General features: G+C 43.3%; 1 protein-coding gene and 1 long non-coding RNA gene across 4 annotated transcripts in view; one reads left to right on the forward strand and one right to left on the reverse strand.

The window, feature by feature from the left end:
* The window catches only part of LOC138796263 (uncharacterized), a 5,394-nt gene extending 1,929 nt beyond the window's left edge, over window positions 1-3,465 (reverse strand). Inside the window, exons 1-2 of the long non-coding RNA XR_011363772.1 lie at window positions 3,388-3,465; window positions 353-454 (exon numbers count right to left, since the gene is read on the reverse strand). This is a non-coding gene — a long non-coding RNA (uncharacterized lncRNA). The remainder of the gene's footprint in view (window positions 1-352; window positions 455-3,387) is intronic.
* A 14,617-nt stretch (window positions 3,466-18,082) lies between these two features.
* Window positions 18,083-58,863, forward strand: GXYLT1 (glucoside xylosyltransferase 1). 3 transcript variants are annotated; one of them, XM_069975994.1, is made up of 8 exons: window positions 18,083-18,320; window positions 37,119-37,211; window positions 43,666-43,840; window positions 46,608-46,733; window positions 49,104-49,355; window positions 50,564-50,687; window positions 51,115-51,284; window positions 55,498-58,863. In XM_069975994.1, the coding sequence occupies exons 1-8, from the start codon at window positions 18,160-18,162 to the stop codon at window positions 55,657-55,659; spliced, it is 1,263 nt and encodes a 420-aa protein (XP_069832095.1). In that variant the 5' UTR covers window positions 18,083-18,159; the 3' UTR covers window positions 55,660-58,863. The 3 variants fall into 3 exon arrangements, with proteins under 3 accessions (XP_069832095.1, XP_069832096.1, XP_069832097.1); XM_069975995.1 differs by lacking the exon at window positions 55,498-58,863 and adding an exon at window positions 52,856-53,114; XM_069975996.1 differs by lacking the exon at window positions 37,119-37,211.
* The last annotated feature ends 13,226 nt before the right edge of the window (window positions 58,864-72,089 follow it).

Consider the following 72,089-nt stretch of genomic DNA (forward strand, 5'->3'; position numbering starts at 1 on the left):
TATCCTTTATATGTATCAATAAAATATTTTTATGAAAACAGGTTCTGCATTTTTGTTTCCAACACCACTTAAACATGTAATGTTACCCATGAAATACTTTTGTATCTCCTACCATTTGTGATGTATCAAATTCTGTACGTAATGTTTAAAGCCAGTGCTCTATGCACAGTGGTGCTGGATTTTGTAAGATGTTAGCTGTGAAATACAGTTAGATAAAGAAATCAGTCTTCTGTGTTATGTTTACCACATACATCATACATTTCCATAGTACTCTGTCTATTGCTGCTGTGTTACTGTGCTTCTGAGAGGGAACAAGTATGCAGTGAGGAATCGTAGCAGGCTGCACACTTGCCGTTTTTGTAGTGGCGTCTTCTTCCCATAGACTTCAACAAAGGGAAAAAATACCATGCCTATAGGTATACTGGTGTTTTTCCTCTATTCTTTAACAGAAATCCTGGAATCACATGATGAAAGAATCAGACTTTTATTGGGGGGGGGGGGGGGGACACCAGGTTATAAAACAACAAAAACGCCTATACAGTGGTACCTCCATTCTCGAACACAATTGGTTCTGGAAGGCTGTATTAGAACCGTGCTCAAGAACCAAGCAGTGTGTTCCCATGTAAGTTTCTTTAATTGGTTTTTACACTCCATGGGTCAGTTGCTGAGCACCCGGCCCACAGAGTGTAAAGACTATCAGTAAGAAACTGTGCACCACTACTTACTGTAAAAGCGGGGATTCTTGTCATTATGACGGGAATCTCTGCTTCTTTACAGGGTCTTCGCCATAGCTGAGAAGCAGGAGCGTGCTGCAAGTTTTAACAGCTACCCAATCTTGTCTCTCTCTGCTGCTACATGAGCTGATCGCTCCCTCTTCCCCTGGCAGATCTGATTACTCCACCAGTTTTGGAACAGCTCCCAGCACCCATGCTCCAGGCTCTGCCTGCCACTGGTGACTCCTCCACTGGCCTGCAGTAGCTCTCGGCACCCTTCTCTAGACCAGTGCTTCTCAATTCCAGTCCTCAGGCCTCACCAACAGGTCATGTTTTGAGGATTTCCTTAGTATTTCACAGGTGATATCATTATACTCAGTGCATCAGGTATTATCACAGGTGTTCTTTGTATGGGAAATCCTCAAAACATGACCTGTTGGTGAGGCCTGAGGACTGGAATTGAGAAGCACTGCTCTAGGCTGCAGGCGCCTGTGATACGGCGGCCCTCCACATCACTAGTCTGTCAGCCACCGGCTCCCGCTTCTTCCCGCCACCTCTGCCGGATCCCCAAGCTGCAGGGATCACCCCTGCCGGTCTGCTCCTGCCATCCCAGGATGGCGGCTGTTTAAACTTGCCACACGCTCCTGCTTCTCTCAACTGTGGGGAAAACCCTGTAAAGAAGCTAGAATTCCTGTCTTAGGGTGGGTTCACACTACGGAATTCTCGCAGATATACTCCGTGGAATTCCGCAGTATGTCCGCGCGCCTTTCCGTCGGCTCCATAGACACCATTCTATGTGCCGGCGTATTCCGCTATCCGCCGAAAGAAGTGACATGTCACTTCTTTCGGCGGATAGCGGAATATGCTGGCCCATAGAATGGTGTCTATGGAGTCGGCGGAAAGGTGCGTGGCCATGCGCGTGGACAGCCGACGGAATTCCGTGGAGTTAATCCGCGAGAATTCCGTAGTGTGAACCCACCCTTAGGGTAGGTTCACTCTGAGTAAAATCGGCGGAATTCCACTGCGGAATCCCGCCTGCCTCAGTGTATCCATGGGCAAGTCTTTGCACGGAGAGCGCCAGCCCTATACAGACACTCAGGCAGATAGGATGCTGCGGTGGAGAGGTCCACAGCAGAATTCCGCTGATTTTACTCAGTGTAAACTAGGGATGGTCAGAACCCGCCGAGGTTCGGGTTCGGATGAACCCGAACGCTCGGCATTGGATTCCCACTGTCTGCCCGCTCCGTGCAGCGAGCGGATACAGCGGGAGGACCGCCTGGAAAACTGGGATACAGCCTATGGATATAGCTGTATCCCAGTTTTCCAGGCAGTCCTGCTGCTGGATCCGCCCGCTGCACGGAGCTGGCAGACAGCGGGAATCATTACCGAGGGTTCGGGTTCGTACGAACCGAACTCTGTTCGTACCATCCCTAGTGTAAACATATCCATAATACCCAAACACCTCAATAACTGTCAGCTGAACAATAGTTCAGTGACAGTTATCTCCCCAGATTTTGTTTGGATACTGAACAAGTACTGAACATAGCTTCAGGGGAAAATTTTATTTGAATACTGGTGTTCGAACACCGAGGTATTACTTTACGTTTTATTTGATAAAGCACACTTTTTTTTTAGCAAGAAAATGTGTTGCTGAAAAGTGCATGTCTTTTAGCTTGGAGACACGAAGGCCCAATCTTGACTGCTTCACTAATGTTCAGGCAGATCACTATGCCAAACCACTGAGTTAACTGTGCAGCTGCTGATAGCTGCACAGTCCTCTACTGTCTCCTGCTGGGCACTGATCTGTCTCGAGTTGATGTGAATCGCATAGAAGTCACATCTGAGGACTTTGGGTGCCTTTACACAGAGAGATTTAGCCAAAGCCAGGGTTGGATTTGAAAAGAGGAGAAATCCCAATCTTATCTTTATGACCTGTTCTCTGCTTATAGTCCTTTCCTGGCTTTGGCTTCAAAAATCTGTCAGATAAATCTCTCTGTGTAAAAGGCACCCTTAGAATGGAAGCTGAAGGACCTGCAGGATGTTCAGTGATGTCATAGTCATGTGATCCAGTCTAGATCTAGACTTTTCTAGGGGTAAAGTGGTGCAAAATAAAGGAGACAATACTGAACCTTGTTGTGTGCAATAGGCTTCAGCAGGGCTTGAAATTCCTCTTCTATTCTGCTCTGGCAGAATAGGAGATGAATTTGAGCGGAAATCAAGTGGAATGCAAGCAGAATTCAAGCCCCATTGACTTCTATAGGATTTCTCTAGCGGAATCCGCCCAAAGAAGTAACATGTCACCACTTTGGGGTGGAAAGCGGATCCGCATCCGCAGTGTGAAAAGCACAGCGCAAAACCCATCGAAAACAATGGAAAAGTTCCTTGCTCAATTTAAACGTGCGGAATCTGCTCGAAAATCCGCCTCTTTTGCTCAGTGTGCGTGAGCCCTTTAACCCCTTAGTGACCGCCATGCTGCCTTTTCACGGCAGCCACTAATAAGCTTTATTCCAATGTGTACGCCTTTTCACTGCGTACGCATCGGAATGAATTGCCGCCCGGCGGCGGGCGCAGAGCAGAGGATTCTCCGCTCCGGGCAGTTTAACCCGTTAAATGCCGCTGTCAAACCATGACAGCGGCATCTAACGGGTTCCGGTCGGCGCCTTGGGTCACTTACGTGATCGCGATGTCTCGCGGCGCCGTCCAGTCCTCCGATGTCTCCATGGTGATCCCCGGGTCCTAAAGAAGGTCCCTGGGGTCACCATGGACATGCCTCATGCTGACAGGGGTGGCTGTGGCTATTGCCTGTCAGCATGAGGCATGATCCAATACATTGCAGTACATCAGGTACTGCAATGTATTGTATCAGTGATCTAAGTATTTTACACTAATGTACAGTAATGTACACTAGTGTAAAAGTGAAAAAAAAATGTGCACCAAACACAAAACAGCCCCCCCAATAATAAAGATGCATTACATTATATTACATATATATTCCTATTATATTACATTATATTATATTACATTCCTATACCCAATAAAACATGACATAAAAGTGATCAAAAACACAAATTCTATACATATTTGGTATCGTTATGTCCGTAACGACCCAATCTATAAAACTATATCAATAATTATATTGCACGACACACGCTGTATAAAAAAAATTAAAAAAAAAAACAGTACCAGAATAGCTGTATTTTATCAATCCACTTTAGAAAATACGTCATAAAAGAGATCAAAAAGTCATATACATATAAAACTTGGTATCAATAGAAACTACAGATCTTCCCGCAAAAAATAAGCCCAAAACCAGCTCTGTCGCGCAAAAGATGAGAACGCAAGGGATCTTGCAATGCGGTGACAGTTTTTGTGGGTTTTTGCTAGGAAGATAGTTTCTATTGCGCCAAAGTGATAATAGGTAAAAAACCCCTATACAAATGTGGTATGGCCGTAACTGTAGCGACCCAGAGAATACATTTATTATGTTATTAGTGACCGCCGATACGGATTTTTACAGCGATCACTAATGGGCTCTATTCTGCTGCCATCAGCGATCACCGTTATTAACAGTATAACGGCGGCCACTGGTAACGGGCATTTCATCTCTTCTCACAGTGAATCCACGGTGAGAGGAGATGAGAACATGTCCCCCCCTGTCCCCAGAATTAACCCTAGTGACCTGGTCACTGACCCTCCCCTCCCTGGGCGGCCATCTGATCCAAGATGGCCGCCGCCATCACTGTGAACAGACTCTGTTCACAGTGATGGAATTTCTAAAAATGATCAAAGCTCCATTCTCTCCACCACCAGAGGTGGCAGAGAGCATGGGGCAATGATCGGGGACCACTCGGTGTGGTCCCAGTACAAGTGATCAGCGGTATATACTATATACCACTGATCGCTTGTTCCAAATGGTGCCGGCACTTTTTTACCCGTCATCAAAGTCAAGTGCCCTGGATTACCCGTAACCACCCCGGATTACCTGTAACCACCTCAGATTGTCCATCACCACCCCAGATTGCCCGTCACCTCCCCAGATTGCCCGTAACCACCCAGATTGTCCGTAACCCCCCAGGCGGCCCGTACCTCCCCAGATTGCCCGTAAACATCCCAGACAGCCCGTAACCAACTCAGACAGCCTGTAACCATCGCAGACAGCCCGTAACCACCACAGATTGCCCGTAGCTACCCCAAATTGCCTGTCACCACCCCAGATTGCTCGTCACCACCCCAGATTGCCCGTCGCCTCCCCAGATTGCCCGTCGCCACCCCAGATTGCCCGTCGCCACCCGATTGCCCGTCACCACCCCAGATTGCCCATCGACACCCCAGATAGCCAGTAAACATCCCCAGATTTCCCTTTACCACCCCATATAGCCAGTAAACACCCCCAGATTGCCCGTAACCACCCCAGATTGGCACAGACTGCTCGTAACCACCCCAGATTGCCTGTCGCAACCTCAGATAGCCAGTAAACACCCCGAGATTGTCCATTACCACCCCAGATAGCCAGTAAACACTCACATATTGCCTGTAACTAAAATGACACTCCTTCCCTTCTGAGCCCTGCTGTGTGCCCATACAGTGGTTTATGCCCACATATGGGGTACCATTCTACTCAGGAGAAGCTCCGTTACAAATGTTGGGGTGCTTTTTCTCCCCTGTTCCTAGTGAAATTGAAAAATTTCAAACTAAACAAACATGTTATTGCAAAAATTCAATTTTTTTCTTTTTTACTGTCTAGTTTTGAATACTTTCCTCCAATACCTGTGGGGTCAAAATGCTCACTACACCCCAAGATGAATTCTTTGAGGGGTGCACTTTCCTAAATGGGGTGACTTTTGGGGGGGTTCTATTCTGCAGACATTACAGGGGCACTGCAAATGCACCTGGTGCTCAGAAACTTCTTCAGAAAAATCATGCACTGAAAATGCTAATTGGCGCTCCCTTCCTTCTGAGGCCTGCTATGTGCCCATACAGTGGTTTACGCCCACATATGGGGTACCGTTCTACTCAGGAGAACCTGCGTTACATATATTGGGGTGAGTTTTCTCCACTCTTCCTTGTGAAATTGAGAAATTTCAAACTAAATGAACATATTATTGAAAAAATTAATTTTTTTTTTATTTTTACAGTCTAGTTTTGAATACTTTCCTCCAATACCTGTGGGGTCAAAATGCTCACTGCACCCCAAGATGTACTCTTTGAGGGGTGTACTTTTCAAAATGGGGTGACTTATGGGGGGGGGGGGTTTCTTCGGACACTACAGGGAAACTGCAAATGCACCTAGCGCTCAGAAACTTCAGCAAAATCATGCACTGAAAATGCTAATTGGCGCCCCCTTCCTTCTGAGCCCGGCTGTGCGCCCATACAGTGGTTTATGCCCCCATATGGGGTACCGTTCTACTCAGGAGAACCTGCGTTACATATATTGGGGTGAGTTTTCTCCCCTGTTCCTCGTGAAATTGAGAAATTTCAAACTAAACAAACATATTATTGGAAAAATTCTATTTTTTCATTTTAACTGTCTTCTTTTAAATACTTTTCTCTAATACCTGTGGGGTCAAAATGGTCACCACACCCCAAGATGTATTCTTTGAGGGGTGCACTTTCCAAAATGGGGTGACTTTTGGGGGGATTCTATTCTGCTGACACTATAGGGGCTCTGCAAACGCACCTGGCGCTCAGAAACTTCTTCAGCAACATCTGAACTAGAAATGCTAATAGGCGCTCCTTCCCTTCTGAGCCCCGCTGTTTGCCCATACAGTGGTTTACGCCCACATATGGGGTACCATTGTACTCAGGAGAACCTGCGTTACAAAATTTGGGGTGCATTTTCTCTCATGTTTATTATGAAAATTAGATACTTTAATCTTAACAAATATATTATTGGAAAATTTCTATTTTCCATTTTTTTCCGGCCTAATTGTAAATACTTTCCTCCAGCCCTTGTAGGGTTAAAATGCTCATTATACCCCTAGATTAATTATTTAAGGTGTCTAGTTTCCAAAATGGGGTCACTTATGGGGGTTTCCAGTATACAAGCCTCCTAAATCAACTTAAAAAAAAAGAACTATACCCTAAAAAAAAACTGTTTTGGAAATTTTATGAAAATTTCATAATTTGCTGATACATTTCTAAGCCCCGTAACACCCTAAAAAAGTGAAATATGTTTACGAAATTAAGCCAGAATAAAGAGGACATATTGATAATGTGACTTACTAACTCATTTATGTGATATGACTTTCTTTTTTTAGAAGCAAAGAATTTCAAAGTTCGTAAAGTGCAAATTTTTCATATTTTGATGTTTTTTTACAAAAAACACACAAGACAGTGACAAAATTTTGCCACTAACATAAGGTACCATATGTTAGGAAGAAACAATCTCAGAATCGCTAGCATACGTTAAAGCATCACTGAGCTATAAGCGCATAAAGTGAGACAGGTGTCAGATTTTGAAAAAGGAGCCTGGTCATTAAGGTCCAAATAGGCTTGGTCCCTAAGGGGTTAAGGGAAAGTCCCATGAAAGTAAAAAAAAAATACAAATATGTGGGGGATAAACAATGTTAAAGGGGAACTCAAGGTAGAGCTTAAAAAAAATTAACTTCTGCAGAAGCATATAGCATTACTTACCTATCTATCCCAGTTTTTAAACTACCAAAAATCCATTTGTTGGGGGGGGGGGGTTGTTCTGTATTGTGTTTCTGTACTTCCTGGTTGAGCAGTTCCCAGAATGCAGTACTGGTTCAAGTATGCAATGCTTTCCTTCAGCTGTTCATCACAGTCCCAGAGAGGTTGCAGCAGCTGCTTCTGGCCGGTCAGAGATGGTGAATCATTCAGGGGATTGGGGGATTCAGCCAAGCCTCCTGTGACATCACACCCTGCCCCCTGGCTGCATCATCAGCCTGCACTCAGCAAACACACACAATGTGAGACAGAGGCATGGAATGTTTGTCTCCAGGTGGGAGAGCAGAGGGAGCAGGAGACAATGTGAATTGACACAGAAGCCATTTTTCTTCACTTCCTGGATTTTTATCAGCTACCAGTGTGGCAGAACCGTACAGATACGGTAATACATTGTATAGACACATCTATATAACCTTTAGGGTACGTTCACACTTACCGGATCCGCAGATTTCATTTAAATAACAACACAGCATCAAATCTGCTGCGGATCCTGTAGGTGGGAACGACCCTTAATGTACTTTTAATAGAACACAAATTTTCCTTATGTGGAGTTCACCTTTAACTTACCTAGCCTCATGCCCCATAGCACTGCTTCGGGCAGGGCTGTGGAGTCGGAAATGGTGTACTAACTCCAGCTTTATAAAAAATCTTTCAGAATTGTATTTAGTTTTCATCTGAATTTTGAAAATGTTCCTCATTAATATAGTTTGTGTTCTGTCAATCGAAGGACCTTTTGTTATTAAAACCAGAAAACCCCTTTCTCACATATATTTAGTTTCCTCCATATGGGTATGTGCACACTGAGGAAAAGGTGAGGAATTAGGTAAGAAATTGAATTAAAATCTGAACATGTCCCATTGTGTTCAATGGACTTTCCACTCTGTTGTTCACACTGCAGAATTTCACAGCAGAATTTTCTGCCGCAGATATGCTTTCTGCCCAAAGAATTGTTATGTCAATTCTTTGGGCATATTCTGCTAGAGGAATCCTAAAGAAGTCAATGGGGGCTTAAAGGGGAACTCCAGGTAGAGGTTAAAAAAATGAAACTGCAGAAGCATAAAGCATTACTTACCTATGTATTACATTTTTAAACTACCAAAAATCCATTTTGTTTTGGTGGGTTTTGTTCTGTTTTGTGTTTCTGCACTTCCTGGTTTATCAGTTGTACACATTACTACAGGTTCCAGAATGCAATGCTTTCCCTCAGCTGTTCATCACAGTCCTCCACCCTGCCTATTCCCCGCCAAAATCTGTTGCAGAACATCTAGGCTGTGCTCACACATTGCAGTTTCATTGTGTTATTGAATTATTTGCAGTAATTTATGATTTCATTGTGGTCCCACCCAAACAGCACTCTGTATTTTCTACCTGTAACACTACACTGTATTCTCTACCTGTAACACCACACAGCACGCTGTATTCTCTACCTGTAAGACCACACAGCACACTGTATTCTCTACCTGTAACACCACACAGCACGCTGTATTCTCTACCTGTAACACCACACAGCACGCTGTATTCTCTACCTGTAACACCACACAGCACGCTGTATTCTCTACCTGTAACACCACACAGCATGCTGTATTCTCTACCTGTAACTCCACACAGCACGCTGTATTCTCTACCTGTAACACCACACAGCATGCTGTATTCTCTACCTGTAACACCATACATCACACTGTATTCTCTACCTGTAATACCACACAACACGCTGTATTCTCTACCTGTAACACCACACAGCACGCTGTATTCTCTACCTGTAACACCACACAGCACACTGTATTCTCTACCTGTAACACCACACAGCACACTGTTACTACCTGTAACACCACACAGCACACTGTATTCTCTAGCTGTAACACCACACAGCGCACTGTATTCTCTACCTGTAACACCACACAGCACGCTGTATTCTCTACCTGTAACACCACACAGCACACTGTATTCTCTACCTGTAACACCATACATCACACTGTATTCTCTACCTGTAACACCACACAGCACGCTGTATTCTCTACCTGTAACACCACACCGCACGCTGTATTCTCTACCTGTAACACCACACTGTATTCTCTACCTGTAACACCACACAGCACGCTGTAGTCTCTACCTGTAACACCACACAGCACACTGTATTCTCTACCTGTAATATCACACAGCACACTGTATTTTCTACCTGTAACACCACACAGCACACTCTAGTCTCTACCTGTAACACCAGACAGCACGCTCTATTCTCTACCTGTAACACCACACAGCAAGCAGTATTCTCTACCTGTAACACCACACAGCACGCTGTATTCTCTACCTGTAAGACCACACAGCACGCTGTATTCTCTACCTGTAAGACCACACGGCACACTGTATTCTCTACCTGTAACACCACACAGCACACTGTATTCTCTACCTGTAATACCACACAGCACCCTGTATTCTCTACCTGTAACGCCACACAGCACGCTGTATTCTCTACCTGTAAGACCACACAGCACGCTGTATTCTCTACCTGTAACACCACACAGCACGCTGTATTCTCTACCTTTAATGCTGATATTGGAATAAAGTTAAGAACTTTTTGAATTTTTTTTTTCTTTTTATTTCCACGCACATATTATGATCAAGCATCTGTTATCTTTGAAGTTGAGCCCCACAATAAGGTTCTGATCCTCTCTGCCATTTAGCATCATTTACTTGTGTTACTGCATCATTTTTGTGAATACGCTGCAGTACTGCAATGACACTCCAACATGTGTGAACACAGCCCTAATTTCACTGCACTTCTGCACAATTAGACAAATCAGTGAAACACCTGCTTCTGGCCGGTCAGAGATGGTGAATCACTCAGGGGATTGGGGGATCCAGCCAAGCCTCCTGTGACATCACGCCCTGCCCCGTCTGCATCATCATTCATTATGACGTCATGAGCTCAGAAATATAAGTCAGTACAGTAGCATGAACATGTAAATGGGCACCGTCAATAACATTATCTTCAGACATCAAAAGTTATTGATCATAGCGGGTCTGCTGAGACCTGCTCTGATCAGAAGACATAGGTGGGGAAAGATCACAGCAGCGTGACTTCCATTATGAATATTGATGGGCTCCGTGCAGCTATATCATTTTGTGATCACAGCTGGACCCAATCTGACATGTCAAAAGTTAATTTTAGTGACAGGTACGCTTTAAAGGACAAGTGCCATGAAAAACTTTTTCACAGTAATTGAAGCACATTACAAAGTTATATAACTGTGTAATATGCTTCAATCACCTATCTGCCTCCCTTCCCTGTCTTTTCCCCCCTCCACCCCCCACCAGGAAGTGTCCTGACTTACACAGACCTGATTACTGTCGTCACCGTCACCAAGCTCTTCTCTCAGCTCCTTCTCCTGTTACACTAGCCTCCCCCCTCCCCTGCCTTGTTAGGTGACTCAGCTTGGTCAGCTTATCTTCTCTAGTGACATGACTCCTTCACTGAGTCCACGGCAGTAGGAGAGAGGGTATGAGGGGAGGGGGAGCTGCCTATGTGCCGGAGTCAGTCTGAGGGAAGATAAGCAAGTGACATGTGACAAGTGATGGCTTGCAGTTGTTCAGCCAATGGGAGCTGAGCAAGCCTGTCATCTGACAAGGCAGAGGAGGGGGGAGGCTGGTGTAACAGGAGAAGGAGCTGAGAGAAGAGCTTGGTGACGGTGACGACAGTAATCAGGTCTGTGTGAGTCAGGACACTTCCTGGTGGGGGGTGGAGGAGGGAAAAGGCAGGGAAGGGAGGCAGACAGGTGATTGAAGCATATTACAGAGTTATATAACTTTGTAATGTGCTTCAATTACTGGGAAAAAGTTTTTCATGGCACTTGTCCTTTAACCTCTTAACCCTTTAAGGACATGGCCCATTTTCGTTTTTACGTTTTCGGTTTTTCCTCCTTGTGTTTAAAAGGTCATAGCACTTGCATTTTTCCACCTAGAAACCCACATGACCCCTTATTTTTTGCGTCACTAATTGTACTTTGCAATTACAGGCTGAATTTTTGCATAAAGTACACTGCGAAACCAGAAAAAAATTCAAAGTGTGGTGAAATTGAAAAAAAAAACGCATTTCTTTTATTTGGGGGAAATGTGTTTTTACGCCATTCGCCCTGGGGTAAAACTGACTTGTTATGCATGTTCCTCAAGTTGTTACGATTAAAACGATATATAACATGTATAACTTATATTGTATCTGATGGCCTGTAAAAAATTCAAACCGTTGTTAACCAATATACGTTCCTTAAAATCGCTCCATTCCCAGGCTTATAGCGCTTTTATCCTTTGGTCTATGGGGCTGTGCGAGGTGTAATTTTTTGCGCCATGATGTGATCTTTCTATCGGTACCTTGATTGCGCATATACGACTTTTTGATCGCTTTTTATTACATTTTTTCTGGATTTGATGCGACCAAAAATGCGCAATTTTGCACTTTGGGATTTTTTTGCGCTGACGCCGTTTACCGTACGAGATCAGGAATGTGATTAATTAATAGTTCGGGCGATTACGCACGCGGCGATACCAAACATGTTTATTTATTTGTTTACTTTTATTTAAAACCTGGGAAAAGGGGGGTGATTCAGACTTTTATTAGGGGAGGGGGCTTTTTACTATTAACAATACTTTTTTTTTTTTTTTACACATATACTAGAAGCCCCCCTGGGCTACCGGCCGGCCGTTCACGGCGATCAAAGTCCCCAAAAGTTATAAATACCTGCTCCGGACCCCTCAGCTAGGTAGCTGAGGGGTCCAGAGCAGGTATTGGTACATTACTCACCTGTCCCGGGGTCCTGATCGGCGTCTTCCGGGTTCGCGGCGTCCTCGTGGTCTCGTTCGGGTCTTCGGCTTCTTCCGTGACGTCACGTTCGGCTATTTTCGGCTCCAGCGTCGGGTTTTCGGGATTTTCCGCTCTGCTGCCCTCTAGCGGCTGATATGTGTAATACACTTATCAGCAGCTACAGGGATGTTCAGTATGTAATAAAGTTTTTTTTTCTATTTTCCGCACCCTATCGCCGCTGAGTGTTGATCAGCATCGCACGAAAGTGCGCTGCTAATCAGCAACTCCTCCTTTTTGGCGTAGGGTGTTTTTTTTCTCTATCCTACTGCCACGGTCTGCTGATAAGTGCCGCACATAAGTGCGGCATTTATCAGCAACACCATTTTTGGCGTAGTTTTTTTTTTTTTATACTTACTGTAAAAAAACACGTAAAAAACACTACATTACACCACACTACACTACATTGAATAAAGTTTGACACTACACCACTACATACCCCATATACTAGTCCCCGTATAAAGATGACCCCCAGGGTGTTTTCGGCGTCAGAGGGATACGTTATTATTGCCTCCGACACCGAAACAGCCAGTGAGGATAAATGGGGGGATCCTTCTTTCCTCCATTCATCCTCATCCTCCAATGACATGTCTGGGGGGGTAGCGTAGTGTATGCTGCCTCCCAGACACGTCTTTTCCGCCAGTACCATCCCAATAAGAGATCACGGTATGGCGTAAAATTCTCCAAACTCTGTGAGCGTACCTCAGGGTACTCTTACAGATTTAGGGTACGTGCACACTGCGCAATGGCGAAGGATAACTTTTTGTGCATTCCGCAGCTGGCACCCGCCGGCGGACTGATGCGGGCGTGCGTCTCCGCCCGTGTCATAGACTCCATGTTATGCACAGGCGGATTCCATCGTCCGTCCAAAGAATAAGTTGGACAGAGAGCGGAATCTGCCCGTGCATAGAATGGAGTCTATGACACGGACGGAGACGCACGCCTGCATCAGTCCGCCGGTGGGTGCCAACTGCGGAATGCACGAAGGGTTATCCTTCGCCATTCCGCAGTGTGCACGTACCCTTAGAGTGTATGAAGGAAGGGACACCTGAATCCAGCCCCCAGATGCCCCCCCCCCCATCCTCGGAACAAGTGCGAAGATCGTCCGGGAACTGATCTTCCCACTGCTGGATAAAGGTCACCACCTGTACGGGGATAACTTTTATACCAGCATCCCTTCTTCCGCTCCCTCGCTGCCCGAGCTACTGTAGCTTGCGGCACGATCCGAACATATCAGAAGTAGTAATAGAGCCCTAATGTTTAGCAGCCATGGAGCGGACCCAGCGCTTCTGGATATGAAGGACCCCGTATCGCACCAGGACAACATTTTCCAGGTGACATCCCCCACACTGGAAAAAGGGAGACCCCAGAAGAAGTGCAGAGTGTGGCGTAACAGGGGGATCAGGAAGGGCATCATTTTCCAGTGTGACACCTGTCCTGATCCCCCCGGCCTCTGCATACTGGATCGCTTCAAGGCACACCACACGTCATCGGAGTTCTACATTTTCAAAATTCTGTCCCTTATTCCTATTTCAGGGGTCACGTTGATCCGGGGATTATTCTGATCGCCATTATGGAGTCAGGAAGGAATTTTTTCCCAGTGATGAGGCTACTGTCGTCTGCCTCACAAGGGTTTTTTGCCTTCCTCTGGACCAACACAGGTTGAGTTTGATGGACACCTGTCATTTCCAACCTTATAAACTAATAATTGGCCTAATACCCCCAAATAAATTAGAATTGTCCCTTTTCCCCAGCTAAATAGGTATGGCCGCCATTCCCATTAGAGGAGGCCATGATGCAATTATAAACCCTCTGTGCTGCCAGGGCAGTAGAAACCCCCCACAAGTGACCCCATTCTGGAAACTACACCCCATAAGGAATCTAACAAGGGGGGCAGCAGGGATATGGCCCCCTGGTGACGGCCACATTTGGGACGTGAAAATGAAAAAAAATTGGTATTTTTTATTTTCACGGCACATGTTCTACACATGTGCCCGTCACCAGTGGGGTCCATATGCTCACTGCACCCCTCGTTAGATTTCTTATGGGGTGTAATTTCCAGAATGGGGTCACTTGTGGGGGGTTTCAGCACAGGAGCTTTGTAATTGCGACGTAGCCTCCATCCTCCATTCCAGCCTCTAAATGGCGCTCTGTCCCTTTGGTGGCTTGCCCTGTGCCCATATAGCACATTATGCCCACATGTGGGGTATTTTCGTACTCGGGAAATTACCCTACACGTTTTGTGTTCATTTTCTTTTTTAACCCCTTGTGGAAATGGAAAAAAATCAAGGCTAGACCAACATTTAGTGTAATGTTTTAAAAATTTTTACTCTAAATCATTAATCTTGTCATGATTTTTTCATTTTCACAAGGGGCTAAAAGGTAAAAAAAAACACTAAATGTGTAGCGCAATTTCTCCTGAGTACGAAAATACCCCACATGTGGACATAAAGCGCCATGCGGGTGCAGGGTAAGCCTCCAAAGGGAAGGAGCGCCATTTGGTTTTTTGAGGCTGGATTTGGCTGGATTGGATTTCGAGGGGCCATGTTGCATTTAAAAGGCCATTGTGTTGCCAAGACAGTTGAAACCCCCCACAAGTGACCCCATTATGGAAACTACAGCCCTTAAGGAATGTAACAAGGGGTGTAGTGAGCATATGGACCCCACTGGTGACGGGCACAAATGTGGAACAATGTGGCGTGAAAATGAAATATTACATTTTTTACACTATAATGTTGGTCTAGCCTTGAATTTATCATTTTCACAAGGGGTTAAAAGAGAAAAAAAAATACAAAATGTGTAGAGCAATTTCCCCCGAGTCCGTAAATACCCCACATGTGGACATAAAGCGCCATGTGGGCGCAGGGCAAGCCTCCGAAGGGAAGGAGCGCCATTTGGATTTTGGAGGTTGGATTTGGCTAGAATGGATTATGAACGCCATGTCGCATTTACAGAGCCCTTGTGTTGCCAAGACAGTTGAAACCCCCCACAAGTGACCCCATTATGGAAACTACACCCCTCAAGGAATGTAACAAGGGGTGTAGTGAGCATATGGACCCCACTGTTGACGGGCACAAATGTGGAACAATGTGGCGTGAAAATGAAATATTACATTTTTTACACTATAATGTTGGTCTAGCCTTGAATTTATCATTTTCACAAGGGGTTAAAAGAGAAAAAAAAAACACAAAATGTGTAGAGCAATTTCCCCCGAGTCCGTAAATACCCCACATGTGGACATAAAGCGCCATGTGGGCGCAGGGCAAGCCTCCGAAGGGAAGGAGCGCCATTTGGATTTTGAAGGTTGGATTTGGCTAGAATGGATTATGAACGCCATGTCGCATTTACAGAGCCCTTGTGCTGCCAAGACAGTGGAAACCCCCCACAAGTCACCCCATTATGGAAACTACACCCCTCAAGGAATCTAACAAGGGGTGTAGTGAGCAAATGGACCCCTTGATGACGGGCACATTTGTGCCGTGAAAGTGAAAAAATGAAATTTTTCACTTTCACGTCACATTGTTCCACATTTGTGCCCGTCACCAGTGGGGTCCATATGCTCACTGCCCCCCTTGTTAGATTCCTTGAGGGGTGTAGTTTCCAGAATAGGGTCACTTGTGGGGGGTTTCCAGTGTTTTGGCAGCACGAGGGCTCTGTAAATGCGATGTGGCCCTTGAAATCCATTCCAGTGAAATCCAGCTTCCAAACGCTCCTTCCCTTTGGAGGCTCGTCCTGCGCCCGCTTGGCACTTTATGTCCACATGTGGGGTATTTCTGTACTCGGGAGAAACTGCGCTACACTTTTTGTGTCTTTTTTTTCCTTTTATCCCTTTGTGAAAATGAAAAATTGAAGGCTAGAACAACGTTTTAGTGTAAAAAATACTTTTGTCTTTTTTCACGCCACATTGTTCGGAAAATCTGTGAAGCACCTGTGGGGTCCAAATGCTCACCGCACCCCTTGTTACATTCCTTGAGGGGTTTAGTTTTCTAAATGGTGTCCCTTTAGGGGTGTTTCTTATGTTTTGGCACCCCAGAGCCTCTGCCAACCTGAAGTGGTACAGTCAGAAATGACCAAATATAATGGAGCCATTGAAATTCACTAGGCGCTCCTTTGTATCTGAGGCTTGTGGTTGCGTCAAATAGCGCAATAGGGCCACACATGGGGTATTTCTATAAACTGCAGAAACGGGGCAATAATTATTGGGGTGCATTTCTCTAATAATAGGGTCATAATTATGAAAAATATTGGATTACAATAAAATCTCTGCACAGAAAATTAAAATTTTCAAATTTCTTACACACTTAGCTTTTATTTCTGTGACTCCCCTAAAGGGTTAAAAAACTTTCTGGATGTGATTTTTCAGAGTTTGGGGGGTGCAGTTTCTGAAATGGGGTGCTTCGTGGGGCTTTCTAACACACAGTCCCCTCAAATACACTTTAAACCTGAACAGGTCCCTAAAAATATCTGATTTTGAAATTTTACCGAAAATTTGGAAATTTGCTGCTAATGTTTTACGCTTTCTATTGTTTAAAAAAAATGATAGTTTAATAATTGCCGCCAACATAAAATAGACATGTTGCTAATGCTATTTAATATATAATTTATGTGATATAACCATTTTCTGTATAAGCAGAAAAGTTTTAAAGTTGGAAAAATGCATTTTTTCACAATTTTTCACGCTATTTTGTTTTTTTTCATAAAGATTTGTTATAAGTATCGACTCCAATTTACTAGAAATGTGAAGTACAATATGTCACGAGAAAACAATCTCAGAATCAGCTGGATAGGTAAAAGCATCCCAAAGTTATTAATGAATAAAGTGACACTGGTCATATTTATAAAATTTACTCCGGTCCTTAAGGCCATTTCAGGCCCGGTCCTTAAGGGGTTAACTCCTTTGGAGCCAGGGGCAGATTAACTTTACCATAGGCCCCGGGCTGTTCACCAAGCCTGGGCCCACCACCACACTCTAACTATGGCAGCACTTGCATAGTGTTCATAGTAGAGGATAGATAATGTCATAATGCCCTCATTTGTGCAAAATTGTGGTAAAAAAAGCAACATTTTTTTGCAAATGATGGCAGAAGTGAGACAATGCACCACAGAATGTATAACTGAAAGTATAAGTCTTTTTGGGAGGCCATGGTCCCCCCAGGAGCTCTGGGCCCCGGGCTACCGCCTGAAATGGACCTATTATAATCCGCTATTGTTTGGAGCTCACTGCATCATAATAAATGATGATGCAGGGCGTCCCGAGGACCGGTCCGTGCGCGGAACATGTGAATGCGACCAAATGCCTAGAAACCCCTAAGCTGTTCTCCTTCAGTTGTGATGTTGCTGATCAGCATGCGGCTATGGTTTTCTGCGTGTTTCTAGCTATGTGAGAACATGGCCTGACAGGCCCAGCATTCTCTATACTGGGTGATAGCCCCTGCATGTTGCCAGCACTGGCAGGTAACTTGGCATAGTCACAGGTTGCCCATCAGCTTTGTACACATGGTTAGGGCGTTGTATATGCCCATCACTGGCTTTTACTGTATACAGCATGGACCACAACATTCAGGCATTGGCACCAGGTTATGTGACATAGGGGCTCCTTATCACTGGGACCATGTAATGGCGCTGGCAGCAGTGTGCCAGAGCCATCACCTCCCATGAGGAATGGGCACACTGCCCCCCTCTCTCCGGGCCGGGCCCGGCTTGTTGTTGCCCTCCTAGCCGCCGCCGCCTTGCCGTGTATGACCAGAGGAGAGTGCGGCACGCGCGCGTTCCGCCTCCGTGTAGAATACGCTCTTCCTCCCGTCTCCGCCCATCACAGTTTTCCAGCCGCGCCCCCGGATCCAGGGCTTGGAGTGAGGTCCCGGAAGGAAGCGGCAGACGAGCTGGCCCGGCCCGGGGGACAGTGTGATGAGGCGGCCGGCATGGCGGCTGGTGCTGCTGTGCCTGGTCTGCGGCTTCTGTTCGCTGCTGTATGCCCTGGCCCAGAGGGGAAGCGGGGGCACAGAGGGCAAGGGACCCGCCGCTTCCTTCCCTGCAGTGTGGCGAGGGGCGGCCGATCAGCGGCACAGGTGAGTACTGCACCTCACGTGACCAGCAGCAGCCTGAGCGGAGGGCTCCCGTCTGGTAGGTGATGCTGCGGGCTCACCACTGTGACACCATGTGTAGTGCTGTGTGCCGAGCAGCTCCACCGACACAGACCGTCCGCCGAGCAGCTCCACTTACACAGACCGTCCGCCAAGCAGGTCACTAGAGTGCTGGAGCTGCGCAACCGTGCAAGACAGCCCTGTGCTTTCTGGTAGTGCTGTTTAGCCCTAGACTTTTTTTTTTAAAAAGCGGTTTGTTGGCCAGGGCAGCTTTAGAGTGTAATTATCATTTAACCCCTTAGTTACAGAGCCAGTTATAGTGTTTTTTTTTTTTTCTTTTAGTCAGTTCTTTCCTCCTTTTAAAAGGCCATAGCACTTGCATTTTTCACCTACAGACCCATATGAGCCCCTATTTTTTGAGACAGCAATAGCATTTTCAATGACAGACCTAATATTTCCATAAAATATACAGCAAAGCAAAAAATTTTGCGGCGGTTAAAGGAGAAGTCCAGCCAAAATTAATTTTTGATATGTTGTTACTTATGAAAAGTTATACAAATTTCTAATGTACATTAATTATGGGAAATGCACATATACTGCTATTTCCCTTAATTTAGTAGATCAGGAAGTGTTAGAAATATCTCTGAAGAAGTGACGTCACGACCCAGGGTGTAATTCCTATGGAGTGTCCAGCAGGGGGCGCTCTCTATATAGAAGTCTATGGGACTTTATTGTTTCTATGGGTTTCTATGTAATGTAATGTAGTGTACAGTGCTTTATTGAATGAATACATCTATGGAATACTTTGGGGAGCAAGTGTCCCTGCTCCCCAAAGTATTGCATAAATGTATTCATTCAATACATTCAATACACAGTAAGCCCGCCGATCCGCCGCATTTCCGCCGCATTCCCGCCGATCCGCCACACGCTGATCCGCCGCATTCCCGCCGATCCGGACCATATACATTGAACTACAGCTCCCATCATCTGCTTCTAGTATGAACAGGTGATGGGAGCTGTAGCTGGGTAATGGATATGACATGCCGCCGGGCGCAGGGGGGAGCCGCTCAGTACACAGGAGCGCTCCCCCCTCCTCCTCCTCCTTCCGTGATAACTTCCGCCTATACCAATGCTGAGTCCCTGCCTGGCCGCCGCTCTCCGCTCTCCCCCCCATACATACCGGCTCCCGATGCATCCTGGTGTCCGCGCTGATGCCGGGAGCCGGTATATGAGAGCGGAGAGCGGCGGCCAGGCAGGGACTCAGCAGTGCTATAGGCGGAAGTTATCCCGGAAGGAGGAGGAGGAGGAGGGAGCGCTCCTGTGTACTGAGCGGCTCCCCCCTGCGCCCGGCGGCATGTGATATCCCTTACCCAACTACAGCTCCCATCACCTGTTCATACTAGAAGCAGATGATGGGAGCTGTAGTTCAATGTATATGGTCCGGATCGGCGGGAATGCAGCGGATCGGCGGGAATGCAGCGGATCGGCGGGCTTACTGTGTATTGAATGTATTGAATGAATACATTTATGCAATACTTTGGGGAGCAAGGACACTTGCTCCCCAAAGTATTCCATAGATGTATTCATTCAATAAAGCACTGTACACTACATTACATTACATAGAAACCCATAGAAACAATAAAGTTCCATAGACTTCTATATAGAGAGCGCCCCCTGCTGGACACTCCATAGGAATTACACCCTGGGTCGTGACGTCACTTCTTCAGAGATATTTCTAACACTTCCTGATCTACTAAATTAAGGGAAATAGCAGTATATGTGCATTTCCCATAATTAATGTACATTAGAAATTTGTATAACTTTTCATAAGTAACAACATATCAAAAATTAATTTTGGCCGGACTTCTCCTTTAATCTTTACGCCATTCACCCTGTAATAAAACTGGTATGCTGTCTATGTTCCTCAAGTCAGTACGATTACAATGATAGGTGTATAACTTTATTTTACTGCTTTAAAAAACGAAAATAAGTTTAACCCCTTAAGGTCAAAGCCAATTTTCGTTTTTGACTTTTGCTTTTTCCATTTTATGTTTAAAAGTCCATAGAGCTTGCATTTTTTTCACCTAGAGACGTATATGAGCGCTTATTTTTTGTGAAACCAATTGTAATTTGCAATGACAGGCATCATTTTTCCATAACATATGCTGCGAAACCGGAAAAAAATCATTTGCGCTGTCAAATTGAAAAAAAAAAAGGTATTTGTTTTGATTTCGGGGAATTTTGCATTTACGCCGTTCGCCCTATGGTTAAACTGACTGGTTACGCATGTTCCTCAAGTCATTACGATTACAACGATATATAACATGTATAACTTTTATATTATCTGATGGCTTGTAAAAAATTCAAACCATTGTTAACAGATATATGTTCATTAAAATCGCTCCATTCCCAGGCTTACGGCGCTTTTATCCTTTGGTCTATGGGGCTGTGTGAGGTGTCAGTTTTTGCGCAATGATGCGTTATTTCTATCGGTACCTTGATTGCGCATATGCGACTTTTTGATCACTTTTTATTACATTTTTTCTGGATTTGATGTGACCAAAAATGCGCAATTTTGCACTTTGGAATTTTTTTGTGCTGACGCCGTTTACCGTGCGAGATCAGGAATGTGATTAATTAATAGTTCGGGCGATTATGCGCACGGCGATACCAAACATGTTTGTTTATTTATATTTATAAAATGGGAAAAGGGGGGTGATTTGGACTTTTAATAGGGGAGGGGATTTTTTATTAATAAAAAAATATTTTTACTTTTATTTTTACTTTAACTAGAAGCCCCCCTGGGGGACTTGTATATAGACAGCACTGATCTCTCATAGAGATCAATGCTGTGTATATACACAGCAAAGATCGATCAGATCGGTCATAGATTGCTATGGCCTGCTGCAGGCCATAGCAATCTATTGCCGAGCCGGGATCAGCGTCATTCCGACGCTGAGGCCCGGTACAGGCAGAAGAACGGATCTCCCCCCCCGCGATCGCATTGTGGGGGGGGAGATCCGTCCCACTAGACACCAGGGACGTGAGGTCTGAAGCCTCTAAGTGCAGCTGTCAGGTTTGACAGCTGCACTTAGAGGCTTAATTAGCCGGCGCGGCAACGGGACCCGCGCCGGCTAATAGAGGCACTGCCCGGCTGCACATGTCAGCCGGAATCAGCGCCGTTCAGAGCAGGGTCCCGGCGGGACCCCGCTCTGATCACCCCCCGCGGCACCATGATGTATCAGATACGTCATGGGTCGCTAAGGGGTTAAAGTTGCTCCATTACCATACTTAGGGTATAAACACTCATAACGTGTTCGCAGCGAAATCCGCTGCAGATACCTGCCTATTCACTTCAATGGGCTGACATACTCAAACTCAGCGCCATTAATCTCAGCGGCCTGGGAACCTACTGTACCAGGTCCCTGCCCCAGCTTGCTTCAAGGGCTCCCAGCGGGTCCCGGCGGCCAGCCAGTCAGTGCGATGCCCCCGAAGTAAGCCGGAGTGGGGACCCGGTACAGTATGTTCCATGCTGAGTTTGACATACTCGCAGCGTGATGACAATCCCGAGTATGTCAGCCCATTAAAGTGAATGGAGAGGTATCCGCAGCGGATTTCGCTGAAAATTTGCAGTGAGAAATCCGCTGCGGATACGTTATGAGTGTTTGTACCCTAAGGATGGTAATGGAGCAACGTTAGACTTATTTTAGTTTTTTAAAGCAGTTTTAGTTTTTTTAAAGCAGTAAAATAGTTATACGACTATCTTTGTAATCATACTGGCTTAAAGTGAATAGGCAAGTATCCGCAGCGGATTTCGCTGCAAATTCATTCCCAGCGAGATATCCGCTGCGGATACGTTGTGTGTGTTTGTACACTTCGGGTATGTTTACATTCAGTAAATGTGGCGGAGGGTTCTGCTGCGGAATCCCACCTGCCTTTTAGGCTACGTTCACACAGAGCAAAAGGGGCGGATTACGCAAGGAAATATTTCCGCCTGAAATGAACGGACGCTGAATTCAGAGCAGAATGTAAGCAGAATCCCTGCGTATTCCGCTAGGAAAGTGTTCAGCTCATAATCAGCTCTTGACAAATTCAGCACGGAATACTCGAGGAATCTGCGCTGAATCCGCATGCATTCAGCGCTGAAATTCAGCGAGTAAACTAGACTATACCAGAATATATACTAGAATCCTCCTCCCCCCCCCCCTTTTTTTCTCCATTTCCACGCTGATTCAGCGTGTAATTTCTGCTTGTATTCTGTGCTGAATACGCGCGTATTACGCACTGAAACAGAAAATCAGAGCCCCATTGGTTTGTATAGGCTTCCGCTAGCGGAAGAATGAACGTGTTCATTCTTCTGGCATAGGCCCCGTTCCCACTGAGCAAAGCTAGCGGAATTCCGCGACGGAATTGTCCGCCGCGGAATGCCGTTAGCCTCCCGCTCACTATGGGAGGCGCGCGCTGCTGCTCTGTACGCGCTGAAGAATGAACATGTTCATTCTTCAGCGCGGACAGGGCAGGAGCGCGCGCCTCCCATAGACTCCCATTATGAGCGGGAGGGTAACGGCATTGTCCGCCGCGGAATTCCGCTACCTTTGCTCAGTGGGAACGGGGCCATAGAGCGGATTAGTTCAGTGCGGAAATTCCACCATGTGAACTGCAGAGCAGAATTTCCATTCAACACAATGGAAATAAGCTCTGCACCTATTTTAACGGCTGACATTTCAGCGCTGATTCAGCGCAGAAATTCAGCTGCTTTTGCTCTGTGTGAACGAGCCCTTAGTGTCAGACTGCATTTCTATGGGAGGGCTTGCGCCTCCGCTCAAAGAAGTGACATGTCAATTCTTTGAGCGGAGGTGTGTGAGCCCTCCCATAGAAATGCAGAATTCTGCGTCGGAGAGTTCTGCCACATTTACTTAAAGGGAACCATTCACCCCGTGGCCCCCGTCAGAAACTGACATACAGTGACATAAAGGTCAATATACTTACCACATCGCTCCCGGTCCCGTCCCGAAGCCCGTTGTTGACACGGAGAAATCGACGATTCTTGTTCTCGCGCCCATTATGGTAATGAGCGCCGCCGGGTCCGAAGTCCAGCCTTCTCCCCGCCTCCGACACTTGATTGACGCCAGGTCCTCTTCCTCCTCGTCTTCTTTCTTCTCGCCGGATCCCGCGCAGGCGCCGTGACAGTCGTTTTCGGCGCATGCGCAGTTCACAATTGAAGCCGCTCCGCAGCTTCACTGTTTACTGCGCGTGCGCCGATTGGCTCGAACACGTTTTCTGTTTACCGCGCAGGCGCAGAAGAGGTGACGAGACCATCGCAGCGGCGCCTGCGCGGGAGTTCGGCAGAAGACTGAAGACGTCAATCAAGTTCCAGGAGGCGTGGATGGGCGGCGACGAGAAGAGGACCTCATGAATAAGTTGGACTCGTCCGTCGTTTCCTATGGACGTTGGACTCATCTCAGCTCATTACCATAATGGGCGGGAGAAGAAGAATCTGCGATTTCTCCGTGTCAACAACAGGATCCGGGACGGGACCGGGAGCGATGTGGTAAGTATATTGACCTTTATGTCGCTGTATGTCAGTTTCTGCCGGGGGCCACGGGGTGAATGGTTCCCTTTAATGTAAACATACCTTTTATAATGCTTATATTTTAGGTCTATGGGACTGTGTGAGGCATCAGTTTTTGTGCCATGATCTGTACTTTCTATTAATACCCTGCCTGTATATATGTGACTTTTTGATCACTTTTTTTTAATTTTTTTTCTGTTTGTGATGTGACCAAAAATCTACAATTTTGCTCCCAGATCTTACCCAGTGTACCGTGTGAGATCAGGAATGTGTTAAAATTAATTGACCATTCTGCACACATCAATAGCATTTTTTTATTATGGGATGGATTTATTGATATTTAAAAAAAAAAATTTTTTTATTTTCACACACTTATAGCCCCCTAGGGGACTCCTATGAGTATTACCATGATTGCTCATGTGTACTGCATTGATCAATGTAATCTGGACTCGATTGCTTCAGGCTGCTGCGGACAGCCTGAAGCGGTGGAAGAGCCAGGGGCAGCACCAGGAACCAGAAGAGGCCCGCAATGGTAAGCTGATCTGACCACAAGACCACAAGGCATGTCTTTTACTAGCCAGCTAATAGCCACATTTGCCGGCTACTGATAACAGCCAGAAGTGGCAGTTTTCTTACCTTCACCCTTAGAGACATTTTCAGGAAATCTTGACTTTATTCACTGATCCACCTGCCACGGCGCCCCTCCTAATGAATATTGATGCGGTGCTCTGCTTTAAAGTGACTGTACCACCAGGCCCAGGCTGAAGCACTGGAGGTGGGCCGACCCACCCTTAGTGGGAGGAAATTCCCACCCCTCTATGATAGGGTTTCATTGATTCTAATGGAGTCATGTCATGGAGGGGCTGAAGTTTCTTCCCACTGGGGGGTGGGTCGGCCTGCCTCCAGTGCTTCAGCCTGGGCCTGGTGGTACAGTCACTTTAACTTCCTACTGATGCTCATCACTGCGGAAGGGTGAATTGGTGCACTGTGGGTAATAGTCCCACCTCCAGTACACCAAACTGCCTCATTTGCTTAGTTAATAAAGTTCAAGACTTCCCCAAAACAACGCTGAGTCAGGGCAAGAAAATTACTCTTATCCTCAAATCCCCATGTTCTGTGGGTACATAATAGCAGGTTACATGCTTCTAACCAACTGTTATTTATTTTTTATTTTTTTAAAATAGTTCAATGACTTAAGAAGGATCTGGTTTTATTGTACAGTGGCGCCTCTCTTGTCTGTGGAGTGTGACTAGTAGTGCAGAGCAGACCGTGTGGCTAGAATCACAGATGTAGCTGGTTTCGAGAAGACGTATCTGTATTTTCTTCATGATTGTTCCTTCTTTTTGACTCAATAAAATCTGCCTGTTTGATTCTAGCCTTTATAGTCTGATGTAAGTTGTGAAGTGACATAGATTTACTAAACCTTGTACACCACGTCATCTTAAAGGGAATCTGTCAGCTTCTGTTCAAGCTATCTTTCATATGTCCAAGCTGTGCTTCCAGAACATTGCAAAATACTTTTATTATATAGTACAAAATATGAAAGAGGCTTTCCTGAGCCCCTGATCTGCTGCCAGCTGTAAGGGTGGGTTCACACTATGGAATTCTCGCGGATAAACTCTGTGGAATTCCGCCGGCTGTACGTGCTCACAGATGCGCGCCTTTCCGCCGGCTCCTTAGACACCATTCTATGGGCCGGCTGATTCCGTATTCCGCCGAAATAATTGACATGTCAGTTCTTTCGGCGGAATGCGGAATCAGCCGGCCCATAGAATGGTGTCTATGGAGCTGGCGGAAAGGCGCGCGTCCGTGAGCGCGTACATCTGGTGGAATTCCGCTGAGTTTATCCGCAAGAATTCCTCAATGTGAACCCACCCTGACACTTCCTTCCTCCCCTCTCCTATACCCCATGCTGCTTGGGTGTCATTCAAGCTAGGAGGCAGGAGAGAGGAAGCATTCCAGCTTGCAGTGGATCTCTTTGGAAAGCCTCTTTAGCTTCATGTGCCAGAGAATAAAAGTAAATTTCTACATCTTGGGGGCACAGTTGGATACATTAATTCTCCCTGTCCTTACATGTAAGCTATTTTAACCCCTTCGAGATCGAGCCTATTGATGCCCAGATGTCCGGGTCAAATTAATGCAATGTTCCTCCCCACTTTCTAAGAGCCATAGCGCTTTTACTTTTCCACCTACAGGGCTGGTTGGGGTGTCATTTTCTGCGCCATAATCTCTAGTTTTTAGTATCATATTGGTGTACCAAAAATTTTGATCGGTTTTTATTTTTTTGTTTATATATAATTTAAAAAAATCAGCAATACTGTTTTCTTTTCCCTTTACGCCTTTTGCCCTGCGGGAATAATAATGTTATATTTGAATAGATCGGACAATTTTGCACGCTATGATATATAATATGTTTATTTAAAAAAATATATTTTTATTTTTATAATTGGCAAGCGGGTATTTTAAACTTTTATTGGGAGGGGGTTTATAAGGTTTTTTTTTTTTTTTTTTTTTTTAAATACTTTTAAAAACTTTTTATTACACTTTTTTTAAACACTTTTTTTCACTTTAAAACATGCAATCAATGCGGGATAGCAGCTGCCTGTCAATATTCTGGGATCCCTGGACACTGTGTGCGGGACTGTTCTCACTGCAGCGGTCTCGCACACACCAAAAGCCCCTCACAGTCAGGAACGTAGATATACATTCCTACTGGACAGGGTATGTGCAGCAGAAACGTATATCTACGTATTTCTGATGTGAAGGGGTTAAAGAAGTTGCAGTAGGCATGACCAGGTAGGTCCTTTAGCAATATAAGCTACAATTTTACCATGTCACGTACTGTGTCGGGGAATACTGCACATGCTATGTTGTTTACACACGTGCCTCTTTCCCTTCTACTGATAAATAAGAGTTTATATCTGCAAAGGTCCCCATACACTTTTGTTGTTTGTACCCACCAGTGTACTGTGTATAGAGCTTCCCGAACTCTCCACCGACAGATGGGGTCGTGCGTGATTGAAAATCCCCATAGAGAACACAAGAACAATCAGCAGTGCCAAATGTTCGTGTATGGGAAGGATGGGAGAGATTATAGGGAATTTGTCAGCTCCCAGGCCCTACCTGAGGAGCTGACAGTGGGCTGTAGCTGGCAGTCCCAGTGAGCATGGTGTCTTTTTGGTAATTTTCTGAGCAGCGGATTATGGACAGTCTTATGTATCCTACTGTACTAAAGAGTCACAGAGCAGTTGTTCGTGCCACATTCTGGCATGCATCCTCCTCCCCCTTCATGAATAATCAATGCTGCCCGGGCTCCTGCTCACTCAGCTGTCAGATTGCAGATCAGTCCTGTGTTGGCAGTTTATGTCTGAAAGAAACACTCAGGTATAATTGAATCTCTTCTTTTAATGTGTTGGAGCTGTGGTCTAGGGGTAACTCTAGAGATCTGCCAGCAGTTCATTCTCTGGTTTGAATCCCCTGATGGAAATTAAATAGAGGTCTTTTTTTTTCTCATTATTGTGTCATTTTTTTAGGCTATGTTCACACACCATATTTTTGCTCAGCATTTTGGTCAGTATTTTGCAACCAAAACCAGAAGTGGATTGAAAACATAGAAAGGCTATGCTCTTACACTGTTGGAATTGAGTGGATGGCTGTCATTTAATGGCAAATATTGGACATTGTTTTAAAATAACAGTAATTTTTATTTTTTGTGTGTGTCAGTGCCCATTTGGACCTGTTTTATTAACAATATCATTATGTAGGTGAGGTCTCCAGAACTGGACACAGTGTTCCAGATGTGTTCTTACAGCGGAATTATGATCACTTGCATAAAGGGGGTCCTCTGCCCCCCCCAATTTGAATGGAGTGGTGGTTAACCCCTTAGTGACTGCCGTGCTGCCTTTTCACGGCGGCCACTAATGGGCTTTATTCCAATGCGTTTGCCTTTTAACGGCGTACGCATCGGAATGAATTGCTGCCTGGCGGCAGCAGCAGAGCGGGGGATCAGCGGTCAGTTACCGCTGACTGCCCCCTCTGTAACTGCCCGGAGCGGAGGATTCTCCGCTTCGGGCAATTTTAACCCGTTAAATGCCGCTGTCAAACCATGAGTGCGGCATCTAACGGGTTCCGGTCGGCGCCGTGGGTCACTTACGTGATTTCAATGTCCCGCGGCGCTGTCCGGTCCTCCGATGTCTCAGTGGTGATCCCGGGGTCCTAATGAAGGTCCCCGGGGTCACCATGGAGATGCCTCATGCTGACAGGGGTGGCCGTGGCTATTGCCTGCCAGCATGAGGCATAATACAATACACTGCAGTACATTAGGTACTGCAGTGTATTGTATCAGTGATCTAAGTATTTTACACTAGTGTACAGTAATGTACACTAGTAAAAAAAAAAAGTGCACCAAACACAACACAGCCCCCTGAATAATAAAGATGCATTACATTCCCTATACCCAATAAAACGTGACATAAAAGTGATCAAAAACACAAATCATATACATATTTGGTATCTATAAAACTATATCAATAATTGTACCGCATGACACACGCTGTAAAAAAAAAAAAAAAAACTACCAGAATAGCTGTATTTTATCGATCCACTTTAGAAAATACGTCATAAAAGAGATCAAAAAGTCATATACATATAAAACTTGATATCAATAGAAACAACAGATCTTCCCGCAAAAAATAAGCCCCAAAGCAGCTCTGTCGCGCAAAAGATAAGAACTCTATGGATCTTGCAATGTGGCGACAGTTTTTGTGGGTTTTTGCTAGGAAGATAGTTTCTATTGCGCCAAAGTGATAATAGTTAAAACAACCTACACAAATGTGGTATCGCCTTAACTGTAGTGACCCAGAGAATTAATTTATTATGTTATTAGTGACCGCCGATACGGATTTTTACATCGATCACTAATGGGCTCTATTCTGCTGCCATCAGCTCTTTATGGCGATGGTGCAGAATAGTGCAGTGGCGCCAGTGATGCCCGCAGTCCCCTCCGTAGGTAGCTGAGGGGTTGGGGCAGAGTGTGGGCTCAGTCCCGGCCAGTCCCCTCACCGGCGATCACCGTTATTACCAGTATAACGGCGGCCACCGGTAACGGACATTGCCAGCGCAGCTTAACGCTCTCATCTCTTCTCACCGTGAATCCACAGTGAGAGGAGATGAAAACATGTACCCCCCCCCGTCCCCAGAATTAACCCTAGTGACCTGGTCACTGACCCTCCCCTCCCTGGGCGGCCTTCTGATCTAAGATGGCCGCCGCCATCACTGTGAACAGACTCTTTTCACAGTGGTGGATTCCTAAAAATTATCAAAGCTCCATTCTCTCCACCACCAGAGGTGGCAGAGAGCATGGGGCAATTATCGGGGACCACCCGGTGTGGTCCCAGTACAAGCGATCAGCGGTATATACTATATACTGCTGATCGCTTGTTCCAAATGGTGCCGGCACTTTTTTACCTCTGTCACCAAAGTCAAGTGCCCTGGATTACCCTTAACCTCCCCAGATTGCCCGTAACCCCCCCAGATTGCCCTTAACCACAGATTGCCCTTAACCAGACAGCCCGTGACTATCGCAGACAGCCCCAGACTGCTCGTAACCACCCCAGATTGGCACAGACTGCTCGTAACCACCCCAGATTGGCCATAACCCCACCAGATTGCCTGTCGCAACCTTAGATAGCCAGTAAACCCCCCCGAGATTGTCCATTACCACCCCAGATAGCCAGTAAACACTCACATATTGCCTGTAACTAAAATGACACTCCTTCCCTTCTGAGCCCTGCTGTGTGCCCATACAGTGGTTTATGCCCACATATGGGGTACCATTGTACTCAGGAGAATCTCCGTTACAAATGTTGGGGTGCTTTTTCTCCCCTGTTCCTAGTGAAATTGAGAAATTTCAAACTAAACAAACATGTTATTGGAAAAATTCAATTTTTTTCATTTTTACGGTTTAGTTTTGAATACTTTCCTCCAATACCTGTGGGGTCAAAATGCTCACTGCACCACAAGATGAATTCATTGAGGGGTGTACTTTTTAAAATGGGGTGACTTTTGGGGGGGTTCTATTCTGCGGACACTACAGAGGAACTGCAAATGCACCTGGCGCTCAAACTTCTTCAGCAAAATCATGCACTGAAAATGCTAATTGGCGCCCCCTTCCTTCTGAGCCCTGCTGTGTGCCCATACAGTGGTTTATACCCACATATGGGGTACCGTTCTACTCAGGAGAACCTGCGTTATATATATTAGGGTGAGTTTTCTCCCCTCTTCTTGTGAAATTGAGAAATTTCAAACTAAATGAACATATTGGAAAAATTCTAATTTTTCATTTTTACCGTCTTCTTTTGACTACTTTCCTCTAATTCCTGTGGGGTCAAAATAGTCACTACACCCCAAGATGCATTCTTTGAGGGGTCGTACTTTCCAAAATGGGGTGACTTTTGGGGGGGTTCTATTCTGATGACACTACAGGGACGCTGAAAACGCACCTGGTGCTCAGAAACTTCTTCAGCAACATCTGAACTGGAAATGTTAATTGGCGCTCCTTCCCTTCTGAGCCCCGCTGTGTGCCGACACAGTGGTTTATGCCCACATATGGGGTACCATTGTACTCAGGAGAACCTGCGTTACAAAATTTGGGGTGCATTTTCTCTCATGTTTATTATGAAAATGAGATACTTTAATCTTAACAAATATATTATTGGAAAATTTCTATTTTCCATTTTTTTTCCCCATTTTTTAATTGTGAATACTTACCTCCAGCCCTTGTAGGGTTAAAATGCTCATTATACCCCTAGATTAATTTTTTAAGGTGTCTAGTTTCCAAAATGGGGTCAATTATGGGGGTTTCCAGTATACAAGCCTCCTAAATCAACTTAAAAAAAGAACTGGTCCCTAAAAAAAAATCAGTTTTGGAAATTTTATGAAAATTTCATAATTTGCTGATACACTTCTAAGCCCCGTAACACCCTAAAAAAGTGAAGTATGTGTACGAAATGAAGCCAGAATAAAGAGGACATATTGATTATGTGACATACTAACTAATTTTTTTCATTTGACTTTCTTTTTTTAGAAACAAAGAATTTCAAAGTTCGTAAAGTGCAAATTTTTCAAATGTTTCATGATATTTTGATGTTTTTCACAAAAAAAACACACAAGACAGTGACCAAATTTTGCCACTAACATAAAGTACCATATGTTAGGCAAAAACAATCTCAGAATCGCTAGCATACGTTAAAGCATCACTGAGCTATAAGCGCATAAAGTGAGACAGGTCAGATTTTGAAAAAGGAGCCTGGTCATTAAGGTCCAAATAGGCTTGGTCCCTAAGGGGTTAAAGGGAACCATTCTAAACAATTGTGCTGATAATGTTCCCTGCAGCAGTGTATAGAGCAGCTGGCAGAGATGATTGACAGGCAGAGAGGCCAGTTAGTGGCCACTCTGCCTGTCCATCATCCGACACTGCGCGCTGACAAAAAGAGAGCTGTGACTAGTCCCGGGCAGCTCCCCACCCAGATGACTAGTTGCCGCCTCTCTCCTGCCTCGCACAGCTGGATTAAACATCTTTTACTACCAGGCAAAGCTACTGCTGCAACCATGGCGGGTATGTGCCGCGAGCGGCACAGTACTTCTATACACTGCTGCAGGGAACCATGTCAGCACAATCGTGCTGAATGGTTCCCTTAAAGCATGGGCACTGGCAAGCCATTCAATGTCTATGGCACTGCCAAAGATAGCAGAGTACAGCCCTTGGCTATCTCCAGCAGTACTGTATGTAGAGTTTGGAGTGGCAATATACATGCTTGCCCACTTTGCTATTCAAACGTAAGGATGTGGGCCCTTCTGATAGGAATCCCAGTGTCCATCTACCAGTGAGACATTTATTACTTACCTTGTAAAGAGGTCATACCTTTTCCACCTTTCTCTGACTTTTTACACATTTTAGATTCAGTCTCTCCCCAGTTAGTTTACAAACATAATATTTCCCATCAGACCCAAATAAATTGAACTTGCTTTCAGGCTCGGACTGGCCCACAGGGGAATCCACCGGTGGGCCCTACCCATTGGTGGGCCTCTAAACAGTAGGTGGGCCTCCCTGTTTAGCAGTGCAAGGACGACATATAATCTCCCAGGACTTTTGCACACTCCTGTTACCTGGGAACATAATAAAGAAATTACACTTACCAGTCCCTGTGCCCCCATAGTGCCGCTCTTGGGTCTCTCCCACAGCCACCGGAAGTAATTTTCGTCCAGGTTCCGTGTAAGTCACAACCCCAGGTCCTCCAGCTGCAATGTCATGGATCGGCAGATGGCCCTTATGTGACGTTGAAGGAGGATAGCGGCTGCAATGCTTATGCCTGATTGGTCCATGATGTTGCAGAGCTGATATCCACAAGTTGAGGCATCAGAGTTGAGGCATCAGAGTTGAGGCATCAGAGTTGAGGCATCAGAGTTGAGGCATCAGAGTTGAGGCATCAGAGTTGAGGCATCAGAGTTGAGGCATCAGAGTTGAGGCATCAGAGTTGAGGCATCAGAGTTGAGGCATCAGAGTTGAGGCATCAGAGTTGCACTTGACCGCGGAAACGGGGGAGGATCCGGCCGCACTGTGCACTTGACCGCGGGGACGGGGGAGGATCCGGGCCGTAGGTGAGAACGGGGTGGCGGCCGCACTGTGCACTGGACGGGAAGGTGTGGGTGGGGTTAAATTGTTGGGTGCCACACCGTATCAGAGGGTGGGTGGGGGCCAGGAGCAGGGAGTGGTGTCTGTTGGACTGACATTTTGATGATTTTATGCATTTGATGGGGGTGAATGCATCTAGATAACAGCAAAACTGTGCAGAATCTGTAATACATTGATATTGGAAAGATGGAAAGCTATGGGTGGGCAACATATTAATACAAAAAGATTTTTGGGGGAATACCCCTTTAAGTGGCATGTTATGCTGTTTGCTTAGAGTGACTTACAAGTTACTACATATTCAGATTGGGTTTTAGTTACTAGTGGGGTACCACAGGGGTCAGTGTTGGGTCCACTTCTTTTTAATATTTTTATTAATGATCTTTATGAGGGGCTACAGAGCAGAATCTCCATTTTTGCAGATGATACTAAACTGGGTAAAGTAATCAGTACAGAGGAGGATAATATCATATTACAGAGGGATTTGGAGAAGCTAGAGGCTTGGGCGGTGAAATGGCAAATTAAGTTTAATGTGGATAAATGTAAGGTTATGCACTTGGGCCATAGAAATAATAAATACAGTTATGTGCTAAATAATAAAACACTGGGTAAAACTACTTCCGAAAAGGACCAGGGGGTATTGGTGGACAGTAAACTCAACTTTAGTGATCAGTGCCAGGCAGTAGCTGCCAAGGCTAATAAAATAATGGGATGCATCAAAAGAGGTATAGATGCTAAAGATGAGAACATAGTTTTGCCTCTTTATAAATCACTAGTCAGACCACATATGGAATACTGTGTACAGTTTTGGGCACCGGTATATAAAAAGGACACAGCTGAACTAGAGTGGGTGCAGAGGAGGGCAACAAAGGTCATTAAGGGAATGGGTGGGTTACAGTACCAAGACAGGTTATCAAGCTTGGGGTTATTTACGCTAGAAAAAAGACGTCTTAGGGGCGATCTGATCACAATGTACAAATATATGAATGGACAGTACAGAGATCTTTGTAGTGGTCTTTTTACTCATAGGTCTGTAACCATGACAAGGGGGCATCCTCTACTTCTAGAGGAAAGAAGATTTTATCATCAGCATCGACGCAGGTTCTTTACTGTACGAATGGTAAGACTGTGGAACTCTCTGCTACATGATGTTGTCATGGCCGATTCATTAAATAAGTTCAAGGGAGGCCTGGATGCTTTTCTTGAACAATATAATATTACAAGTTATGGGCATTAGATTTCCGGTGATACGTTGATCCAGGGATTGTTCTGGTTGCCATTTGATTCAGGGGGGGGGGGGGGGAGTTTTCTCCCTGTGGTGGGGCGGTTGTCGTCTCCCTAGTGGGGGGTTTTGCCTTCCCTGGATCAACACAGTAGGGTTTCCCTCGGTTGAACCTGATGGACTCTTGTTTTCTTTCAACCTTATTTACTATGTTACTAGCCCTTAGCTAGCATCCCTGGTCACACACACAGCTCTGTGCAAAGTCCCTATAGTAATGTGGAAGGTTCGGTGCTGGTTATATCTGGTGTATGTAGGGTGGGCCCCTAGAATCAAATTCCCTGGTGGGTCAAGGGTACCCCAGTCTTACACTGCATGCTTTCATCACTAAAATGAATTCTGGACTACTTCTCTGTCCACACAACATGCTCCTCAGCAGAGGTGAGTGTAGCCTGCAGAGATAGACAGAATTACAGCAGGTCACCCCGGAACGGGGGGGTGACAGCTCCTCTTAAACTCCCCATGACCCGGTACATACATTACCGGTCTGCGCTCCGGCTTGCTTCAGGGGTTCCCGGTGCCTAGACGTCCTGCTCAGCCAATCAGTGTGCTGCCCCGCCGCACTCATTTAAAGTGACAGTGAAGGTATGCGCTGTGGATTTCACTACGAACTCTCAGCGTGAAATCTGCTGTGGATGTGTTATGTATGAACCCACCCTTACCATTAGGAGAGTTCTGTCTTAATTCCATGCTCCTCTCTTCTTGAATTTCCTTAGTGTTTGTGCATGCTCCTAATGCCTTCATTTACAATAGAGCATAAACTTATTCCTGCTTCAGGGTAAGCTGCCTTCAGTTCCCAGCATCACATGCTTCTTATACACCCTAAGGAGTTATAAGATGCACATGAGTTTTTGGAGTGCAGGTCTTTAGGCCACAGAGCACATCGACCACTAATAACGTCTCCACCACATGTCTTACTACTGCTCTGTTTAGCGTACGGGATGCCCCAGACTCTGTGCCCTATGAATTTGCACTGGACTGCTCAGAGAATGCGGTCAAAAAGAGAGACCAACCAACCTCTATAACCTATATTCCCCTGAACCCCTTTTAATTGTTAAGCCCCCATTACACGGGGCGACTGTAAAGAGCAAATGAGTGCTGTCAGCACTTGTTTGCTCCTCACTCCCCCGCTATTACGCACGGCAGCAGCAAGCGGGTGAGAGCCGGGGGGCTGCCCAGGTGCACGCTAGATCGTCCTTGTAGCCCATAGCATATAGCATTGGTCTGCTGCAGCCGCGCCTATTCCACGGAGCGACGGCAGCATATCACTGCTATATGAGTCGTTTGTCCTTCAACATGTTGAAAGACAACGACTACAACGATCAGCCGACGACATTCATGCCGGCTGATCGTTGTGTTCTATTACACAGCCAAATAAGGCTGTTAATCGTTCCGTGTAATAGGGCCTTTAAAGTTTACATAGTTTCTGTAAGCATAATAACCCATAATATTAAAGCAACTATATCGATCTCACAGCTTGGGATCCCTGGCCCTGTAGCCTGCTTATGGCTGCCAGAAGTACAAAAAAGGCAACTGTTTAATGGAACTTGATTGGGAATTGCCTAAACAGACTAGCACCACATTTGTTAGATTTTGATGCTATTTAAAAATAGTGATCTTTGCTTGCAATTTTTTTGTATTTTGATGTTGAACCCAATTTTTTTTTTTTACTGTATAAACACAACGTTTTCCAACGTTATAGACGCTCAGCATTTGAACCTGCGGGGCTACAGAAGTTGGAAGCCGTCCTAGAAATGCCAGGAGAACATGAATACAGCCACAGGCTATGTTCTCCTGGGCTCCCCAGTGCTGCATTCAACTTCTGCAGCCCAGCCCCAGAAATCAAACGCTGAGCGTTTGGGGTTCGGTTAAAGGCTTAGTGTGGTGTTAAAAAATTATCCACTAAATAACACACATTACAAAGTTATACAACTTTGTAATGTGTGTTATGTAAGTGAATGGCCCCCTTCCCCGTGTCCCCCCACCCCCGGAAGTGTGGAGCAGTATACTCATCAGATTACTGTCAACCCCGGCCACCATCTTCGGGAGGCCTGACTGTGCTCAGCCACGGCAGAGGGGGGGCGGCTGGAGCGGGCCGGCCGGCCTCCCAAAGATGTCGTTGGTCGACAGTAACCTGGTGAGTACACTGCACCACACTTCCAGGGGTGGGGGGACACTGGGAAGGGGGCCATTCACTTACATAACACACATTACAAAGTTATACAACTTTGTAATGTGTGTTATTTAGTGGGTAATTTTTTAACGCCACACTAACCCTTTAACCGAACCCCAAACGCTCAGCATTTGATTTCTGGGGCTGCAGAAGTTGAATGCAGCACTGGGGAGCCCAGGAGAACATAGCCTGTGGCTGTAGCCATGTTCTCCTGGCATTCCTAGGACGGCTTCCAACTTCTGTAGCCCCGCAGGTTCAAATGCTGAGCGTCCATAACGTTGGATAACGTTGTTGAACCCAATTTTTTTTTTTACTGTATAAACACATCAAAATACAAAAGAATTGCAAGCAAAGATCACTATTTTTAAATAGCAACAAAATCTAACGCTGAGCGTTTGGGGTTCGGTTAAAGGGTTAGTGTGGCGTTAAAAAATATCCACTAAATAACACACATTACAAAGTTATACAACTTTGTAATGTGTGTTATGTAAGTGAATGGCCCCCTTCCCTATGTCCCCCCACCCCCGGAAGTGTGGAGCAGTATACTCACCAGATTACTGTCAACCCTGGCCACCATCTTCGGGAGGCCTGACTGTGCTTAGCCACGGCAGAGGGGGGCCGGCATGAGGGGCGGCTGGAGCGGGCCGGCCGGCCTCCCAAAGATGTCGTTGGTCGACAGTAACCTGGTGAGTACACTGCACCACACTTCCGGGGTGGGGGCACACGGGGAAGGGGCCATTCACTTACATAACACACATTACAAAGTTGTATAACTTTGTAATGTGTGTTATTTAGTGAATAATTTTTAAACGCCGCACTCCCCCTTTAATGTCGCTGAACCCCAACTTTTTGACAGGTTCACTCAACACTATCCGTTATCAGTGGAGAATAAGCACCAACCTAGGGCTGGGCGATTAATCAGATTTTATTAAGTTGCCATTAGATTAATGATTCTGATTTCATCAGCCCTTTTACCTTTTGTATTTTACACTTCTTGAGAGTAATAACCTTTTTTTTCCAATACTACAGCTCTCTAATAGCTGGAAACTTTTTGTATCTTATTCTGTCAGGTGTAAGAATTTCTCTGTCTCTTTCTGGAATTCCTATTGGATGCTGCCCTCTGGTGTTTGTGGAAAGGACTGCTTTTGGGAAGCTGCTTTTAGGTAGGACTTGTCTTTATAGTATCCTGCGTATGAGTTGGTGTGAGGTGGAGTAATGTTTTAATTGTCTACCTGGGTCTAACCTTATCTGGTGTGACTTCCCCCAAAAATGTATTATTTCTTCATTTTTAAACTCATCATTGGGAATATTGTCAGTAGTTGCATGTACACAGCACTACTCTATTGAGCAGTATAGGCACCAGCTGTTTTATCCCTTTTTGAGAAACTGCCTCAAATCTCTGATATCCCTTTAAAATAAAACACATTTGTAAGTCCCTTTTAGTCACATAATATGATCCTGCTGTTTATACACTAAATGACATCCGTCACACATACTGTTTATTTATGTGTCAGTGCTATTGTAGCAATAGTTACTTACCTCCTGGCTTTCTATTCATCCAGTCTTTGGGGTAGTGTGGTCTTCTCTTACAGTAAGCAGTCCTTTCAGTTCTGTCCCCAGAGCAGCTTATACTGTACAGGAGGCCTGGCCACTGATGATCCTTTCAAAAATATCCCAACAATTATAGAGATTTGTGCTATCTATATACCAACTGTGTTGCAGCCCAGGTGTATATATTATGCATTGTTTAGGATACAGGGGGTATCAGACTGGCATTTCTTTACACTGGTCTTAGGTGCAAAATGATGCATAATGAAAAACTTTGCAACCTTTTGAATGGCAAAATATTTGCATACAAGCCGTAGACTCTTTAATGTGTGGGTGGGGGAGGACAGCTCAGGTCATTGTTCTTAAAGGTCCACTGTGGTCATTCCAACTAAAGAACAGCTCAAGTATCATTTGTAGGCTCCAGCTTATAGAGAGATCCTAGCCAAAGAAGTCCCCTAATTTAGCTCTGTAGGTCAGTGGATGCAAGGAAGCCAGTGCCTAAGCCTTATGCGAATTCTAGCTATAGGCATCATTACTATGAAGGGAAAACCCCTTATAAAATTACGATCAGAAGTAAGGGATTTCACATGTAAAATCTCAACTGTGATGTTTTTTCTTTAGTTCTGTCATCCACAAATGATGCTTACCCAGTATTAGGGTATGTTCACTTGTACTAAAACAGTGCTTTCACAAGTAAATCCTCAGTGGCAGGTTGGCACCAAATCATGTGGCATCTTCCAGCCTGTTTGCAGCTGCTGGAGGTGGTTGGGAAGCCAAAAACAGCCAAAGTACGCGGGTTACACAATTTGCATAACTCCTATTGACTTTAATAGGAGTTGTGCAAACTGTGTTGCACTCCCTTTAACGCAAATTCATGTACGTGTACAGCTGGGGTGCTGCAACCCCCGTGTACATGTATGCGAATGAGTTAAACTGTCACCGTACTGCATCTCTAGGGAGCTATCACTGCTATCTGGGATCCCCGTGATTGGTCTCTCATAAGAGATGGACCAGTCACAGTGTAAAGTGTCAGGAGAAACTGACGTTTGACAGCGCTGTGGCACAAACTAAGAACACACACATAAACTAGCCCCTTCCTACCCTGATTAGCAATTTTTTGGTCCTCTTTGCTTATGATCTTTGGGAGATTTATTGGTACTGGGGAAGGGGAACCAAACCTCACATTATTGTGTCACAAAAAGTGGCCCCAGCGACTTATGAATGCATGCCAAAAAGGTATTTGGGTGACAAATCTAGATGCTGGTGTTAACCTGTACCTGTGAATGATTCTCTGTAAGTGACTTCAAGTGTATTCCAAACAATCTATTAACATAAAGGAGGGTGCTCAAAGTGTTAGGTGCCAACAACACAATGCTGTAGGGTGCCCATCTGACAAGCAGCTGATATGGAAATTGCTGATCAGTTACAGTCCCAGCCTTCCTATGTAGGCTGTCTCTCTTTATGATGATTCAGAAGACAGTGTGTGTGTGTGTTCTTTTATTTTCCATAAAACAGAAAAAGAACTATAGCGTATGAATAACTGTTTAGCTATGAAATAGCGCCATCTTTTGACCATCATTTACAATTACATAACTGATTTTTTTTTTTATAGTAGCTTCTTCCAAATGCTGCTTATAACCTTTTTGTTCGCAAAAGTGTGTCATACATGTGGGGACATGACAGGACTGCATGGACTGTGTGCAACATTCACAAGTGCTGACCTCCCTGCAGTATTGACTGGACTTCAATAAAATATGGCAGAATTAAAGAATACATATTAGTCACTTTGTTTTAGTGTGGCATATATGAACACTTGCCAGCCACCTTGCCAGGGATCCTCAAGAAATGTAAAAGGGCATAGTCCACAGATTTGTTACTAAATAGGACATAGTCCAGAATGCATTTAGAATGCCTCTTCCTCTTCAGTGATGTACCGGTGCCATATAAATATGATTAGCAACTGTTGAGGATTAATGCATTATTACATTAGGTTGAGTCCCATGAGGAAGAAGAATCCATTGCTTCTTTTTGTTACTATAACTAAATGCACTCATTCCTAAACAGTCCACATTTTGGTCACATATTGATGGCTTCCCTTCATGTCCTTGTGAATAAGAATTCTCTCTGTGCAAACACTTGTGGACCCAACTGTGTACCCCAGTTACACCCCACAGGAGAAATCTTTGTTTGATTCATTCTAGAAATAATTGTGTGGAAGCCAGTAGGATGTGTCAGTCTTTACAGCAGACTACTTGTCTCATGAAATCTTTTGTAGGCGTCTTTACAAACACAATGATATTTGATCACAATGGCTCAGACCTGAAACCAAAACAGCCTGATTTTGCCCATAGCGACCAATCAGAGCGCAGTTTTCATGTCTTAACTTGCTCTAGTAAAATGAAAGCTCAGTTGTGATTGTGATGGGCAAATTGATAAATCTGGGCTTTTGTTTTTACGCTGTTTAGTAGTGAACATAGAAGAAACATAGAAGATTTTTGGCAGAAAGAGACCACTTGGTTCATCTAGTCTGCCGTTTTAGTGTTTTCCTTTCTTAGGATAGATCTATGTTTATCCCAGGCAGGTTTTATGTTCGGTTATTGTAGATTTACTAACTACTACTATCTACTACTCTTTCAGTAAAGTAATATTTTCTTGTGGTGTTTCTGATCTTTCCCCCAGCTTATCTCAGATTGTGTCCTCTTGTCCTTGTGTTCAGTTCAGTTAATTAAAAAAAACTTTCATTGAACCTTAGTTAAACATATGTAAAGGTTTCAGACGTTGTCTTTTAGTTTATAAAAGCAGTGCATCTGAGAAATGAAGCGTAAGATAGGCCATATGCACATCTAAGGCTCTGTTTGGAGCCTGCATCACAAGTTCCAGCAAAAATTCTAGAAAGAAGAATGCAGCGTTCAGGAAAAAAACAACTAAGCATTATATTAGCACTGTTTCCTTTTGTCTTGTTGGTAAGGGTCCCCAAGGTCAGACCCCTACCAGTCATAAACTGATTGCATATCCTAGCTTATGATGCAGGGCACCAGACTAAAAAATTTACCTGGGAGCCATTGGCTCCTAACCTGAAAAATTTAGGCGCCAAATAGAATATTTGGTCGCCAACATTTTAAACCATGTAAAATTAATGTTATGTTAAATGGGACTTACTGTGTGCAGAGGCCACGGCAGCATCCTCCTTTAGATCCTTTCTTTTCTTAGTTTGAAAACGTTCAACATGGAAACTTGCAACTTGACAACCATATACAGTCTGACTCAGTACTTCAGCTTCACTTGGCTAGCCTTTTAATGAGGCTTACTCTTCTGAACTTGAACTTAAAGGGAACCTGTCGACCCCCGTGCCGGGGTGACAGGCTCCCAACCCCCTGTTAGAACCCCCTATACTCACCTCATCGCGCCGGGTCCCGCTTCTGAAGATGGTCGGGTCACGGAGATCTCAGCCGCTGCAGCCCGGCGTGCGCTGAGAGATGAGTCCAACGCTCATAGAGAATGACGGGAGAGTCCAGCGCTCCGTCATTCTTTATAAGCGTTGGACTCCTCTCTCAGTGTGCGCGCCGGGCTGCAGCGGCTGAGATCTCCGTGACCCAACCATCTTCAGAAGCGGGACCCGGCGCGATGAGGTGAGTATATGGGGTTCTAACGGGGGGTTGGGAGCCTGTCACCCCGTCACCGGGGGTGACAGGTTCCCTTTAAAAGCTTGCAACAGTCTATACATACTGAGCTAGACTTATGACTGCAGCCATAGTGACCCCCCACAAGATGTGTATATAAATAGATATATCTCTCACCTAGTGACTAATGCAAGTGACCCCCTACAATACAGACACCTGAGGGGCCCTGATAATAATAATTGTGCATATATCTATCTCCCAGTGTCTGCAGCCAGTTTGCCCTACACTTATAGATGGCCCCCTCCCCTTATAGATGACCCCCTCCTTTTATAAATGACCCCCTCTACCCCCATTATAGATGCCCCCTCCTCCCCCCCCATTATAGATGCCCCCTCCTCCCCCCCATTATAGATGCCCCTTCTCCTCCCCCATTATAGATGCCCCCTCTTCTCCCCCCCCTTATAGATACCCCCTCCCCTTATAGATGGCCCCCTCTCCCCCCCTTGAAGATGGCCCCTCTTCTCCCCCCATTATAGATGCCCCCCCCCTTTCCTCTATGGTAAGCAGTATTTAAAAAAAACAAACACACAAACTCACCTGACAACCCGCTCCCCCGGCGATCCTCTTCTTCTTCAGGCGCTGTCCCCGGCTGATGCGCGGCTGCCGGGGGTGTCCTATCCTATCCCCGGCATCGCGTCGCGTCAGTGAGCTCCCTGTACACCGGGGCTGTGACTTCTGACACAGGAAGCGTCTCTGACGTGCGCTTCCTGTGCCGGAAGTCAGGGCCCCAAGCAGCTCACTGATGCGCCGCGCTGCCGGGGATAGGATGGGACACCCCCGGCAGCCGCGCATCAGCCGGGTGCCCGGACTTAAAGAGACAGCGCGGCGCCGCCGAGGCCAGTCGCAAATGGCGCCCAGATTAATAAATCTGGGCGCCATTTGCAAAATGTCAGTCGCATTGGCGACCATTTTGGTCGCCATCTGGAGCCCTGTGATGGAAACCCCCTTTTAAGGCCCCCTTCACACCTCCATGGCCATTTTTACGGTCAGGAAACACTGATCAGGAAGCCTTTCAGGAGGCTTCAGGAAACATGAGTGTTTCCTGACCGTAAAAAAAGAGGAGGGAAAAAAGAACAACATATACTCACCTGCTGCACTCCTGCAGCTTCTCCCTCTGTCTTTGAACTTTGCAAGCACACCAGTAATATCACTCATGCACCACAACTCTTGGGGAGGGGGGATGCATAATGCTGCCTCCAGTCAAGAGTGACAGGGTTGCATCTAACTATATGCTCTTCTGATTAGGAGCACATACAGTTAAAAGGCCAGTGTCGGCAACCAGCATCATTGTCCCGGGCTGTCAAGCAATGTATCCGGAATTCTGGACAGTTTATGGATGCACATCCGGAGCTAAAATTCTGCATGCCCCTGTAGGGTTTTATGGGGAATCCATGCTGGAATACTGCTCAATTATATGTCCTATAATTTCGGGGCCTATTTTCAGGGAAATAGAACCATCTGGGTCAGGAAATGTATCTGGATTTCCTGATAAGAAATCCGCATAGATTTGCCTGAAGTATGAAGGGGGCCTTAGGGTGCATTCACATGTACCCCATCAGCAATTACAGTGAATTTTGTCACCCTGTGACCTCAATGGGTCAGAAGTAAATTGCCAAATATTTTTGCAGATTTTCTGCAGACTGGTAGCAAAATCCACAGTGTAAAATCCAAAAGTGTGGACTCTGCATGACCGTACCACAGGCATTCATAACTACCGGTAACTCTGTAACCATGGACAGCACACAGGTTCATCTAATGCTGTTCATGGAAATCTATAAAGAAACACCCTCAGAAAAGCACTTTTAGTTTTTTTCCCCCTTGCTCGCTGTTTGGACTGGAAATCACTTTCCCACTGTAACTTTGATATGCTCAGTGCATTAAATCTCATAGGAAACCAGAATATTTTTATACCTAGGACTGTAAGATGCCACCCCAAAAATCATAATAAACTGGAGGCACTGCAGAGAACACCATAATAAAAGCATTCCTGGCATCTAATCAAAACATGTGACAACAATAGTTTTGGCTTGGGAATGGCTTTAGGAGCTGTGTGCCCTAGGCCTGCACTACCTATACCTACACCCCTGCCTAATGAATTTCATGTAACATTCTCTTACTATCACCAAGCCCTGCCCAAATCTTGTACTAACACCATGGTGATTAAAAACAGGTTAGGCAATGAGGTGACGTGGCCACGGCCTAAGGTTTGCCACTGTCCATGCCTGTGCCACAAGAATAACAGTGCCAAGTTAGTGAGACTCCAGTCTGTCTTTGGGTGCAGATGCGGTGAGTGTCAGTTATGTATGCTGCAGTGTGTTCAGCTTTATGATTACTTGGGGTGACAGGTTTATCAATCTCCAATGTATATGTATATTTTTTCCCCATGCAGATACAATGCTCCTGACAGACACAAACTGGATCCTATGCACTTGGCAGTCGTGGCTTGTGGGGACCGCCTGGAGGAGACTGTTACGATGCTAAAGTCTGCCCTTCTTTTTAGTATAAAGCCTTTTCACTTTCACATCTTTGCTGAAGACCAGCTGCACAATGACTTCAGCACAATTGTGAGTAGTTTACTAGAGCTTAGTAAATCATACAAAGTATAACATTTCCTTGTTTCCTCCAACAATGATCTGGGTAGATCTGGCAGCTCTTGAGGTGTGATCAGCTGTGGATGCAGAGCTTGCTAATGCAGTCTTCAAGGATTCCTCTTGATCTTGAGCTGCAGTTGGGGGCTATACATGGGGATTTCCCTCAGTCTAGCAGTCCTTAAAGGGGTTATCCAGTGCTACAAAAACATGGCCACTTTTACCTCTCTTGTCTACAGATTGGGTGGGGTTTCAAACTCAGTTCCATTGAAGTAAATGGAGCTTAATTGCAAATTGCACCTGAACTGGAGACAAGAGAGGTGGAAAAGTGGCCATGTTTTTTGAATACCCCCTTTAACCCCTAGACGACCCTGGACGTAGGGTTACGTCATGGAAGTCTGTCCCCAGACGACCCATGACGTAACCTTACGTCATGGGTGTTATTCCCGCTATGAAGCGCGCTCCGGAGCGGAGCGCGCTTCATAGCAGGTGGGGGCCGGCTGCAATCAGCCGGGACCTCACCGGTAATGACACGCTGCAGCGATCGCGCTGCCGCGTGTCATTAACCCCTTAAACGCCGCGATCGCGGCGCGACCGCAGCGTTTAAGTGTAAGTGACAGGGGGAGTCCCCTGTCACTTACCGATCGGGACCCCCGCAGTGTGACTGCGGGGGTCCCGATCGTTGAAACGGACTGCTGGAGGTCTCTTACCTGCCTCCATGCAGTCCGATCGGCGCTCTGCTACACTGAGCCTGCACAGGCAGGCTCAATGAGCAGAGCGCCGATAACACTGATCAATGCTATGCCTATGGCATAGCATTCATCAGTGTATAAATCAAAGTACTGTATGTAGAAGTCCCCCAAAGGGACTTCAAAAGTGTAAAAAAAAAAAAGTTCAAAACACTAACACACAACCCCAAAGCCCCTCCCCCAATAAAAGTCTAAATCACCCCCCTTTCCCATTATATAAATAAAACATATAAAAATGAATAAATAGATAAACATATAATATACCGTAGCGTGCGTAATTGTCCGATCTATTAAAATATAACAAGCGTCATTGCGACCGGTAAACGGCGTACACGAAAAGAGGGGAAAAAGTGCGCAGATTACCGATTTTATGTTACATTATATATTAAAAAAAATCAATAAAAAGTGATCAAAACGTCCGATCTTCATAAATATGGTATTAATAAAAACTAGAGATCATGGCGGAAAAAATGACAACCCATACAGCCCCATAGGTGAAAAAATAAAACCGTTATAAGCGTCACAATAGGCCCATTTTATTAATATTTAATTGCCAAAAAAAAGGATTTCATAAAAAAATATATATATAACATTAGAGAATCTGTGTAACCTGCATATGGTTGTGTTAAGACTGACCTATAGAATAATGGTATCATGTCGCTGTTACCATATAGTGCATTACGTAGACACAGGAACCCCCCAAACGTTACCATATAGCATTCTTTCTTACGATTTCACCTATTTATATCTTCATAAATAATATATTTGGAATTCCATCATACATGTTATGGTAAAATGAATGACGCCATTACACAGTACAACTATTCCTGTAAAAAACAAGCACTTACATGGCTTTTAGATAGAAAACTGAGAGTGCTAGAGCTCTTAGAAGGGGAGGAGGGAAAAACGAAAGCACTAAGATCAAAATTTGCGCGGTCCACTGGGTCATTTTGGGCCTGGTCCTCAAAGGGTTAAAATATGTGTCATCTAGTACTCTACACCAGAGTAAGCCTTTTTAAAGAGTCACTGTCGTATTTTTTTTTTTTTGCAGAAATCAATAGTCCAGGCGATTTTAAGAAACTTTGTAATTGGGTTTATTAGCCAAATCTGCCATTATCTGCATGTAAAAAGCCTTTTCCCAGGTCCCCCCCTCCTTCCTCTTTTTCATCCACTCCAAAAAATCTGAAAATTGTGACTTGTTGCAGGAGACGTACCCTGTCTGTTCTAGGGAGAGGGGAGGGGGGAGGAGGAAGGAGGGAGTTAGCCAGCAGCAGAAAGCAGATAACAGAGGATTACAGGCACAGAGCTGGGTGACAGCTGTAATCCGAGCTCAGACAGGTCACTGGTGACTGTCACAGCAGATATCCCGTGAGGGATTTGTAGATTAACTCTTTGTTGTCCTGTTTTGGTCTTTTCTTTAGCTCTCTCCATAGGAGAACAATGAAGACAGGGGGGAGAGCTTCAAACTGCTTTTTCATGATAAAAATGCATTTTTCGGATAATAAACCCAATTACAAAGTTTCTTAAAATCGCCTGGACTATTGATTTCTGCAAAAAAAAAATTCACGACAGTGACACTTTAAGCTCCCTATTCATAAACCCACAGAAATATCTCTGGAGACTTTTTGCTGCTGTGTACACTCTGGTTTATTCCTGGACACCTTGTTTCTGTACAGTTGTGGTGGTGATCCATACAGTATGCATTACCACTTACTTTGTATTGGCGAGTTAGTACTGTAGAGGAGCAGAGTTCTGGGATATACAGGAGCTCCTGTATGTACACTACTTGTTCGGAGACCAAAAGTAAATGCATTTCAAATTTGTAGTCTCTCTAACAAAATAAAAGGCATTTTTGTTTTGTAGAGTGTGACTTTTCAGTTCCCTTTTTCTATGAAGTTGTACCATTATATCCGATGTGTGTAGAGCACTAACATGAAGTTGATGAAAAGTTTATTATCGGTTTGGGCAGATGATAATACACTTTTGTTTTACAGCTAAACAGTTGGGGACTTTCAGAAAGATTTAAGTATACACTATACCCTATATCCTTTCCTTCAGAAAATGCAGCAGAATGGAGGAAACTTTTTAAGCCGTGTGCCTCACAAAGATTGTTTTTGCCGGTAAGTTGTGTTATGTTGTGGAACTACCATTTTTTCTGTATGTTCTCTTTTTGGAGTCCACAGGAAAGGGGAAAAGTGTCAGATTGTGGGGAATCCAACAAATAGCTACCTACCGCAGATCCCTCAGATAATGAAAGAACTGTTATTTTGTGTCTGTGTTTGTGCGTGCATGCTACTCGCTGATTCATTTACAGTATAAGGCTGGGTTCACACTACGTATATTTCAGTCAGTATTGTGGTCCTCTTATTGCAACCAAAACCAGGAGTGGATTCAAAACACAGAAAGGATCTGTTCACACAATGTTGAAATTGAGTGGATGGCCGCCATATAACAGTAAATAACTGCCATTATTTCTATATAACAGCCGTTGTTTTAAAATAACAGCAAATATTTGCCATTAGGCTCCGTTCCCACTGAGCAAAGGTAGCGGAATTCCGCGACGGAATTGTCCGCCGCGGAATGCCGTTAGTCTCCCGCTCATAATGGGACTCTATGGGAGGCGCGCGCTCCTGCCCTGTCCGCGCTGAAGAATGAACTGCGTTTTGAAGCCCTCGGCGGTGTGTGGTGTGCTATCTATTTTTCGTTTCGATTGGATTTGTCGTTTTTAAGAAATTTACGTTTAAAGACCCCTAATTTCCCATAGAAAATAATGGCCCATTGCAAATAATGGCCACACTCTTAACCGCTAACAGCCAATCACAGCACATATGTAAATAGCTGAGATATAGCAGCCAATAGGAACTCTAAGATCTTGTCAGGCATGTATCACAACATCCACAGTCACATGTCCACTATTGGCCAATAGAAGATGTAATATACGGAAGGTCCTTAACGATTTTGTCTCACTGACATGTGTAAGATTGTCATGGTAACCGAGCAATGATCTTTATATGACCATTATAAGTAGCAAAAGTCAGTCAGTAAAAAAGCAGAGCTGAGGCAGCCATGTAGCAGGGACAGTACCCAAGCCGCTCTTAAAGAGACGGTACCCAAGCCGCTCTTAAAGGGGCAGTACCCTAGTAGCTCTTAAAGGTACGGTACCGAAGCCACTCTTAAAGGGATGGTAACCAAGTCGCTGTGTAAGGGGAATTACATAAGTAGCTCTTAAAGGGACCCAAGTCGCTCTAAATGGGTCCCTTTAAGAGCAGAATGGATCCCTTTAAGAGCGACCTGGGTCCCTTTAAGAGCGACCTGGGTCCCTTTAAGAGCGACCTGGGTCCCTTTAAGAGCGACCTGGGTCCCTTTAAGAGCGACCTGGGTCCCTTTAAGAGCGACCTGGGTCCCTTTAAGAGCGACCTGGGTCCCTTTAAGAGCGACCTGGGTCCCTTTAAGAGCGACCTGGGTCCCTTTAAGAGCGACCTGGGTCCCTTTAAGAGCGACCTGGGTCCCTTTAAGAGCGACCTGGGTCCCTTTAAGAGCGACCTGGGTCCCTTTAAGAGCGACCTGGGTCCCTTTAAGAGCGACCTGGGTCCCTTTAAGAGCGACCTGGGTCCCTTTAAGAGCGACCTGGGTCCCTTTAAGAGCGACCTGGGTCCCTTTAAGAGCGACCTGGGTCCCTTTAAGAGCGACCTGGGTCCCTTTAAGAGCGACCTGGGTCCCTTTAAGAGCGACCTGGGTCCCTTTAAGAGCGACCTGGGTCCCTTTAAGAGCTACCTGGGTCCCTTTAAGAGCGACCTGGGTCCCTTTAAGAGCGACCTGGGTCCCTTTAAGAGCGACCTGGGTCCCTTTAAGAGCGACCTGGGTCCCTTTAAGAGCGACATATGTCCCTTTAAGAGCGACATATGTCCCTTTAAGAGCGACCTGTGTCTCTTAAAGTGACCCAGGTCGCTCTTAAAGGGACGGTACCCAAGTCGCTCTTAAAGGGACCCAAGTCGCTCTTAAAGATATCCGACCCAAGTTGCTCTTAGAGGGACGGGACCTAAGTTTCTCTTAAAAGGAAGTCACTGGTTAAGGGGCGCTCTGGAAGTCACTTGTAAAGGGGCGCTCTGGAAGTCACTGGTAAAGGGGCGCTCTTTTCAAGCACTATGTATTTTCCTGGAAATGCAAATCTAGTTCCTTTTGCTTTTTGTAATCTATATACAGTCCTTTTGGCACCTGCACATATAGCAGTGCCCTCATATAAGTAAAACAGTTGCCTCCTGCTCTTTTTATAGCAAGTTGCCACTTTAAATGAATAGTGGCAAGTAGAAATGAATAGTAAGTTTACACTATGCAAGGTTTGTTTTTAGACCTGTAATAGTAAAGGTATTTCTGCTAGAAGATAACTGGTATCCAGTTGAAGTGTTTCCCGCTGCAGCTGTGTAAAAGTAAAAATGAAATATTTTTTCAGTTTGAGTTCTAATGGTCTTTTCTTTTTCTTTTCTTTACAGTTAATATTGAAAGATGTGGACTCCTTGCTGTATGTTGACACAGACATCCTTTTCTTACGTCCTGTGGATGATATTTGGGCGTTTTTAGATCAGTTTAATTCTTCTCAAATTGCTGCTATGGCTCCAGAGCATGAAGAGCCGCGTATAGGATGGTATAACAGATTTGCACGCCACCCTTATTATGGAAAGACTGGCATTAATTCTGGAGTTATGTTAATGAATATGACACGTATAAGAAGAAAACACTTTAAGGTGAAAGACAGAGTTTTCCCACTTCAAAAATACTAAAATATAAAATCACTATTTATTTATTTTTTCTTTTTGGACACAAACATTACTAAAAGAACCTGTTGGTCCATTCTGATGGATTGGTGTGGGCATTCTAGCTGCATCCATAAGCAGTGTTATAGTTTATAATCGAACATGATTGTTCCAGGGAAAAAAAATCCTCAGATAAGTTTGCCCAGAAATCTTGGACAACACAAACTCATTCCCCTGTTTTAATTTGCCTTATGTTAAAGGCAGACTGACAGCACGGCTATGAATATATATCTGCGCTGCTAGTTTCCCATTGCCAATCACAGGGGCAGTGCATACTTACCTTCCACATTGCTCTGTGATACTGCTCGTTCTTAAAAAAAAAAAAAAAAAAAAAAAATCTTTATCCTGGGCTGTGTCACACAGATGTGTCTGTGACACTGACTGTGCCCTCTCCGCACAGCCTTTGCCCACCCTGCTCTTCAGCTGCCACTGTATCAGGCTGCCACCCATCTTCACCGCTTGTCAAGCATTCTGGTAGAAGCAGAGCGACGAGCTGAAGCTACAGCGTTGACCGTAAAGCAGGGTGGGCAGAGGCTGTGCGGGAAGAACACAGATAGTGTCACAGACACACCACTGTGACAATGTCAGCCTTTTTTAGGGACACGTCGAATCACAGAACAGTGTGGACAGTATGTATGCACTGCTCTTGTGGTCGCCAATGGTAAACTGGCAGCACAGATGTATGCATATCCATGATGTCACTTTCCCTGTAAGAACCATACATGAGCCTGCTGTGTGCCTTATTTTATCAAATCCTTTAAAAGTCTGATTTTCAGCTGTAATATGGATTGTGTTCTATGTACATATATATATAAAATTTTAAATAACAATCATAATCTGTCGATATTACAGTGCCCTAGTGTTAACAAGATTGCATTACTGTACTGTAGTTAACGGAGATGTCCTAAAGGTGGTGCTATAAGATTTGTTAAATTTAAAGCTTCTGAACTTCTTTAGTGTAATATTCACTGACCTTTTAGATCCATCACAGATGGGTCTTTTGAGGCTAAATGATTGGGGCGGTCATATCCTGACAATTCAAGGTGTAATCCACAATACTTGGACCCCGGTCATCAGAATTGACACCTGAATATTAAGAATAACTTCATAGAAGCTACTTATTTGTTTTTTTTGTATAGAATGACATGACCACTGTTCGTCTGCACTGGGGGGAAATCCTTATGCCGTTGCTGAAAAAGTACAAGCTGAATATAACATGGGGTGACCAGGATCTATTGAATATTATTTTTTCTCACAATCCAGGTAAGCCTTAATTTACATGAATTTTGTCCCTGAGGAGTCTTTGGCTTATTGGTAATAGTAGAAAAGGTGGGTACTACTAAAAGTAGAAAATGATACTAAATGCAGCGTTCCTGTGGTGACCTCTTGTCACATTTAGGCTGTGGTATAATCACATTTAGGTAATATGTCTTAAAGGTTTCTAGTATCTGTCACCGACAAATGTAGCTGTATAAACATACATGGATATATCTGTCATTGTGTAAAAAGACGTGTGGTATCCATTGTTATTAAATAGCTTAATAAACTGTAGTTTTCAGTATAGAGTGAAGTAAAAAAAAGTATACCCCAAATTGTTCATGGTATTCCTCACAAAGGAATTAATACAGGTTCTATTATTTTTTGATAACCACGTAAAACAAATATTTTACTGCTTGCTTCTTTACAACAGAAAGTCTTTACGTCTTCCCGTGCCAGTGGAATTATCGCCCTGATCACTGCATTTACGGAAGCAATTGTAAGGAAGCTGAAGATGGAATTTTTATCCTTCATGGGAACAGAGGTGTATACCATGATAATAAGCAGCCAGCGTTTAGAGCTGTATATGAAGCACTACGAAATGTAAGGATAATGTCTATGACCACTTCAATACAGAGCAAACCATACCACATTATATATCTAGCTTATTTCTATGCTGCCTGTAAAGACTTTTGCATGATATATTGGATAGACTCTGTAACCCGTATAGGGGTTTTCCAGGGTTAGAAAAACCTCCTGAAACAGTGCCACCCCTGTCCTCAGGTTGTGTGTGGCATTACAACTCTGCTCTATTCACTTTGAGATTTAGCTGCAATACCAAATGTGGCACTGTTTCTGGAAGAAAGCAGCTGCTTTTTTCTCATCCTTGATACCCCCTATAAAGGAACATTGAAAATAGAGCAGAGGGGCGCAGAGCAAATACAATTCTGGAAAAGAATGTGTTCTGGGAGCACAGCCATTGTAAATTGAAATATTGTTTTTCAGGGATTAATGCAGGGAACACTTCTCAGTGTTCGTCATTAACTTATACGACCTTGTTAAGCATCTGTGTTCTCCTGCATCAATTCCTAGAAAACAATGGCACACCATAAGATTAGCCCAGATCAGGCTTGAATGGAGAACCACCATAACACAATGCAAGGGCGCACTCTTTTGCGCCGTCTGTTGATAAGTCAAGTGCGCCCATGCAGCATGATATGGTCGTTCTGTGCTCCTAAGCCTCTTTTGTGCTGATCTCATTGTGTTCTGTTCACGTCTGGGAAGGAAGGATTTTCCCAAGAAAGGAAAGAAAAACAAAACAGGATGTCTTTACATTTCTGCGCTCCCCTCACTGTAGTTGTATGTCATCTTTTGGTCCCGGCTGACCGATCCCACCTCCATTTCTGAGATGAACTTGAATCAGCAGCGACAACCCGCTCAGCTAATCATTAGTCATGGTGCCGGAATGGTCATGGTCACGGAAGTGGAGGTGGGATTGCTCAGTAGGGGTGTGCGGAGAGGTAAAAATAGGCTTGTTGGCTGTTATGTTCTCACAAAGGGCATCCAACATATTAAAAGTTAATTTTGAGCAGCATACCCCTTTAAATGCAGCAAGTAATAGTTAGACTAAAGGCCCTTTTTCATGGGACGATTATCTGTAAGAAGTGTTGCTAGAAACGCTTGTTTAAAAGGGCCTTTACCCTGTACTAGACAGCCTACTGTATATACTAGACAGTCCTGTGTCCGGGATAGGATTTCCTGCAGTTCAGAAACTGCGTAGTAGCAGCCTAAAGGGAACATTAATGCTATTTTGCTAACACAGTAAAACTGTAAGGCTGCTGTGCAGCGCTGAAATTAAGGTTTTCTTGCTGTGTTCCGGGGGGGGAAATTCTGATAACAGAAATCAGAGAATTTGTAGTTCTCTAGTGCTCCACATACAATCTGATGTTACACTGTTAATCCTGAAGAGTTCTATTCTTGCCTTTTGAGTAATTTCTCTATACATTAAATTGATAAAATCTTGTACATTTTACCTTATCATAGATATGAGCCATGCTAAGGCTGGGTTCACACTACGTTTTTGCAATCTGTTTTGTTTATCTGTTTTTTTGCAAAAAAAAAAAGGAAGAAAAAATGGATGCACATCAATGAATGCATCCGTTTTTTTTAATCAGAACGCGGTCCTCCAAGCTGCGAAAAAGTGCACCAACTCAATCAGACAGGCTGCAAGACAAGTCCTATTGATGATGTCTCCATGGGAGTAGTGTAATAGTGTCCCCAAGAACTGCCACTTCAGTGTGGGAATACCATGATAACTTGGCCTGTTTATTTGCCAACCTTCCAGAGGTTGTTATATTAAATGTATGCATGGTTTTCAGCCAAGCAGATCTAATTTCTTTCTTTTGAGCTACAAATAAGCCTTCTAATAAACAATTTATTACTTGTAAACCCACTGATGAGTTGTAAAATTGCTTGGCACTCATTGTAATATAAGAGGCTGCCTTGTATGTAACCTTCAGAAATCAATACTATATTTTAATGGTGCTATAGAACTGCTGTCATGTGGAAGTAAAAATGAAAAAGGGGACTTTTGGGGATGCGAGGTTGTACTGCACTCACTCAAACTGTTCCATAAAATTCTTTTTTTTTAATGCTTAGAGGAATCTGCCCTTTTCACTTGGAAGATCACCTCTCTGTATCAGTCTTGTAAGCCAAAGCTTTTCTTGAGCTTTCTGTTCATTTTTGTGCATCCTCACACCCTATACGTAGCATTTTAGTCAATACAGAAATGTTGCAAGTGCAAAGCTTTATAGTTGGTATTGCTATAGCATGAGACCAGTAGAACATAAATTTTTAACCCTGATTGTGGTATTGGTATAAATAGTGTTTTTTTTTTTAATTTTATTTATATTTTAGCCAAATACAATAGGAACTTACCTGCATCTTGTGATAAAATGCATGTGTTCTGAGCTGTTAAAGACAATTTACCTTGGACTCCATTGTATTGGTTAAGTAAATTTTGCAGTTTATTTGAATATTTCAGCTGTTCTTATAAATAGCCAGCGGAATTATTTGGGAGTTGCCACATTTGACGTTTGGAAAATGGTAGTTGTTAAAGAAACAGTCACCCCCTGACCACCTACCATACAGACCTTTTTTGGCTATGTGTGTGTTTTTATTTTCACTAGGCCTTTATTCAGGCCGTGATGCACATTAGAGATCAATGCATAAAATAGGCAGAATCAATGTTTTCCCAGAGGGCGGCATCCAACTGTTTCAGCCACTGGTATTCAAATGATGAATAATTGGACTTGAGCATGCTTAAGGGTCCATTTACACAGAAAAAGTATCTGACAGATTATCTGCCTAAGATTTGAAGCCAAAACCAGGAACGGACTGTACACAGAGATCAGGTCATAAAGCAAAGCCTGAGATTTCTCCTCTGTAAGATAATCTTTCTGTGTAAACGGACCCTGAGTTTTTTCATTTATCATTATTTCATTGCCCCATGGTCCAGTTTTGATCCTCAGGTTTCCATTGTAGGTGGTTTCAGCAATGTGTATAGGAACCCTAACTTGTGTGTCTTTCTATAATAATTAGTGGCAGTAGCTATTTTGTGGGTTCGGATTAGATTGGTTAGCTGTTAGGGTCCATTTACACAGAAAGATTTGAAGCCAAAGATTTGAAGCCAAAGCCAGGAACAGACTAAAAACTGAGATCAGGACATAAAGGAAAGCCTGAGGTTTCTCCCCTTTTTACATCCATTCCTGGTTTTGGCTTCAAATCTTTGGCAGATAATTTGTCAGATAATCTTTCCGTGTAAATTAACCCTTACTCCCCACACACATTGAGCATTAGATGTCAGTGACCCTATGGTAGCCAGTTCCCCAGCTGTCTTTCCTTTTTTTTTTTTTTATTATCTAGCAGTTTTGCTAAATAAGAATTGCCTGCCGGGAACATCCTAAAAGGTCTGCCGTTTTGGAGATGCTCTGACCCAGGAATGATTTTTAGGGTACTATTACACGGAACGATAATCAGCCGAATTGGCCCTATCCGGCCAATTATCGCTCCGTGTAATAAACACAACGATCAGCCGATGATCGTTGTAATCGGCTGATCGTTGATATAGGTTCAGACCTATAATTGTCAGCCACCGACCGTGCACCGCTACGTGTAATTTGCAAAAGAATACATTACCTATCCATGGTCCAGGGCTCCTCTACTCCCGGGTCCTGGGTGCTGCAGCTTCACAGTGGTGTGTCTTAGCTGACGGCCGCTCAGCCAATCACAGGCCTGTCAGCTAAGACAGACCGCTCTGAAGCTGCAGCACACAGGACCCGGGAAGAAGAGGAGCAGAAGGAGCCCTGAACCCGGCATAGGTAAAGTATACCAGTTTAGCAAGGGCTGCAAGGACATCGGTAACGATGTCCTTGCAGCCCTTGTTAAACGATTATCGGCCTGTGTAATAGGCCCTGTAATTGAGTGTCGATCGTTATCGGGCCCCTATCGGCCCATCTCATAGTACCCTTACTCCTTTTAAAAGTTGCTTACATTTTTACACTTGCCCAGTTTTCTGCATTCAACATTATGCTTTATATATCTCACCCATTGTCAGGTGTTGATGTCTCAAAGTAATCAATGTTATTTACCTCCCCTGTCAGCGGTTTTAATGTTATGACTGATCGGTGTAGTTCTCATTAGGTCTTGCAACCTGCTGGCCTTTCTAGAAACAGTGAAGACATTCGATGCTGTGGTGTCATGATTCATGAAAGTAATCTTTTGATCCCCCCCCCCCCCCTTTTTCTTTTTTCCATAGTTCTCATTTGGATATGACCTCATCCATTTCCTGTTGCATCCTTTAGAACTGGAATTGCAGAAAACAGCACACACCTACTGTGGCAGGATACATCAGCTATTCACAAAGCAGCTTACCAAAAGCATTGATGACTTTTATACAAGGCACTCTAATGTAAGGTGATGCTTTTGGCCGAGCTGCATTATGTGTGAACTAAATGGAATCACACAAAGAACAGAGCCACGGTTGATCATACGCTTCTGTTCATAGGAAGCACTTCATGCTGTGTATACTTTTACTGGAAACCTTTGTGGCCAAGAAGTGAGCAAATGCTTTCAAAATATCCTACTGTGTTTGTATAATACTGTACGAGGATTAGAATTTGTTGGTTGTAGGTTTTATACATCTAAATGACTTTTGGGATAATGTTTTGTAGCTTGCATTCAAGCCAAATGAAGGGGTATCAGCAGTTTTTATGCATGAATCTTTATAACCCTTAAGTTCTATTTCTCAGTAATATTAGCTTGAATAGTTTATTATAATTGAGCCAGATAAAACATGGCTTGCTGAAATTACCCGGTCATAGATAGCAATGTACTGTGTCATTAGTACCATTGGCTGGGGAGACCTCTATTCTTAGATGCTATGGTAGTGATTTTGCTGTTGCTTTGATTCTCCTTCCCCAGTAGGAAGAAAGGAAGGATTGGCTATACTGTGCAGAGAAGAATATCTCCAAATTTTCCTGAAATTTTCTGATACTTCTGGTAAAAGAGGAGGATGGAAAGCATCTCTATAGCATTCCCCCATTGTGATCAGTGGAGTAACGTCTAAGCCATGGTATCAGATTTAAGAGAGAGAAAAATTAAATATATACACACAAACACACATATACAACCTACTGGAGAGAGAATATAAAGTGTGTGTGTATATATATATATATATATATATATATATATATATATATATATATATATATATATTTTCGTTCTCTCTCTCTCTCTCTCTCTCGATGTTTCTTACATGGAAACACATATTTATCATTATAGGTATACATGCTCATTTTGAGCTCCACAAAAGCATTCTGTTCTGGGGTACTTGCGTTGAAATGCAGAACAAAAAATGAGACACCTTCTTTAAGACCACCACCCCTGAAGAACACACAATCCAATTTTGGGTTATTGTCTCAAAGGGGTTTCATAGCACATACATATATAAAAGAGAAACTTTGCTAGCAGACTTTGAGGACAAAAGTTTGTTGGCTGTTGCCACATTAGTACAGCCCCTCTGAATGGAGTCCTCTAACAAGAGAAATGGCTTTTTTAGTTGGTTGCACTAACATTGTATGCACTAAGGCAGCATATGATCTTCGGAGCATATGATTTCCTAAGTACCACTTTCCCCTCTTACCCCACTTCACTTCATAAAGAGTCTGAGTCTGGGATTCCTTCCATTTCCAACAGTCAACAGCATTATATCTGTTGAACTTTGTCCATTCCTTTTTATGTTACTGTTTGAATGTACCCAATGCTACCAGCTGAGTTTACAGATGTATTTATTTATCTGAAATAATTAAATTTTTATGGTTGTTAGCTGTTGCTAGCATCTGTGAGCTGAAGGTTGTAGACATTTTCTGCTCCCTGGACAACCCCTTTTAAGGGGTTAATATCAAGTGGTAACTTTATACTGTCTTAATCTGGCAAAACATTGAACTATTAACTAAAATGTACTTTGTTTGTGATATGTACTATGAAGCCAGAATATTCAGCTGCTAAAATAGTTATCTACGATTTGTGGATTTGCTACTACTAAATCAGTATTTCTGTTTTTTATGGCTTCTCATACTTTGTGACTCTTTCATTAGAAAAAAACTTGACATGTTTCAGACCTCCACAGTCTTTAAAATGAGCTTGGAGAAATGATCTGGCTCTTCTTGTCTTGGTGCATAAGGCAAGGTCCATAGACTAAAGCTTGTCTCATGCAGTAAGATAGAGAGCGCAGTGAGCCAGGGAGGGAAGCACATAAGAGCGTGTTTCCCACTGCTCATTTTATAGATCAAAACTTTTGAGATTTCAGAATTTTTTTTTTTTTCCCATGATACTTTAAAATCAAAATTTTTTTTTTTTACTTTTGCGGGGTTTTTTGTTTGTTTTTTAACTCATTTGTCTTATATTTAAATTTAGAGAATCCTGCTTCAGATCAATGCTAGAGTTACCTTTTTTAATGTGCACCTTTTCTCCCTATTCTCTAGTTAGCAGAAAGGCTACTGGTAGCAGGAGAGGTTTTGGAATGCTTACCTCCCTCAAATGTACAAAATCAAATTATTATTTTTTTCCCCCCATTTTTGTAGACTAAGTTGTCACAATAACGCAAATAGTTTACATTAATCTTTCCCCAGTGCTAAAAGTATACACTGTGCTGCAGCTATTGAGAGCACAGTGTGAGGACCCCCAACCCTGTCAACCCTGTGCCTGCCGTACTGCCCTGTCCTCCTCCAGTGCTTCTATGATTGCAGTTCTGCGGGGTCTGGACAACTTGCATTTCTAGCTTGAATTCAGACTCTGATTAACCAGTTGAGGAGACATGGCATGTGCCCCCTGTATATACACATGGGATAAGAATCTAGGTTCTGACAGATGTAATGTAGTTTAAATCCCATTACTCCCATTAGCAAGTAAGCTTTAAAAAGTAAAAGATATACGGTCTCTAATCTATTTATCTCTAACTCATTTGTTGCATTGGTCGTCCTCTCACAGTGATGTAAAAGATAAATAAATACACTTTGCCTTTTTAAATGTGATAAAATGCACTAAAACCAAACTTTTTTTGTTAGAATTTTATATAGTATAAAATAGACCGTTTTACCAGTTGGCAGTAAGTGTGTGTGTGTGTGCACACATTGTAGTTTAGTTGCAGATATCTCTGCAGCTGTCTAATGCAACAGAATGGTGTTGGTTAACATCCACGCACATGTTGCAGAAGAAACTCAGTTTTTGCCACATTTTAACATACATTTACGCATTTCCTCCTGTGTTTTTATTTTTTTTTTTTTAATAAATGTGAAAATATTGGTTTACATAATTTTATAAAAGCAAACCTGTGCCTTATGTTATTTTTCATTGTATTTTTTGTGTGTTTGTGTGAGTCTTGACAATCATGAATAGTTAATCGATTTTGAATGTTTGTTTTCCTTTTTTGCCTATAAATCTATATATATTTCTTGATTTTATTCTTTACTTTTCTTGTTATAGCTGAAATGCCAATATAACCAACTATATTGGCCTGTCAGGTTTATTCATTGGTTTGTATTTGTTTGTTTTTTCTGGGCTTTCTGGAATGGAAAAAATGTGTAAATTTTTATAAAAATATTCATTAAATTTATAAAACCTCTGTTGATTGTCTTTTATTCTGAGAAACCAAATCAAGCTTATGACCATGAGAGAAGATTTTTCTGAGAGGTATTCTGATAAATGACCAAGAGCTGGCATTAACATGATGCGTCAGATGCAATTCACGTTCCAAACTGCTAAAACTGTAAATAGCTGTTGGGTCAAGGAGACACGTTACCTTTAATATATCTGTCTTTACTTACAGAACATAGAAAAATGCTTTTATTCTATAGTGCGAAGTGTCAGTTTTTTTCCAAGTCCATGAAATGCTGCAAGCTAGAATGCCCCTTCAAACTCCCATCACATCACTGACTGTCTAGATAGACAGCTAGATTTACACTGTGAAAACACCACACAATTGATTTTGCCACAACCATTACGACTCATACTATAAAACTAATGCTTTGTCAAAATGTATGTAGCCCAAAATACTACTAATAAAAAACTAACTATTTTTAACTATGTAAATGAACTGTCAATTCAGGTCATCGGAGCCATGATCAGGTAAGGACTTGAGGACATGATGCTGAAATGTGGCTGTATTACAGCCATTGGAAACTGGCCTTTTTGGTTGAGGTTTGGACTGCACACTGACTGTATCATTGAGAAGATATGTTAATCATCCTGAAAATCGCTCAATCACAAGACTCTTATTCTCTATCTGTCAAAAAGAAGTGTCCAAAATGTACACTTATACACTCACTGTGGAGGTAATGGTTACCACCTCCCTGGTCATTTACTGGACATGTAACCCTATATCATAAATGAGTGGGAAATTAGTTCCCCTCCTGTGTCCCCCTGTGGTCCCCCATCTCCAGGATAAGTAAGATAAAATAAACACTACTTACCTCACCAGTCCCTTCCACCAGTCCAATTTTTATTTTTCTCATATTACAATTGACATCTCTCGTCGGGGGCCACAATATTAGTTAGAGAAGTTTGTTACTCATTAAGATTTTACATTACGTACTTTACTTAATAGCTGTCAGCTAAGCTTCAGATTTGTGACTATTGGTTTAAAGGGGTTATTCAGCGAAAATCTTTATTTTTTTTATATACACTACCATTCAAAAGTTTGGGGTCACATTGAAATGTTATTTTTGAAGGGAAAGCACTGTACTTTTCAATGAAGATAACTTTAGACTAGTCCTAACTTTAAACAAATACACTCTATACATTGCTAATGTGGTAAATGACTATTCTAGCTGCAAATGTCTGGTTTTTGGTGTAATATCTACATAGGTGTATAGAGGCCCATTTCCAGCAACTATCACTCCAGTGTTCTAATGGTACAATGTGTTTGCTCATTGGCTCAGAAGGCTAATTGATGATTAGAAAACCCTTGTGCAATCATGTTCACACATCTGAAAACAGTCTAGCTCGTTACAGAAGCTACAAAACTGACCTTCCTTTGAGCAGATTGTGTTTCTGGAGCATCACATTTGTGGGGTCAATTGAACGCTCAAAATGGCCAGAAAAAGAGAACTTTCATCTGAAACTCGACAATCTATTCTTGTTCTTAGAAATGAAGGCTATTCCATGCGAGAAATTGCTAAGAAATTTAAGATTTCCTACAACGGTGTGTACTACTCCCTTCAGAGGACAGCACAAACAGGCTCTAACCAGAGTAGAAAAACAAAGTGGGAGGCCGCGTTGCAGAACTTAGCAAGAAGGTAAGCACATTAGAGTCTAGTTTGAGAAACATACGCCTCACAGGTCCCCAACTGGCATCTTTATTAAATAGTACCCGCAAAACACCAGTGTCAACATCTACAGTGAAGAGGCGGCTGCAGGATTTGGGGCTTCAGGGCAGAGTGGCAAAGAAAAAGCCATATCTGAGACTGGCCAATAAAAGAAAAAGATTAAGATGGGCAAAAGAACACAGACATTGGACAGAGGAAGACTGGAAAAAAGTGTTGTGGACGGATGAATCCAAGTTTGAGGTGTTTGGATCACAAAAAAGAACGTTTGTGAGACGCAGAACAAATGAAAAGATGCTGGAAGAATGCCTGACGCCATCTGTTAAGCATGGTGGTGGTAATGTCATTGTCTGGGGTTGCTTTGGTGCTGGTAAGGTGGGAGATTTGTACAGGGTAAAAGGGATTCTGAATAAGGAAGGCTATCACCCAATTTTGCACTGCCATGCCATACCCAGTGGACAGCGCTTGACTGGAGCCAATTTCATCCTACAACAGGACAATGACCCTAAACACACCTCCAAATTGTGCAAGAACTATTTACAGCAGAAGCAGGCAGCTGGTATTCTATCGGTAATGGAGTGGCCAGCGCAGTCACCAGATCTGAACCCCATTGAGCTGTTGTGGGAGCAGCTTGACCGTATGGTACGCCAGAAGTGCCCGTCCAACCAATCCAACTTGTGGGAGCTGATTCTAGAAGCGTGGGGTGCAATTTCTCCAGCTTACCTCAACAGATTAATAGCTAGAATGCCAAAGGTGTGCAATGCTGTAATTGCTGCAAAAGGAGGATTCTTTGACGAAAGCAAAGTTTGATGTAAAAACAATGTTATTTCAAATACAAATCATTATTTCTAACCTTGTCAATGTCTTGACTCTATTTTCTATTCATTTCACAACGTATGGTGGTGAATAAGTGTGACTTTTCATGGAAAACACAAAATTGTTTGGGTGACCCCAAACTTTTGAATGGTAGTGTATATTTTTATTACAATTTTTTGCACAGTTTTTATATAACACCACATATAAAGGACCATCAACAGTGATGTCAGAATATGCTAGATAAGTACAGGGTGCAATTTTTATGAAATGCCCACATATCCCCTTCCACGTATTCGTGCTATCTCTGAACAAAGGAGTGGATCAGAACGTAGGTATATCATAGTGCCCTATTTCAGTAGCAGAGAACTCAAAACTCATACACAACAAAATTGTTCCCACACCAACCCCTCCGTCTCGCGGACCGAACCCCATGCGACCTGTTTACGAATCTCCAATACCAGTCATATATCTCACTTGCTATCTGTGTATGTCTATTATGATATTTTAAGCTTTCCTAATGAACCTGCTAGGCCTGCCTTTAGATACTATTCCGTCTGGCAAAATGAGATGGTTTGAGGGATTTCATACTCGCTCAGGAAAGAACAAATAAATGGTTTCTTTTTTGTCATGAAATGTTTTTTTTTTTTTTTTGGACTTGCATAGCTCTGTATCTAGTTGATCTATTCTCAAGTAATACTTCACTTGACTGATTATCTCAGAAATAGGGGGAATGGAGGGCTGTAGCCATTGAGCTAAAAGACAAAAATCTTTTACTTTCAAATCAACTGTTTTCAGGAAGTTATATAGATTTGTAATTTACTTCTGTTTTAAAATCCCAAGTCTTCCCATACTTATTAGCTGCTATATGTCATGCAGGAAATGTTTTATTTTCAGGCTGACACAGTGCTCTCTGCTGACATCTCTGGCTGAGACAGGAACCGTCCAGAGCAGGAAAGGTTTTCTATGGGGATTTGCTCCTGCTCTGGACAGTTCCTGTCTGGGACAGAGATGTCAGTAGAGAGTACTGTGTCAGACTGAAAAGAAAACAACATTTCCTACAGGACATACAGCAGCTGATAAGTATGGGAAGACTTGAGATTTTTTAAATAGAAGTAAATTACACGTCTATGTAACTTTCTGAAACCAGTTGGTTTGGAAAAAGGAAAAAAAATAGCTGAATAACCCCTTTAAGAAATGCAAATTACAAGTTGGTTCCATCATTTTTCCTTAGATCCCATTAATATTACAATATTTTTTTTCATTTAGATACATTTCATAAAGCCAAAATATTTAGCTATTAAACATTGTTGTGTTATAAATGTGATTTGCATATCTGTGACATAGTAAAAATATTAAATTAACTTTGATTTTATTTATAAGACTTTTGATCTTAATGAATCACATACACGAGTGAGGTAGGCCATTGATGTGGCTGCTGTCTGACAAGAAGCTGAGTGAGATTTTCTAGGCATACTACACACCTTGCTGTGAAATCAACCACCTGATGTCTGTATAATCACTTGTACACTTGGTAAATTATGGCCGTGGTTACCCATAAAACATCCCGACTAGCAATAATTACCCTACAGCTGTTCAAGGTGTAATTAGCATTGTAATCCAATGGACTTGCTGATTGAGTTTAGTCAAGATTACTGTCAATTATTCAAAACAAATTTCTCTGATGTTTTTTCAAACTAGAAACAGTAAATTACTATTCATCTTGGATTTTGACTAGTTTGATTCCAAGGTGCAAGATATTTAACCCCTTTTATGTTCCTTACCCCCCCCCCCCAACATAGACTCTGTCATTGTATTACTCCTCCTACTCTATTAGTTATACTGTTTTCTAACTATAGTACCTCCTAAAGCTATTCAAACAATATGTATAAATTGTTTAGTTTCACTGTTTTAAACTTAATTTTAAAGTGAACTTACTATCTGTTAGAGATGAGTGAACCTAGAGCATGCTCTGATTCATCTGAACTGGAGAGTGCGGCATTTGATTACTGGTGGCTGAAGAAGTTGGATGCGGCCGAAGAGAGTCATCCTGGACGCAGAATAGATTTCATGCAGATCAGATTAGTGTGCATTGTGACTTTTGTATTAAAAAAAAAAAAAAACATGTCCGGCAAGAAATAAAAGATGAGGCACTCGTTGTTCCGTATCAAATTCGTAACTTTATTTCACCACTTGTTACATCAGGTGTTACATAAAACCCTCTCTCCCCATTATTGCCATTCTCACAGAGGCCTGGTCCTGATTCCAACCCGAAACTGCAACTAAGTGCTGCGCAGCAAGTTGGTACTGTGCACAAGCACAACTGGATCAGAATGGGCGTTGCACATGAATACCTGAACCTCTGACTGCAGAGTGAATTTCATATTGATCGGGTCAGTTTACTTTGTGAAAGATACACTTGACATTATGCACAGTCAAGTGCTAAGACACACAAAAAAAATTCTCTGGAGAAAAAAAACTGATTTGGCCGCACGTCCATGTACTCATCACTGATCACTTCTCAACACCATATACTACTAACATCAGGAGTTAAGCACATTTTGATTAAAGTGCATAAGCTCACACACCAAGTCAAGGTTCCTGATACGTGTGGGCACCCAACAAAAAAAATGGGCAGCCCCCCACAGCGACAATCACGGCAACAACAACAGCGCTGGAAGGGGTGCAACGCAGTTGCCCGGCGTCCCCGATACTTCTGTACATAGCCCCCCTGAGTTCTGGGCCACACCACCCCAGACACTGCGCAGCCACATGGGGCAAAAGCAGAGTAGAAAAAAACTTTACCTTGTGCTTTCAGCCAAGGACTGAATGTAACCAGGCATAGACCCAGTATATGTATACAAACTGACCCACCTGGTTGGGGGAGGAGTGCTAGACCAAGGCAAAAAAGAGGGGACAAAATATATACAAATAATTCTCTGGAGAAAAACAGACATGATAACACATCCATGTACTCACTGATCGCTCTGCTTCAGCACTTTTACATTGGCACTAGGAACTGTCTACTTCACCGATCAGTGGTTAAGGCAGGACACCACTGCGATCACTGGTTGGGGACAGCACATTACCCTTTCACCCAATCAGTGACCACAGCGGTGTCCGCCTTAAACACTGAATGGGTAAGTAGACTGTTCCTAGTGCTAACCCTAATCCCCTGCAGAGCAGGACCTTGTCCCGGTGACAGTAATGGTGGCAGGGGAAGAAGAGGTGTTTTTTTTAACATGTTAGCACTTAACAAAGCACAATTAAATAAATAAATAAAACTCAAATACGAAAAAACCCTCTCCCTATCACCATTCTCATAGAAACCTGTTTCTGCCTCACCCCAATCCAGTGCTGTGCGGCAGAACTGGTGCTCCATTAGAACAGGTGCAGCAGAAGAGTGAGAAAGCGAAAAAGGTTTCCCGGTACACTGCTGTTACAACTTTTTTTGAGCAAGTCCAACCAGCATAGCCTACCATAAGGATTTTTGATGTGTATAAATTACTACAATCAGTCCAAATTGGATCCTGCTTCTATGTGAACTCAAGTGCATAGTTACTGGGATCTAAGCTCCAAAAGACACTTTTAACTACAAACCTATAATTGCTCAGTGCACCTACTGTTTTGTTTCTGCTATACGCCTTTAACAACTTTCCATAAATTTATGGTCTCAAATAACTTTACAAAGGTGACTCTGGGGCAGATGTACTAACTATGTAATTGCCCTGCACTCTGTTCCCCTCCTATGTGATATCTCTTAGGGATGGGACTCTGCTTTCATTTTTTTTGTTTAAAATCAAAGAAATATTTTTCCAATATATAAATGAAGACCTTTGGCTACAAGGCAAGCAATATTTTTAAGTCACTGCTGATGTATTGTATTGATTTTTCTGGCATGTGTTAGTAACCTTAACTCCACGGTCATGATGGATGCCGAGCCTCTAGCAGAAGAGGACCTCTATTGTACACATTTTCCTGTGTTTTGGGCCACTAATTTTATCAAGCTTTGTCTGTTAATAGTTTATTCCTTTTATTTAGCAGATACTGGTGGTCTGGAGTTCCAAAAATACATTAACGTTGCCTGGAAACTTGATGTTTAAAGGCAAGAGCTCTTCATATTCCCGGGTGAATTCAGAGTCTTGTTTGAAGTGCACTTTTGATAAAAATCAAAAAGCTCTCAAATTATTTCTGTATAACCTGCAGATATAGAAGTGTTTTCTCTAAAAAGCCTTTAAAGTTCTTTTTCTTTTTTTTTTCTCCTTTTCTTCTTTAGTGACATTGGAAATACAGTTGCATTCTTAGCTATATGGATGTATTCAAAACATCCAAAAGCTGTTTTCTATTTTTTGCCAGTTTTATCTTCGTTGCATACGTAATTCAATTTTATTTAAAACAATTCTATTCTAGGCACATTAGGTATGCTTTATATTGCATACAGGAGGATCAACCTTTTGTATCTGTGTTTATTGCTAGGCTTTCATTATAAAGTCTGTGATGAATACAGTTTTCCATATTGAGCGCAATTGTAATTCCAAATATTTGCATCATCTTATGTTTACCCCTTAACAACCATGGGCGTACATTTACACTCTCCCTGCCTGGGCTTTAACGCAGGAGGGCATAAATGTACTCGGAGCTGATCTTGCTCCATAGCCAGTGAGGACTATCTTCTATCTGCAGCCAGGCCCTCACCCTCAATGGCAGGCTTCCGCGATCGTGTGGCCACCCGCCATTAACCCCTTAAACCCCGTGACCGCGCCGCGACCGTTTCAGTGTAAGTGACAGGAGCACTGCTTACCTCCGTGCAGTCTGATCTTCTGGTAGAGTCTGCCACAGGCAGGCTCTATCGCAGATAACATTGATCTCTGCTATGCTATGGCATAGCAGTGATCAGTATATTTAATCTAATGTATTAATGTAAAAGTCTTGAAGACTTGACATTTTTAAATAGAAGTAAATTACAAAGCTATATAACTTTCTGAAACCAGTTAATTTGAAAGAAAAAGATTTTCACTGGACAACCCCTTTAAACAAAATCAGGTAATCAATTATATCATTTATACAAACTTCTTGGGACTAATGGATGCAGTACATCAATCCAGTATGCTTCATGTCATAATAGAAGTTTCTTAATATGTCGTATTTGAAAGTATAATTGTGCTAAACTATGTCCCTTGTCATGGAAGTGGTATGGAACCAGCAGAAATAAATTCTAGCACTTTATTGTATAATTATGTTTGCTCAGTCTTTAAAACATTGTCTAGTTTCCAATTCATAAAGGAGTCTGCAAGGACATTTAAAGGGGTAGTGCGGGGCTAAAAAATTATTCACAGAATAACACACATTACAAAGTTATACAACTTTGTAATGTATGTTATGTCTGTGAATCGCCCCCTTCCCTGTGTACCTGGAAGTGTGTGGTGCATTATACATTACCTGATCCGTCGTCCGGGTACATAGGCGGGGTGGTGGTACACGGGGAAGGGGGCGATTCACAGACATAACATACATTACAAAGTTGTATAACTTTGTAATGTGTGTTATTCTGTGAATAATTTTTTAGCGCCGCACTACCCCTTTAATGGGGTTTTTGTCAATCAACTCAACTGATCATATGAAAAAATACAGCAGACTGGTGGATTTCAATTGGAATTTTCTGATTGCTGCTTCCATTGGGCTTTTGTTTTTTGCTGACAGACAAGTGTAGTTTCCTGTGTTGTTTTACACAGGAAACCTGACATCTCTTTGAGTTTAATGGTAGCCATTAGGATATGTCTTTGTTTCAATCTATTAAAAAGGTTATCAGAAATGAAAGTCTCAATGTGAAAGTGACCTTACACCCCCCCCCCCCTTTATCATTGAAAATGTTTTAGTGTGGTGCCACCTTGTAACCCCGACACTTGCACTGTACCAGAAGGATGAAATCTTTCATGAGTGACATGGAAAAGCCATATCATTTAAGTCTAAATATACTTACTTCTGGGCTGGTGTCAGTGCTAGCATAGTAGCTATTTTTTCATTTTGGAAGGAAAGCCTTTCATATACAGATAATTTGTGCTTTCAGTGATTTTCACTGAAGAAGCTATATGAAGAAACACAATCCCTGCAGCCTTAGGCACTCTGTGTGCTGCCATGGAGCGCTCTGTGATGCGATGACTTACAAGGTTATTCTCCCCTGAAACAATGTTTCTACAGGAGAGTGGCTCTGTAATATGGAGTCTGATGGAGCATGCAATGATTATTAGTAATCTCTATAGGCTTTAGCATGAACCTGGCAGTATACAATAGAGTTCTACAGAAGTTTACACATGTCATATTACATCCCTATGAGACTGTATGGTACAGCAGAAGCCATAGCCTTTATAAAAGTATCTGGATAAATGAGCTGATGTATGCCTTCTGTATGTAACCATCTTTACACTATTGTGTTTTCTCAAATAAAAGCTGTCCATATAATTCACTGGATAGGAACACTACACAAAATAACAAAGCACATAGCTTCAGGTACATTGGTTTGTCAGATTTCCTGTTTTTTTTTTTTTTTTTTTTTTTTTACAAAGTATGCAGCAAAATTTACTGTAAGGCCATTCAATCATAAATGCACAGACAAAACAAAGTTATTGTTCTCTATTGCTACTCTATAGACAGAAGGTAGGCCACATTACGATGAGCTATTTCATCCAGAAGTTCCGTTACCTGCAGCAGTCAAACTAATAAATAATGATCTGTCTTCTGTAATGTGCTTCTTGCACCTAGGATGAAATTGAGGTATCTTTCGCGTCTTTGGAAGTCGATAGAGAAATGTTGGAGAGTCACCTGTGAGAGCCGTTCTCAAAGTAAGTAATCACTAGGTAGCCTGTAGTTCTAAATCGATACTCTTAAATCAATATTTCCTACTCCTTGTTGCATTTTTCTTTTCACCGCGCACAATATTCACTAAAAATCAATGAGTTGCTTCACTAGAATATGTGCACTGACAGACAACTCTGTACAGACATATTTATTTTGGATTTGTGCGGCTTTTGTCAATGCCCTCTGAGAATTCTAAAGAAGGTATACAATAGGCAGTACAACAAGTTATAGAAATCCTGAATGTTGGCTGTAAACCATGTGATTATCCATGTGCCACTACACTGAAAGACTCAGCATGGTCTGTCTGTTGGATAGAAGTTGCCATTTACAGCTACAATTTTTGGCAGTTCTGAGTGTGTTGATAGGATTTTTTTTTTTTGTTTGATGCTGGGATGTATCTCATTGGACTATATGAGGAATGCTATATAAAGACAAATGCTAATGACTAATGGGTCACGATTTTGGAGGTGGAATGTTTAGTCAGAAGTTGAGAGTATATTGTCTATATTGAATATATCATCAAAGTAAAGGAAATTTTGTTGGTTAAGTTTCTGCTGATTTATAAGCCAATATACTGGAATAAATACTCAAATGTTATGCTCCAGTCCATAAACTAAAGTACAGTTTTTCTTTCTCTGTAGAGCCAATGACATTTATTTAAATGAGTCTCTGTTTTAGAATGTTGGGTCAGCGTTTAAGTAACAACACAAGACCAGTGTCAAATGGGTTTCTGCCTTTCTTTCCTGAGATCAGTGGTGGACTGAGATCCCATACTTCACTAAAATAGTCTTCCCATTGTTATGACTGTATTTACATTTTTCAAAGAATTTAGTTCAGGAGTTTATACAGTGATATATACTTTGTATGGGGAGACAGCTGTCAATCAGCAGCTGGTGGGTGGATGGACAAAACAGTGTTCCTGCAAATAAGGGATGAGCGAACTTTTGAAAAGCTCGGTTCGGTTCTATCTGGCGAACTTTCGTGAAGTTCGGATTTGTACGAACCGAACTTAAAACGAACCTTGCTAATAGTGATGAGCGAATAGTGAAATATTCAAATATTCGATATTCGTACGCATATCTCCTGGTATTCGAATATTCGATCCCATTAAAGTCTATGGGAACAAGTATTCGATTATTGAAAAACATCTATTCGACCACTTGGAGGTCACCAAGTCCACAATGACACCTCAGGAAATGATGCCAACGCCACTGGAATGCAACTGGGACAGCAGGGTAAGCATCTGACACCCCAAAATTGCTGGTAATAAAGTCACAAGTTGATGTTACACTGGTGAATTACCTGGTTATTAGAGATGAGTGAATAGTGAAATATTCGATTCGATTGGATTAGATTAACATAGCTCCCGATATTCGACTATTCGAATGAATATCGAATCCTATTATAGTCTATGGGAGAAAAATCCTTGGGTCCTGGAAATCAATATTTGACGAATTGGAGGTCACCAACTGCACAATGAAACCTCAGGAAAAGATGCCAACACCTCTGGATGCACATGGGACAGGAGGGGAAGCATGCATGGATGCCTCTGAGGCTGCCTAATCGCATTATTACGCCTAATTCCGGGCAACAGCATGGCAGTGATCACACAGTGAACCATTAAAACAGAGGTAGCATATAAACCATCCCAAAATTGGTGACAGCAAGCAAGGTCACTGTGTGTTTCCATTCAGTGAAAGCAAACAAGGCTACTGGGTGTTTCCATTCATTGACAGAAAACGAGTACTGGGTGTTTCCATTCATTGACAGTAAACAAGAGTACTGGGTGTTTCCATTCATTGCAGCAAACAAGGACACTGGGTGTTTCCATTCATTGACAGCAAACAAGGTTACTGGGTGTTTCCATTCATTGACATAAAACAAGGTTACTGGGTGTTTCCACTCAGTGACAGCAAACAAGGTTGCTGGGTGTTTCCACTTAGTGACAGCAAACAATGTTACTGGGTGTTTGCATTCAGTGACAGCAAACAAGGCTACTGGGTGTTTCCATTCATTGACAGAAAACAAGAGTGCTGGGTGTTTCCATTCATTGACAGAAAACAAGAGTGCTGGGTGTTTCCATTCATTGACAGCAAACAATGTTACTGGGTGTTTGCATTCAGTGACAGCAAACAAGGACACTGGGTGTTTCCATTCAGTGACAGCAAACAAGGACACTGGGTGTTTCCATTAATTGAAAGCAAACAAGGCTACTGGGTGTTTCCATTCATTGATGGCAAACAAGAGTACTGGGTGTTTCCATTCATTGACAGCAAACAAGGCTACTGGGTGTTTCCATTCATTGACAGCAAACAAGGTTACTGGGTGTTTCCATTCAAATATGTAGTAGCAAATCTACAAAGGGTAGTGCAAGCGCTCTGCTGACCAAGTGCTTTGTGCTGCTGATACGTGCTAGACTGCTCGATCTAAAAAAGAGTAGTATGTGTGTTCATCCAGTGCTACGTGCTTCTACGTGATACATAAATACACAGGGTGGTACAAGCAGGCTGCTGTGCCACCATAAGGCACTCTGTTTACCAAGTGCTACGTGCTACATAATACAGCCGACCAGCTGTACCTATAAAATATTCATACACCCTTTAATAACCAGGTAATTCACCAGAATAACATCGACTTGTGACTTTATTACCTGCGATTTTGGGGTGCTAGATGCTTTCCCTGCTGTCCCAGTTGCATTCCAGTGGTGTTGGCATCATTTCCTGAGGTGTCATTGTGGACTTGGTGACCTCCAAGTGGTCGAATAGATGTTTTTCAATAATCGAATACTTGTTCCCATAGACTCTAATGGGATCGAATATTCGATTAAATATTCGGATATCAGTAGATATGTGTACGAATATCGAATATTCCAGATTCGTTACGAATAGAGATGAGCGAACCGGGTCCATCTGAACCCGAACGATCGACATTTGATTAGCAGTGGCTGCTGAAGTTGGATAAAGCTCTAAGGTTGTCTGGAAAACATGGATACAGCCAATGACTATATCCATGTTTTCCACATAGCCTTAGGGCTTTATCCAACTTCAGCAGCCACTGCTAATCAAATGCCGAACGTTCGGGTTCAGATCGACTCGAGCATGCTCGAGGTTCGCTCATCTCTAGTTACGAACTTTCTCAAAGTTCGGTTTGGTGACGAACCAAACTTTTTGCGAAGTTCGTAACGCATCTGGTTCGTTACGGTTCGGTTCGCTCATCCCTACTGCAAATCAGAGCATAGATGGTTCTGTTCTGCATTTCTCTCACCAGGCTATGCTGTTCTCAAGCATGGCAGTATAATCCTAGGGACAAATTCTCTTTACCTCTTAATGATGGATGATAGGTATACCTCGCATAGCCTCATTATTTTGCTATGCAACAGTGTTGACCACTGTCTGTATTTATTTAGGTAGTAGTTTATTGCTTTAATTTGTACTAATTTGTTATGCTTTCCTTTTTTCTTCTTTTGAGAGCCTCTCTATACTCGGCAGCTCCCGACTACTGTTATTAGCTGGGGGCTGCCACTAATTGCTGGCTCAGATTTATCGTTTTATGCCAGCTATTTAACCATTTACATTCTGCTGTCAAAAGTGACAGCAACATTTAAATGGCTTAGCATACCTGCATTGGTGGTCCAGATTGGCTCCCTGTAGCAGATCATGGAGATCATGCAAAAAATATCAAGTGCACCAGAGATGCATAATTTTCATATGCTCTTATGCCATAAGCTTTATTAGGTAAGTATTTCTATATCACAGAACATCTGAATTTTATGGAACATCTTGTTTGTTAGTTTGTTAGTATACCATCATGATGGAAAGCTGGGTACAGTTCTGGGAAACTTCTCCCAGTTTCCAAGGAC

Source organism: Dendropsophus ebraccatus, chromosome 1 (genome assembly GCF_027789765.1).
Source record: "Dendropsophus ebraccatus isolate aDenEbr1 chromosome 1, aDenEbr1.pat, whole genome shotgun sequence".
NCBI lineage: Eukaryota > Metazoa > Chordata > Amphibia > Anura > Hylidae > Dendropsophus > Dendropsophus ebraccatus.

Excerpts from the sequence above, each read along its gene's own strand:
- GXYLT1 (XM_069975994.1), top strand. The coding sequence starts at position 18,160 with ATGAGGCGGCCGGCATGGCGGCTGGTGCTGCTGTGCCTGGTCTGCGGC. Across the intron at positions 18,321-37,118 it reads GCGGCCGATCAGCGGCACAG|GTGTAAGAATTTCTCTGTCT; the intron begins GTGAGTACTGCA and ends TTATTCTGTCAG. Across the intron at positions 37,212-43,665 it reads TTTTGGGAAGCTGCTTTTAG|ATACAATGCTCCTGACAGAC; the intron begins GTAGGACTTGTC and ends TTCCCCATGCAG.